The sequence below is a fragment of the Triticum aestivum genome, chromosome 3D (genome assembly GCF_018294505.1).
Source record: "Triticum aestivum cultivar Chinese Spring chromosome 3D, IWGSC CS RefSeq v2.1, whole genome shotgun sequence".
Lineage (NCBI taxonomy): Eukaryota > Viridiplantae > Streptophyta > Magnoliopsida > Poales > Poaceae > Triticum > Triticum aestivum.
Window position 1 is genome coordinate 211141345 of NC_057802.1, and position 72089 is coordinate 211213433.

Sequence of the window (72089 nt, forward strand, 5' to 3'; positions counted from 1 at the left end):
TGACTGAAGACTTTCTCAATTTTCTCAGCTCAATTTCTTCAGTCTGTTTGTCTTCATCCTGTGTTATCCTGTGTTTACGCTTTCTGTACTCTGTGCTTGTCTTAATTTCATCATGATGACCATGCTTGTGTTCTGCTATGTTTACTTTTGAGTACTTATTCCGCTGCAAGTAGTTCTTCGCTAAGGAATTTCCTCACCTGCAAATTCTTCAGTGAAGAATTCATAAAAATCGCCTATTCACCCCCCTCTAGTCGATATAACGCACTTTCATGACGTGTAGCCTCACCTGATGCTGCTACATGACCAGCTGCCCCGGCTCTCGCACGCGCTGCTGCTACTGCTTTTCTGCTACTAGTGCATTCAGTTTTGACAGTAAAATTCAGTTTCGACAGCAAAATTCAGTTTCGACAGTTAAGTTTAGTTTCGATAGTTAAATTCAGTTTCGACAGTTAAGTTCAGAGATGAGCGGCTGATATATTTTACATCTAGCACTTTGTAGTTATGTATTTTACGTCATCTATTGGAGATGCTATCAGAATTCCACTCAGTTTAACATTGTCTCTCTTGTCCTGCTTCAGCCTCGGCGTCGTACAACTCACCGGAGCTGCTCCAACGATGAAACCCTCCATCACAGCGGAGTAGTACCCCGGGCTCCATCTCCAGATGCCTAAGATCTTCTTCCCCTCCTCCGACAGCCAAGTCAGCCGGAGCATCCTCACCGACCAACCCAATCACGCTGAGATTGACATGGCTTCGCCAAAGAGGTTGTACACTTGTTGCATCTCCTTTTTACTCTACATGTTATATATATTGTCCACTGAGCACACGTAGTAACGTGAAATACGATTATTTTATCCTACTATATGACAAGCAGTGAGGTACCAGGCAACTTAGCTATCCGTGATGGACTCTCTTGAACACCATCATTATTTATCTCTGTGCGTTTGAGATGTGCATTTGTCGATGGGCCTGGGAGTTGAGCTAGTAGGGCAGTGGCCTGGGTCCAAAGTAATAGAAGTAGCACAAAACATTTTTTGAGTGTAGGCTTTTCCTTGCTCAAGCCTGCCTACTAGAATCGCTAGTGCTTGAAAGGAAAACTGAAGGAAAAGCATGGGAATTGGAAAGTTTCCTATGGTACTACTATTCATGCATTTGGTTCAAAGGAATGGAGCAAAGGAAAACTGTAGGATTTGTTCCTTTAGTGTCTCCTTGAAATAAAAACCGTAGGAATTTTAATTTCCACCTGTCCTCCTTTTCAAATTCCTATTCATGAAGCACAAGACTAAGAGATAGTAGCATAATAGCATTATAACCGTACATTTTCTTGTGGTTTGACTTAATCTCACCATGCTTCTTTGCATCCTGTGATCTTCCAATTCTTGTGAACCAAACACCCAGATTGGTAGAAATCCCGTGTTCTTAAATTCTCTATTTTGCACGTGCATTACTATCCTATTCCTGTCTATTTCCTATCCCTGCATTGTTAGAATCCTCAAATTCAAACAAGCCCTTACACAATTACTTCTATTATAGATATGTGTCAAAGAAAACCTTGTGTGGTTTGTCCTGCTCCTGCTACGCTGTGTTCCACCCTAGCTCAGCTGCTCCAACGACGGAAGGGTTCACCACAGCAGGGATCCGCTCTCCAGACTATCTTTCGCCGCCTCAGATCTTCTTCCCCGCCGCCGGCAGCCACGACAACTGCATTACCATTATCAACTGAGCAGATGACCTTGAGGACTACACGGGTCCGCAAGAGAGGTCGCACTCTTCCGTGTCTGCTTAGGTTATGCATCGCTTAATATGATGACATGCTACTTTATCGTCGTGTTCACCTATTAGACTCTGAGTCAGGTCCAAACTAATGCTTAAACTTGAGTTTTTAAATGGTTGTGGGTACATATTGGGGCAGCAATCAGTACTATCTGTCTACTATCTGGTTAATCTCGGGTGTCTACTATGAGTTTCATGTTGGGCGCAAACAAACATTAAAGGAGCCATTATCTGTATTTTTTAACTAAAGCTATTATCTGCCTGCTATCATTGGTTTTGGGTCTATCCACAGTTTGCTACCATCACTCTGGATTTGTGCATGCACTCCTTACATAATCTCACTATGTTTTATTCCTATGCATGTCAGTATTGTACACAATGGAACTGAACATGTAGAGCAAAAGAGACGAGCCTTGTGTGGCAATAAAATTTCATGCAGACGTCACTCCATGGTGGGCGCAAAGGCGGCCCCCTCCACCCATTTCAGATCGTAATAAAGAGGAAGATAACTGTTCTGAGGGGGATTCAGAAAGAGAAGACCACTCCTATTTACCCCCTGAGGTCTTCGCTCTAACTTGGCATGCTGATGTTGGTAATATCATGCATATGGTGCCTTGCATTGCTTACTTTATACATCAAATATGTCATCTACTTAGTTTAGACATGCTTTGTGTCAATGCCATATGTTTAGTTTCTTTATCGTATATGTGAATCATGCAATGCCATCTTGATTAGCCAGGCATCATATATGTGAATTTTGCAACGCCACCCTGGTTAGCCAGTCATCTTATATGTGAATTATATCATGCCATCATTTTTTTATTATGTGTTAAATTTGTCAACAATTTTATGATGAGGACATCAATACAATTATTACACCCACAGTCCCTGCTGCTATACATACTGGACCAATTACTAGAGCTCGCGCACGCCAATTAAATTACCAGGTACTTTCGTTTCTTGCTAATGATTCTAATGTTCATGAGAATATGATGCTGCCTAAATTGGATACATTTGTTTTGCTTACAAATGAAGGGCCTAGCTTTGAGAAGGATGAACATTGGAGCAAGAACAAGCATGGAGATGATGGCATGCGCATGGGGAACAAGAACGGAGTTACAAGTGATGATTTCAGGACGTTGAAGCCACCATAATGCGTGCATGAAGCCTTGGACGAAATATACAAGATGCTACTTCATAACTTTCGTCCAGAGGCTATTCTAGGTGCTGCGTCACCTTATTATTGGGCCAGGCCCATGTAATTTCGAAATACATAAGTATAGGCTGTTTTTAGAGTCCGTATGTGTGGGGAAACAAGAGATAGGGTTGGTTTCGGACCCCTTCCTCAAGGGCCACGAAATTCCCCCCTCTTCCTCCATATATACAGCCCTTAGGGCGTCGTTTAGACTTTGGGTTTTGTTTAGATTAAAAGTTCGCCATAGCTGCAACTTCGCGTACTTCGTTTGTGTTCAGCGACCAGACAAAGGCGTCACAGAACCCCACCTTGATCAATAAAGCTTTCATCTTATATTCGCAATATCCAGATTGCAATCTCAGTTTCTTGCCTGTTCTTCGTTTGCTCGCAGGAAACAGACCCTCGTGGTCAGGTTGATCGTGCTCCGGCGTGGTCGATAACCTCTCGGAGTTGGTTTAGCGATTGCTAAGGCGCGACGTCCTCGCACGTTCGTAGTCGGATCGTCAAAGTCGACTTCCATCAAAGCGATATTCATCATCTCATCGAAAGACGGGACACCTTTGCCTCTATCAAGTGGTATCAGATTTCCAGGTTGCTCGGTGAGATTTTACAGTTTTTCGTAGTTTAGATCGAGTCTGTTCTTCATACCTACAGTCCACGAAAAAGCCACAAAAAAAAATTAGGGTTAGTTCATCATATCCGAACCAATCTGAGCCTTTGCATAATCTTTTTAGGGTTTTTGCTTTGTTGAATTTGCGGTTGCATCGTCGTGTCAAGTTGCTGGTCTTAGAGTCTAGTCTTTTAGAGTTTCGAGTTCTGGTCATAAGTTGTCACGCCGCCGCCGCACCATCATCATCGCCTTGCCATCTACCACCATTGCTTATCCGCCACCGCTTTGAATCCGTATCCATATACCACCACCGCTGCCATATACTACCGCCATATATCCACCACCAATCCGAGTTCTTTTCATAGTCGGTTTGTTTTAGAGATCCATATATTTTCCGTTTCGTGTTTCCTTGCCTGAGTAGGTCTCGGAAGAAAAAAAAAAGAGTCTGGAGACCCCCGGGCAGTTTTTAGGCCAAAATTTCGGCAACCCAAAATATTTTTTCCCTATCCTATTTTTAGGCCCCGGGTAGTGTTTTGAGACACTCGCCATCATAGTGATTTTTTGTCGCACTTTTTCGTCGTCGCTGCCCTGATTTCCGAAAAAAAAAATAGTCAAAAAATTTTGTGCCCATCCTGTCAGTTTGACCTGGGAAGAGTTTTGAGACACTCGCCATTATAGTGATTTTTTCGCAAAAAAAAAAAAAAAAAAAAGGAGCGAAAAAAAAAAAAGAGCGAAAAAAAAATTCCTGAGTGTGCTTTTCCCTTGTTTACGTGCAGCGCCGTGATTTTGTTAGTGTTCTAGGCTCGCGTCTCTAGCACGGTCTAGCCTAGGACCAGCACAGTACCGTCGTTGAGCGTTTATTCAACTTTGCATCTCTGAATTGATTATTGCTTACCATTTTGCTACCATATTATAAGCCTTCCCAGCTCCACATAAGTCTACATCGTGCGTTTGACTCTCCCTGGTAATCGCTATATCCAAGCTTTGAGAGTTTTTGACTACAACGGTTGCCGATCACCACCTGCTGCTGGGTAAGAACTGGTAAGAATTTGAGATTCGCTTGAAGGTTTTGTGACACACCACCATCCCACCACTTCTAGTAGTCTGCAGGATCATATTCTTTTGTGTTTCTATTGCTGCTAACCATGGCAGGTTCACAAGCCGATGAGACTGATTGGGCGAACATGACGAACAAGGAGTTGCATGATAAATTTCAGCAAATGATGAGTGGCCAGGTGGGAGATGTGCTAAACAGATTTGAAGAGGCTATGGAGAAGATAGATGCCGTGGAGAAGTCGTTTGAGACAAAGCTGGATAACAAGTTTACTGAATTACTAAAGCGTCTTCCCCAACCACCACCGGCTGCACATGTCGCACCTCTACAACAACAACAACCACATCTCCAACGCCGCCTTCCAAATCAAGTGGGACGGGCACAGCGCGTTCCAATTGAGATTGGTCAAAATTCGGGTGCTGCTGTCCCTACTGTTGATGCTTCTTTGGCTCCTGCTCCTGCGGCGGCTGAGGAGGATGACGATTATGCGGGCGATTATGAGGATGAGGTTGATCAAAATCAGAACTACGTGCAGCCACCAGCACCACCACCAGCAGGTCGACCTCAGGTATATATTCGCAACGGTAGGCCGGCACCACCACCTCAGGTACGAGATCATGACCATCTCCCTAAACTGAAATTGAATATTCCACCATTTGAGGGTAGATATGTTCCTGATATATATCTTACTTGGGAGTTAGAAACTGAACAACGATTTACATGTTTACAATATCCTGAGGAGAGACGTGTTCCTGCTGCTGTTTGTGCTTTCACTAGCTTTGCATGTGTTTGGTGGTCTGAACATTGTAGATTATATCCTGTTCCAGCTACTTGGGCTGCTTTGAAAACTGCTATGCGTACTCGTTGGGTTCCACCATATTATCAACGTGAATTACTTCAAAAATTGCAGCGTTTAAGACAAGGAAAAAATTCTGTAGAAGAATATTATCAGGAATTACAAACTGGCATGATTAGATGTGGTATTGTTGAGGAGAATGAAGCTATGCTTGCACGTTTTATGGGTGGATTAAATAAAGAGATTCAGACCATTCTAGAGTATAAGGATTATAATAATATCACTCGTTTATTCCATCTTGCTTGTAAAGCTGAACGTGAAGTGCAGGATCGACAGCCATTGGCGCGAACTAACTTTTCTGCAGGTCGACCTTCATCATGGACACCGCGTGCATCTTCTACTTCCACTTCACCATCACCTCCATCAGGTGCCACCTCCAGCCGTGATACAAGAAAGCAGGCACAACCACCACTCTCTGCCAAGAGCACACCTGCCGGGCCTGTGCAGAGCTCTTCTTCTTCCATGGCATCGACAGGGCACACAAGTGATATTATTTGTCGTCGTTGTAAGGGAAGAGGACATTTTGCGAGAGAATGCAAATCTCAGCGTGTCATGATTGCTACTGAGGATGGTGGGTATGAGTCCGCTAGTGACTATGATGAGGAGACTTTGGCTCTTATTACACGTGAAGAACATGGTGGAGATGATTCTGAAAATGAGACGCAATACATGGCTCCTGAAGACGCTGACAGGTATGAATGTTTAGTTGCTCAACGTGTTTTGAGTGTGCAGGTCACACAAGCAGAGCAAAATCAGAGGCATAATTTGTTCCATACAAAGGGAGTTGTGAAGGAACGTTCTGTTCGCGTCATCATAGATGGAGGGAGCTGTAACAACTTGGCTAGCATGGAGATGGTGGAGAAGCTATCTCTCACCACAAGACCACATCCACATCCTTACTACATCCAATGGTTCAACAACAGCGGCAAGGTTAAGGTAACACGTACTGTTCGTGTGCATTTTAGTATCTCTACATATGCTGATTATGTTGATTGTGATGTGGTACCCATGCAAGCATGTTCCTTATTACTAGGTAGACCATGGCAATTTGATAAAAATTCTGTACACCATGGTAGAAACAATCAGTATACTCTTGTTCATAAGGATAAAAATATTACTTTGCTTCCTATGACTCCTGATTCCATTTTGAAAGATGACATTAATAGAGCTAATAAAGCAAAACAGGAGAAACATAAGAGTGAAAATCAGATTGTGGCAAAGGAATTTGAGCAACAAATGAAACCTAATAATAAACCATCTAGTGTTGTTTCTGAAATTAAATTGAAAAGTGCATGTTTACTTGCCACAAAATCTGATATTGATGAACTAGATTTCAGCAAATCTGTTTGCTATGCTTTTGTGTGCAAAGAGGCATTATTTTCATTCGAGGACGTGCCTTCCTCTTTGCCCCCTGCTGTCACTCACATTTTGCAGGAGTTCGCTGACGTCTTCCCACAAGACGTGCCACCGGGATTACCACCTATTCGAGGGATTGAGCATCAAATTGACTTAATTCCCGGTGCATCGCTACCCAACCGTGCACCATACCGTACCAATCCAGAGGAGACGAAGGAGATTATGCGTCAAGTACAGGAGCTGCTCGACAAAGGTTATATACGCGAATCTCTTAGTCCTTGTGCTGTTCCTATTATACTCGTGCCTAAAAAGGATGGTACGTCGCGTATGTGTGTTGATTGTAGAGGCATTAATAATATTACTATTCGTTATCGTCATCCTATTCCTAGGCTCGATGATATGCTTGATGAATTGAGTGGCTCTACAATATTCTCCAAAGTTGATTTGCGTAGTGGATACCATCAAATTCGTATGAAATTGGGAGATGAATGGAAAACTGCATTTAAAACTAAGTTTGGTTTATATGAGTGGTTAGTCATGCCTTTTGGGTTAACTAATGCACCTAGTACTTTCATGAGACTAATGAACGAAGTTTTACGTGCTTTCATTGGACGATTTGTGGTGGTCTATTTTGATGATATACTGATTTATAGCAAATCTTTGGAAGAACATTTGGAACATTTACGTGCTGTTTTTATTGCTCTACGTGATGCACGTTTGTTTGGTAACCTTGGGAAGTGCACCTTTTGCACCGACCGAGTATCTTTTCTTGGCTATGTTGTTACTCCACAGGGAATTGAAGTTGATAAAGCCAAGATTGAAGCTATTGAGAGTTGGCCGCAGCCCAAAACGGTCACACAAGTGCGGAGTTTTCTTGGACTCGCTGGTTTCTATAGGCGTTTTGTGAGAGATTTTAGCACCATTGCTGCACCTCTCAACGAGCTTACAAAGAAGGATGTGCCTTTTGTTTGGGGTACCGCACAGGAAGAAGCCTTCACGGTATTGAAAGATAAGTTGACACATGCTCCTTTACTCCAACTTCCTGATTTTAATAAGACTTTTGAGCTTGAATGTGATGCTAGTGGCATTGGATTAGGAGGTGTGTTATTACAAGATGGCAAACCTGTTGCATACTTTTCTGAAAAATTGAGTGGGCCTAGTCTGAATTATTCTACTTATGATAAAGAACTATATGCTCTTGTTCGGACTTTAGAAACATGGCAACATTATTTATGGCCCAAAGAATTTGTTATACATTCTGATCATGAATCTTTGAAACATATTAAAAGTCAAGCTAAACTGAATCGTAGACATGCTAAATGGGTTGAATTCATTGAAACTTTCCCTTATGTCATTAAACACAAGAAGGGTAAAGAAAATGTTATTGCTGATGCATTGTCTCGTCGCTATACTATGCTTTCACAACTTGACTTCAAAATATTTGGTTTGGAGACCATCAAAGATCAATATGTGCATGATGCTGATTTTAAAGATGTATTGCAGAATTGTAAAGAAGGAAGAACCTGGAACAAGTTTGTCGTTAATGATGGATTTGTGTTCCGTGCTAACAAGCTATCCATTCCAGCTAGCTCTCTTCGTCTTTTGTTGTTGCAGGAGGCGCATGGAGGAGGATTAATGGGACACTTTGGCGTGAAGAAGACGGAGGACGTACTTGCTACACATTTCTTTTGGCCAAAGATGAGACGGGATGTTGAGCGTTTTGTTGCTCGCTGCACTACATGTCAAAAAGCTAAGTCACGACTCAATCCTCATGGTTTATATATGCCTTTGCCTGTACCTAGTGTTCCTTGGGAGGATATATCTATGGACTTTGTTTTAGGTTTACCTCGAACAAAGAAGGGGAGGGATAGCATATTTGTTGTCGTGGATAGATTCTCGAAAATGGCGCACTTTATACCATGTCATAAAAGCGATGATGCTGTTAATGTTGCTGATTTGTTCTTTCGTGAAATTATTCGCTTGCATGGTGTGCCAAATACTATTGTTTCAGATCGTGATACTAAATTTCTTAGCCACTTTTGGAGATGTTTATGGGCTAAGTTGGGGACTAAACTGCTTTTTAGTACTACTTGTCACCCCCAAACTGATGGACAAACTGAAGTAGTCAATAGAACATTGTCTACTATGCTTAGGGCTGTTTTGAAGAATAATAAGAAAATGTGGGAAGACTGCTTGCCTCATATTGAGTTTGCTTATAATCGTTCATTGCATTCTACTACTAAGATGTGCCCTTTTGAAATTGTGTATGGTTTCCTACCTCGTGCACCTATTGATTTGTTGCCTCTTCCATCTTCGGAGAAGGTTAATTTTGATGCTAAACAACGTGCTGAATTGATCTTAAAAATGCATGAGTTAACTAAGGAAAACATTGAGCGTATGAATGCTAAATATAAACTTGCTGGAGATAAGGGTAGAAAACATGTTGTGTTTGCACCTGGAGATCTTGTTTGGTTACATTTGCGTAAGGATAGATTTCCTGATTTGCGCAAATCAAAGCTAATGCCACGTGCTGATGGTCCTTTTAAGGTGTTAGAGAAAATAAATGATAATGCATATAAACTTGAGCTGCCTGCAGATTTTGGGGTTAGTCCCACTTTTAATATTGCAGATTTGAAGCCTTATTTGGGTGAGGAAGATGAGCTTCCGTCGAGGACGACTTCATTTCAAGAAGGGGAGGATGATGAGGACATCAATACAATTATTACACCCACAGTCCCTGCTGCTATACATACTGGACCAATTACTAGAGCTCGCGCACGCCAATTAAATTACCAGGTACTTTCGTTTCTTGCTAATGATTCTAATGTTCATGAGAATATGATGCTGCCTAAATTGGATACATTTGTTTTGCTTACAAATGAAGGGCCTAGCTTTGAGAAGGATGAACATTGGAGCAAGAACAAGCATGGAGATGATGGCATGCGCATGGGGAACAAGAACGGAGTTACAAGTGATGATTTCAGGACGTTGAAGCCACCATAATGCGTGCATGAAGCCTTGGACGAAATATACAAGATGCTACTTCATAACTTTCGTCCAGAGGCTATTCTAGGTGCTGCGTCACCTTATTATTGGGCCAGGCCCATGTAATTTCGAAATACATAAGTATAGGCTGTTTTTAGAGTCCGTATGTGTGGGGAAACAAGAGATAGGGTTGGTTTCGGACCCCTTCCTCAAGGGCCACGAAATTCCCCCCTCTTCCTCCATATATACAGCCCTTAGGGCGTCGTTTAGACTTTGGGTTTTGTTTAGATTAAAAGTTCGCCATAGCTGCAACTTCGCGTACTTCGTTTGTGTTCAGCGACCAGACAAAGGCGTCACAGAACCCCACCTTGATCAATAAAGCTTTCATCTTATATTCGCAATATCCAGATTGCAATCTCAGTTTCTTGCCTGTTCTTCGTTTGCTCGCAGGAAACAGACCCTCGTGGTCAGGTTGATCGTGCTCCGGCGTGGTCGATAACCTCTCGGAGTTGGTTTAGCGATTGCTAAGGCGCGACGTCCTCGCACGTTCGTAGTCGGATCGTCAAAGTCGACTTCCATCAAAGCGATATTCATCATCTCATCGAAAGACGGGACACCTTTGCCTCTATCAAAACCCCACCTTGATCAATAAAGCTTTCATCTTATATTCGCAATATCCAGATTGCAATCTCAGTTTCTTGCCTGTTCTTCGTTTGCTCGCAGGAAACAGACCCTCGTGGTCAGGTTGATCGTGCTCCGGCGTGGTCGATAACCTCTCGGAGTTGGTTTAGCGATTGCTAAGGCGCGACGTCCTCGCACGTTCGTAGTCGGATCGTCAAAGTCGACTTCCATCAAAGCGATATTCATCATCTCATCGAAAGACGGGACACCTTTGCCTCTATCATTTTAGTACATTCAATTACTCTTCCTGTGCATCAGCCATTCGGCACGGTCATGGAAAAATCTGGAGTGGAAACAAGGGCTTCAGAGCAGACAATGCTATCTGACGAAGCGCATGTCTTGATGGTTACGGATAGCTCCTCAGAGGAGGATTCAGAGACAGATGACCAGTCCTATTCCCCCCTGAGGTGCATGCTCTAACTTGGCAGGGTTATGTTGCTCATATCGTGTGTATGGTATCTTGCATTGCCATGTCATTTGCTTAGTTTAGACATGCTTTGTGTGAATGCCACCTGTTTAGTGTCTAATTACCATATATGTGAATTATGCAATGCCATCTTGTTGCAAGACATTATATATGTGAATTATGCAATGCTATCTTGTTGCAAGGCATTATATATGTGAATTATGCAATGCCATGCTGTTTAGCCAAGCATCATATATGTGAATTATATCATGCCATCCTTTTTTTGTATTTCTCGTTGCATTTGTCGACAATGTTTGTATATTCAACTGCTCTTCCTGTGCATCAGCCATTTGAATTGGTGATGGAGAAATCTGGAGTGAAAACAAGGTCTTCAGAGCAGACAATGCTACCTGTTGAAGCAGATATCTTGCTGGTTACAGATAGCTCTTCAGAGGAGGATTCCGAGGCAGATGACTAGTCCTATTACCCCCCTGAGGTGTATGCTCAAACTTGGCAGGGTTATATTACTCATATCATGCATATGTTGTATTGCAATGCTTAGTTTTTACATCATATACACAATATTGAATGCCATCTCCTTAGTTGACACATCATATATGCGATTGCCCTCTGCTCACTTTCTTAGTATATAAATCATATATTTGAATTATATCATGCCATGATGTTTACATAGACAACATGTATCTAAATTATGGCATGCCAACCCATTTTCTAAAGACATAATATGGTTATATCATCTCATCCTGTTTACATAGTCATCATATTTTGAATTATGTCATTCTATCCGTGAATTATATCATGCCATCCTGTTTCCATCAACGACATGTTTGCGATTTATGGCATGCCAACCACTTTAATAGACACATCGTATAGTTATATCATGTCATCCTATTTACATAGTCATCATATTTTGAAGTATGTCATTCTATCTTGTTTAGTTAGCCATCATACATGTGAAATTGTGTCATGCTATCCTGTTTAATTAGCCATCATATATGTGAAATTATGTCCTGCTATTCTGTTTGGTTAGACAACATAAATGTGAATTATTTCATGCCCTGTTTTCTTCCCTACTATCCATTGCACCTGTCTATCTTACAATGTCTGTACATTCAATTACTTTTCTTGTTTATCAGCCATTTCAATTGGAGGGGGTGATGGCAGTATCTGTGGGAGTAAAAACACGGTCTTCAGAAAAGATCATGCTACCTGTCGATGCAGATAGAACCACAGTTGTACTTGCCCAAGAACCAGTCCCACCACACATAACCCAGACTCACGCAGATTGTACCCCTACCCAGTTGGACAGAGAACCAGCTACACCCCTTCTAACCCCAACCCCAGCAGATAGTAACCCAGTTCTAGTTGACACAGCACCGTCTCCACCACAGAGCACCCAAACACGAGTAGTTAGTAAGGCAACTGCAGTGCCCAAAGCACGAGGACCACCACTCCGAACCCCAAGTCAACGCTTAAAGCAGCAGAAGAATTGTTCTCAGGTTAGGTTCCGTAACTATGGTTCATACTACATTGCTCTTGCATCACTGTATTTACTCATACCAACTAATTACAAATTTGAAGGATGCAATTGAAACTCCAATGGCGCAACAGGTATGTTTTAAACCTGTTTCTTTAACGTGTTTGCTGTTGTAACTTGCTCTATGTTGATTTCAGTTTCAATTGAATAAACAGTTATGTTCTCATGCCATGCACATTACAAGTGTTGTTATTACTGTGTAGTTTCCCACACTTATATTCTGTCTATACTGCTTTGTCTTAAATAGATATGATTCGAACTGTATCTATCTTGATTTGGCAACATAAACTAGAATGATATAGACCATACAGTGACCATACTACATAGATATATGTTTGTTTCATGCTGTTATCCTGTCCACCTTACTACTGAACTGGTTTACCAAAATGAGTTTCATATACTACATGGTAACCTGTGATGTGTTTGTTTGTTTCTCTTTTAGAACGCGGATAAAATATTGGAGAAGAGTACCCCGTTATGCAATGGTAAAGGAAGTAATGCAGATAAGGTTCAAGATAGTGAGACATCCCTGTTGGTCTCTAAGAAAGCTGATAAAAACTATATTAAAGGCACTGAGACAACCCCAAAGTCCTGTCTTGATGTAGTGTTCGAGTTACTGGCTACTACTGCTGGCACCAGCTCTTCGAACTTGCTGCCTGAATCAGTCCGGCTTCTTGAGTCTCAACTTCAAGTTGAAAGACATCGATCAGATGTTATGCGACAGGAAGCTGAAGGACTGAGGAAGTCCCTGCAGAATTCAGATGCATACTTTCTGGTGCAACAGCAAGTGCTGGAGGATTTAAGCGCTAAACAAGAGAAAGTTAATAAGCTTGCTAAGCATCTTGCCAGCATTATGGGTACCCAGGATATTGTTTCTTGAGCTCTTCTGAAGTGGTTTCAGTTCTGGACTTGTTTTGCTGCGGCGTTTATTTGCACTGGTCGCCAACTTTGAGAACCAGTGTATATGATATGCTGCTTTGTTCCCTATATTTGCACTGGTGGCGAACTTTGATGCCAGTGGATGTAATATGTGTAATAGCCATGATAGCATAGCGTAAGTTGCCTGCTTATTTATTTCCTTGTTGTCTTGTTTATTTGTTTGCTTGTAGTCAGTGCAGTTCTTTTTCCGCGGTTTGCTAATGGCCACAATAACCTATTTTTTAAAACTAGGCCACAATAACCATGGGCTACATATTTACTGTAGTTACCATGGGCCTCCTAGGGGCCGTAGAAACTATGGGCCTTCTAAGGGCCGTAGCATCAATGGGCCTTCTACGTGTCGTATGATCGATAGGCCAAACATGGGCCAATAACAAACCGCATTATGGGCCGTAAACGGGCTAGATTTGGAATCGTCCGTTCATGGGCGACAATAACGGGTCGTTGTTAATCGGCCGTATTTGATGACGTTATGAAAATGGCCCAACGGATTAACGGGCCGCAAACGGGCCGATTGTAACCACGGGCTGAATTTGGCCCACAAGCAGAAAAGGCCAGTAACGGGCCGTAAGTAACCGAATGCTGGAAATGAGCCCAAGAATAAATGGGCCCTGAGAAGGCCAAAAGATAACATGGGTTGGAAACGACCCAATGGAATAATGGGCCGTTAATGGGTATAAAGCAGTACACTGTTCATTGCGGGCCAGATTCACCACAGACCGTTAATGGGCCAAGAGTTACAAATGGCCTCGTATGGGCCGAAAGACATCATGGGCCATACATGGGCCGGAAGTTACAATGGGCTGGAATCATATTGGACGGCCCAGATGAAGCTACAGGGCTTAATTCCGATAGGCCGTAACGGGTCGTGAGTTAGCGGGTCGTGAATGGGCTATATATGAACAGGCCGTTAACAGGCTTTCTGTGGGCCGGCCCGTTACCTTTTGACCAAGTCAAATGGGCCGGCCTTTTCACCAGAATGGGCCTCTGTTGGGTCGTGCCACGTGTCGATGTATCATAGGCGCCTCCTGTCCAATGAATGGATGACATCTGTCCCAATGGTGAGCCAGCACGTGTTTCCTTCGGCCAATGAGAATTTTACATGTGGAAAATCCTCATTGGTCCGGGCTGTTAGCGGGTTATCAGATCCAAAATCGGACCCGATAGCTTAACGGCGACCCGTTACGGTGGATGCCACGTGTCGGTCACCCTTGACAAAAGCACTACCATGACGCGCCATTTATCGTCATGGAAGTGGACACTTCCATGATGATAATTTTGGTAATGTCATGGAACACTTCTACGGTGGCACAAGTATGACTATCTTGATTCTGTCATAAAATCGTCATGGATGTACATGCATGATAGAAAACGTGACCTACTGTGACAAACACATATCATCACAGAAGTGTATTTTTTTGTAGTGCCATCGTATTATTTGCTATCATGAGAGAAGCCTCTAGTGAAACGTATGGCCCCCAGGTCTATTTTCCATCATATTAGTTTCCGATCTACTATTTGCAATCTTTTACTTTCCGATCTATAAATCAAAAACCCAAAATATTTTATCTTTTGTTTAGTTTTATTTATCTTTCTCTATCAGATTTCACCTTTGCAAGTGATCATGAAGGGATTGACAACCCCTTTATCGCGTTGGGTGCATTGATTGTTGGTGCAGGTATTGGTGATTTGCGCGTTCTTCTCCTACTGGATTGATACCTTGGTTCTTAACTGAGGGAAATACTTATCTCTAGTTTGCTGCATCACCCCTTCCTCTTCAAGGGAAAAACCAACGCAAGCTCAAGAAGTAGCATGATCACGTGAGAATAAATAGTAAAAACATTTCTTCCAGTATATAGTGCGTGGATGCAGTTTTGAACACTACACTTGTCACTGTAACTTGGGAAAATTGCAAAAAAAATTAGCTGCATTGTGGTTCACATTTAATAGGAAAGGAGTTTCACCTCGATGAATAGCTTCCCCGTGCAAAAAAAAGCATGTAAGGAATCCAACAACTTGATCCAGATTGGGGCCGATAGATTTTATTGCCAAGATCTTCACTTTGCGCATAGACTGGGTCAAGCTTGTGGGAATCATTTTTTGGATGACAGTCGAACACACATCAAGAAAAAAATTTAGAATTGTGATTTTCAAGAAGAAGAAGGAAAAGAAGAAAAGTGTTATACCTGAACCATTATGGATCCAATAACAAGTTCGGTGAATTTGGCAGACGATTAGGCCAACACTTTCGGCGCATCAATGACCCTGGTTCTTGTTGGATCTTCTAGATCAGATATAAGCAATCTCTCAAGCAAATGCGCATTCTCAATGACCATATCGTGAAATAGCACAACTGATCTCTTCCCAAGTAATGTCTTGTTGCAGGGCCAGCAAGACACATAAATCCATCGGAGGTTCGTCGAGGCGATGTGGAGGGTAATGAACCCGTGGATCTGTCGAAGACAAAGGTACTCGAGCGCAGTACAGCCGCGAAGCAGGTTCTCCATAGCCTCCTTCGAGATGCCAATGTCGAAGAGCTCGAGTTAATTGAGTTGGGGGAGAAGAAGAGCGGGCGCGACATTAATATGGGGAAAATAGCATGAGTTAAACCTGCAGCGGCGTAGCGTTGGCGCGAGGCGGAGCGCGGACGGCGGCAGAGAGTGGCATCGATGTCCACCTTCAAACCCGAGCTCCTCGAGCTGATCTAGGGCAGGGGATAAGAACCACTCGTTGAACTTGGCTTGGACCTTGCAGTTGGTACTGAACATGCGGATGTCAAGGCGTCTGGCTGGCCCAGGGTGCGATACAAGGATCTTGGAGACTACGGCCATGCGTTTGCAATCCCCTTCGTAGAGGCAGCTGTCGACGGTGAGGTTGAGCGGGATGCGGCGCTAGAGGGGCGCCACCGCCGGGAGAGCAGGGTGGTCCGCACGACAGATTTGGTGGGGAGGAGGGCGATGATGACGAGCAGCATGTCGTCAGGGAGGCTGCTGATGAAGTACATGCTCGCCGGATGCGGTTTCTGCTCGAGCCGCCTCCACTTGTTGGCTACCTCGCCGTCCATCTCAACCGGCGGCGACGCCGATGTACATGTGTGCTGGTGTGTATTGTGTGCTGGGTGTGCGCGAGTGCGTCCTTGTGTGCATGCTGCGGCGCAGTAGTGTAGTGTGCGAGTGCGTCCTTCACGTGGAAGAAGTGTGCCCTCAATTTACTAGCATGCGGGGTGCTACCGCGAGTGGTTTCAACTTTGTTTACTTCACCGCATGTCAGATGGGCCTCTAGTTTATTTATTTTCACCCACTGCCACATGGGCCAACACACCAAGATAGAGAACGCGAGCTAACAAGGCAGCATGTGGACTGGTTGACCGGTCAACTAAACAATATACGGAGCTATACGCTAACATAGTGACCGTATAATCCCTTGGTAAAGAGAGATTGAGTGAGAGGGGAGGCCCATGAGAGATAGTAGAGAGAGAAAGAGATACTCCCTCCGTTCGATAATGTAGTTCCTATAATTTTTTAAAGTCAAACTTTGAAACTTTGACCAAGTTTATAAAGAAATTACTTATATCCACAATACCAAAGATAAATGATGCTCCCTCCTTCCCAAAATATAAGGCACGATTGACTTTTCTGGCCGTCGTTGCATAACTTTGACTGTGATTTTCACGTATTGTATGCCTATAAAATTAGTATACAGATATATGAAATAAAATTTATTTTGTGAGACAAATATGACAGTGCCATTTATACATGTTCAGTCCATGTATTCTGATATATATTAGTGGTCAAAGTCGTGCATCAAAGACCGTGCATAGTCAATCGCGCCTTATATTTTGGGAAGGAGGGAGTATGAACTAAGTACATGTTGTGATGAACCTATTGATCATTCCAGATGTATATGTTTTTCTCCACATATACCTGGTCAAACTTTTCTGAGGTTTGACTTTTCAAAACATCCATATGTTATGGACGTGAGAGAGTACCTAACTAGAGAGAGAGTGTGTGTGTGAAATAGAACGAGTGAGTGTGCAAAAAGTGTGTGTGTGTGTGTGCGTGTGTGTGAAAGAGACATGGACAACACACGATAAAGTAGAGAAAAGTGTGTGTGTGTCTTATGCAAACATATCACACATGCATCTTCGAGAGCGAAAGCGAGGTGAGGAGATAGTGTGTGGTTGTTTGCAACTGAGAGAGAAAGACCCCTAGCACGTGGCCAAGAGAGGTCTGGCAAACAAGGAAGAGAGGTCGAGAGAGACGTATGGAGAAAATGCAGGCATGGGGAGGAGAGAGTGTGTGTGTTTGTGATAGAGATATCCCCTGGAGATCGTGATGGGACTACATGGGTGGGAGATCGAGTGACAAGGTGTGTGCACGATAGAAGATACCGCGAGAGAGATCGAGATAGACGTAGGGATGGAAGGAGACAATACGTGTGTTCGTGATGGATAGTGAGAGATAGCCATACTTAGGGGGAGTGCATGTGCCTCTTATGGAGTGAGAGATGGTACTTAGGGGGGTGCGTGTCACATAGACAAAGAACAAGGGCGGTGAGTGTTAGATGGGTCTATGTAGTGTGAGCGAGATATGTGTATGTGTGACCTAGGGAGATATAAAGTTTGAGAGAGATAGAGAAGCCCGGATACGGCTGAGTGGTGCATCAGAGATTTGGGAGAGGGAAAGAGATACTCCATCCGTTCGATAATGCACTGCATATAAATTTTTTAGAAGTCAAACTTTGGAAATTTTGACCAGGTTTACACATAAAATTATTTATATCTGCAATACCAAAGATACATCATATGAAACTACGTCTTGTGATGAATCTAATGATATATGTTTGTCGTTCTAGATGTAAATGTTTTTCTCCACGTACCTGGTCAAACTTTGTGAGGTTTTACTTTTCAATAAATCTATATGCTATGGACCGAAGAGAGTACCTAAGTCAAGAGAGATCAAGTGCGTGTGAAGGAGAAAGAGTGAGTGTGCAAAAAGAGTACTGTGTGTGAGAGAGATAAAGGGACAACAAACAATAAAATAGAGAGAGTGTGTATGTGTCTTATGCAAACATATCACACATGCATCTCCGAGATAGAAAGCAAGGTGAGGAGATACATGGAGATAGCTAGTGCGTGGTTGTTTGCAACCGAGAGAGACCCCCCCCCCCCCCCAATAGCACCTGTCCAATAGAGGTCTGGCCAACAAGGGACAAAGGTAGAGAGGGACGTATGGAGAATATGGACGCATGGGGAGGGAGAGAGGGCGTGTTTGTGATAGAGAGATTCCCTCGAGATCGTGAGGGTACTATATGGGTGGGAGATCGAGGGACGAGGTGTGTGTGCGATAGAAATATGCCCCGAGAGAAATTTTGATAGACCAAGTGAGGGAAAGAGGCAATGCATATATTTGTGATGGAGATTGAGAAATAGTCATATACTAGGGGGACTGCGTGTGCCTACAAGAGTGGGAGACAGTCGTACTTAGCTAGGCGTGAGTGTGTGAGAGAAGAGATGGGGAGAGAATGAGGGAGAGAGAGAGTTTTAGATGGGTCTATCTAGCGCAAGTGAGATATGCATGTGTATGTGTGACCTAGGGAGATGGAGAGAGAGGGAAGATCCCCGAGATGGCGGAGTGGTGCGTGAGAGAGTTACGGACAATGAGCTAGGGAATTTGTGTGTGTACGGGAGTGCACCCTAGATATGTAACTTGGACTAGAGAATCATACATTGTGTGCGAGATAGACCTATACATGGAGTGTGCATGCGAACTAGAAAGACCGAGATACGCACACACACAGAGAGAGAGGGAGAGGGACCGGCAATGTTTGTGTTTGTATGCGTGTGATAGAAACGAAGATTGTCGACTAGAGAGAGAACAGGAGTCCGGGAAAGGGGGAGGTCGCGTTTATGCATCGAAGACTGATATAAACCATGTTTCGGTATAAATTTGCATTTAGATCTTTGAATTGGAGAACATGGTGTTTGCAATCCACACATGAACGGAGATATGCTTATCAAACAAGTTCATTAATTTGACACATGGAGTACTATAATACAACATGCTAATCAAATGATGTGTTCAATTTTGGATTTAGTCCACAATTTTGATCGGGTGAACGAGCTACTTCACTCAGTCGAGATATTTTATTTTAGGTTTGATTCCCATTTTTGAGTGGGTCAACTATTTATCAAATAGTAAATCGGTAGCAACGAACATGTAAAAACACATAAGTCTCGAGCAGCATCTCACCATCTAAAAACGAAGTGGCAAGCTAATATTTCAAAATTTGTTTCGAATCGACTTGGTAAGATAGACGTGGATACTCGTTCTCCCAAAATTTGAACGAACTGCTAAACACCCTCTGCTCGGTGGAATTCGCCCGAGCAAATAAAAGGGAGACGCGAAATTACCAGCTTATGTGGGACACACATCAATTGACCCGTTGTACATCAAGGATAGGTTTGTAACTTCATCCAAGCGCGCCCTCTCCTCAGCCGAAATGATAGGTGCCAAATAATTCATAAACCATGGGTGGCAAAACACCCTCTCCTCGGCCGAAATGACAGGCATCGAATAATTCATAAACCATGGGCGGAAAAACACCCTTTCTTCGGCCGAAATCGCTCGCGCCCACTATTTCAAAACACGCCCTCCTCGCTCGAAGTCGCTCGCGCTCACTATTTCAAAACACGCCCTCCTCGTCCGAAATCGCTGGCGCCCACTATTTGGGAGAAACAAAGTTACCCTTCTATCCCCGACCCTCAAGACACAGACCCACTATTCGTAATCACCCAACGGATCGCAGCTCCCGCATCCGCTATCTTCCCTTACACGTGCCCATGGGCCACCACCACTAGTTTTGCAACTAGCTCATTGTTGCAATTTTACCAGCACAACAATTAGTCTGCTGCTGACCGACGAAGACAAATGCAAGGGAGTGACATCTAGATCCTTGTAACAGCAAACCAAAGACGCACGTCACCTGAAGCTTCGGCACCAGCGCCAACAACCGCCCACCTGCCGGAGAGGAGGATGGAGGCGAGGTTGCAGTCAGGGTCGGGCGCGCTAGCTGGCTTTGCCAGCTGCCTCCACGACGATCATCGACCACACGTAATGCTCTCACCTCGCCGAAGACGAGGATGGAGACGAGGTTGCAGGAGAGGAGGCGAGCCGACCTGGCAGGAGCTCCGACACTCGCCGGCGATGGTGCGATGGCAGGGATGACGATTCTTTTTCTTGCAACATCCTCCATGTTGCAAGAAAGGTTTCTGCAACATCATTGATGTTGCAAAAATCTTTTTCATAACCCTTGTATAAAGTTGAAGGAAAAAAAAGGCAACATTAGCTCTGTTGCAAATAAAAACTGCAAATATACCTATGTTGTGAAAGTTTTACAACATAAACTCTGTTGCAAATGTTCAAACACATCATCCGTATTACAAAGTTGACAGCTGAATGTGGCAATTATCTCAGGTTAAATTCAATGGCTCGTGAGGCGACGGATCTTTAACCGGCGATGCGCAGCAGCGTTGCCCATAAAGAAAAGTGAGAAAAACAACCAAACCAAACCAACCATCGTCAATTCATCATCCCGCAAGGCGGGGAAGAAACTGGAAAGAAATATTTGCACGTTAGCCCCTAGCGAATAAAGATCCCGGGGTGGCGGAAAGCCCCCTCGCCGCGTTGGGATCCGTCGCCATGGGGACGGCGACGATGGCCACGGCGTTGGGCGCGGCCATGTTGCTCTACTTCGTGCTGAGCCGGAGGCTGGCGAAACATGAGGAGGCCGCCGGTAGCTCCGGCGGGGGCGGAGGAGGGAAAAGGCGGAGGGGACGCGCGGCGCGGCAGCCATCGCAGCCGCCTGCGACATGGATGGAGGCGGTGGGTACACTCGCCGAGACGCTGCGATTCACCTACTCGGAGACGCTCGGGAAGTGGCCCATCGGGGACCTCGCCTTCGGGATCAAGTACCTCATGCGCCGCCAGGTCAGACAGCCCTCCTCGCTAACCAGCCACCGGCTTGCTTGCTCCGGTCCCAATAGGAATGCCGCGGCTAAGTTTTTTAATGCGACCGCGAGCTTGTGTTTTGGATCTGTAATGAGGTTTCCTTTCGCTCGAATTGCATCTCCAACGTTGCGTGCTGCGTTGTTGGTAAGATTTTGATTTGGATAGAGGCTTCTAGCGATTGATCAGTGGCAGATTTGCCCCTTCGACTCCAAAGCAATTTATCCGTAGTAGAGACTTGGGTGATTTCTATGCTGATTGCTTTGCACTCGCAATAAAAATCGCAACTTTGGAGATTTGGAGACGGTGGGTTCTCTTTGTATCGTGCCATAGTGGTGATGACTTGGTATAGTGTAATGCACTCGAGGACTATTAAGACGGTGTAAATGGTTCTGTTTTGCTGGTGAAGTGGCGAGTACTTTTCTCTGCCAAGTCCAAGCCAGGGGTGGAGCCAGGATTCAAACATGAAGGGGGCGAAGATGATAAAGATCCTGCAAAAGATATTTTGTTGTTGAAAAGAAGGATGAACCCCATGACAAAATATCAATGCATAACCCTTTCATCCTTAAGCATATTTTTTTGTAAAAAAACACATCTAATCAGCAAATTAATATGTTCTCTTATATGCACTAGTAATTGTGCATGTGAAACACACATGTCAACCAAATTAAGCACACCAATAAAAATGCAACTTTTAAAATTTGCATGCAATGTGATAATGCACAATTTGTTTAGCCTACCAACATGTGGTGTCTCTTACAAGAACGGATTTTGCATCATGTGCACTGTTGGTTACTACATAACTAGATTTGGCTGGGGCTACATTGATTCAATGGTGTTTTATAGGATTATTGGTGGATGTAGATCCATATATTTTCTTTTGTATGGAGCTCGTTTGGTATATTTTCTAAGGATTTTCTAAGGAGCCATGTCATCAAGAGCTAGCACGATTAATTACTCATATAATAGGGCTGTCTATAAGGTTAGATATTGGCTCTTGCATGAGCGCCCACTCCTTCCCTTTTTCCTTATCTCTCCTCCACATAAGCAAAAGTGTCATGTAAGCGGGCTTATAGCCCACTTTATAGTTGCTCTAAAAGGTACAAGGATGTGTATCAGGGTCCATTGTACTGTGACCGACTGGAACCTTATTGGTTGCATTATTTGGTTCCTATGTCTCATTGAGAGACAGGAGTGCCACATGCCGCTCTACCAAGTCAACAATATTCTCCCTGCAAAAAAAAGTCAACAATATTCATAAAATCATGAGAGGAAGTACTGACATCATTTGTAAAACCCATTATGTTACCAAAACCAAATTGTACATCAGAAAAACTTTATGAGAAGTAGAAGTCCAGAACATCCCAAACTTGTAGTTCACTTGTAGTATTGTAGCCCTCGTCATCCCTAACTTTCTGAGAAATAGAAGTCTTGAATCAGCTAAAGGAACCCAATGCTTTTGTCCATTGCTGCAAGGACAGAACTAGGAAAAATGATCAGCAACAGGGTTGGGATTAGGGTCATCTGGGTCCATTGTATGTAGCAACAAGTTCATAATGCGGTAAGAAATGATGGTTAAGTGGTCAGATGATGATTAAGGCTCGATGAGTTTTTTCTTCTAACATTATTAAAGGGTAAATCAAAGAAACCCTTCATCCTATGTCCAAGATGTCAACAATATTGCAGCTCTAAATCAGCAACATTCAGGTGCACTCTGATTTGCATTTGGCTAAATGTTTACCCCATAGTACTTTAATGTGCCATTTTTTTCTTTGAACTCTCAGAGCATCGACAGGAGGAAAAGCTTCACTAGTAGTATTTTGTTCAGGCAGATAGCCTTCCAACTTTCCAAGCTTCTTACTCTGGATTAATTACGGAACATACAGAAGTTGAGCGATGTAGCTGGTCTACCCAGCATTAAAATCAAGCTTTCTATAAAGTCAGGGCTGTTAAGCTTATTCTCTAAAAAATTACCTTCGCAAAACTATTACACACAATAGAATTTTACACAGTACAATGGTGTCTAATTTCAAGCATATCGAAGTACATTCACAGAGTTTCTTTTAGGGAATATAATGACACAGTTGTTTGGTTGCAAGCGTGAGAGGCAAAAGAAAAATAATAATTGAGTTACAATGCACATAATCTCTCACCTGAGCAGCCACCACCGAGAGGCCTACCCATTCAGATCTCAAAATTTGATGGATTCGCAAACTGCTTGAATTCGTCAAATTTCCTAGCTGGATCATCTGGGAAATCCTGAAGGTCCGACAATTATCAAACCATCACAAGTCAAATAGCAGATAAATGGGAAATAAGAAAGTATAGCAACTGAACTGCTCTATACCTCATCACAGTTGCTATTCAGAAGTACATCAGCAGTGATTGCAGCTTCTGGTATAGCAAGAAAAAATACGACAATCATATGCTCATTTCAAGTAAAGACAAAATAGTCCTTATCACCAGGTTACATTACATCTAAGGTCATAGAGTTCGAAGAATCTAACTGGGACTTGGTGGATTCAGTAAACTATTATTAGGAGCTAACAATTCTGTTTCAAAACTTACTACAATTTCCTTTCTTAAAATATCGTTCATATTTAAACTGGACATATCTAGAAAATGAAAGCTTTGGCTTTCTTGTACTCCCTCCGTCCCAAAATTCTTGTCTTAGATTTGTCTAGATACGGATGTATCTAATACTAAAACGTGACTTGATACATCCGTATTTAGACAAATCTAAGACAAGAATTTTGGGACGGAGGGAGTAATAACATGAAAGGCTTTGAGGAATTTTGATAAACCAGTAGCAGCTAGCTGCCATGTTGCAACTCCATAATTAGATGCTTTCAATTAATACACAAGACAAGTAGGGACCGCTCACAGTTTTGGTGGCAATATGAGCAGAGCAAGTCAGCAAGCACATAATGATTCCCAGGCGGAGAAGAGTGTAGATAAACCTGCATAACAATTGTTCTTACAACAAAAACAGCCATCCCATACTACATATATGCAAGAAACTTAAAAAATTCGTAGAATCCTCACGGCATGGCAAGGACATGGATTCCTAATTTGTCAGATTCAATATCGAAATATGGTATAAATCATTTGGTGCATACTACCATTGATGTTTTAACAGAAGCAAGAGAAAGAATCAATCTGTACAGAGATGTTTAGGTTGTTATATGAATCGATCTTTCTTTATCCTTCATGAGCTACGTGCACCGGGCTGCCCTTTTAATCTTTCTTTATCCTTCATGAGTGCTCTAGCTATAAAATCGTACAAATTCACCAGGAATTTAGAAAGCAAAATATATATGAGAAAGGGAACAGAATAATCATAATCATAAGATCATATATAGGTATAAACTGAGACTGATTGCATTCCGTAACCTGGGACAAAAGTTTGGCGGGACGCTGGCGTGCGGCCACCCAGAGGCGGTGAGTGTGTCAGGGCGCCGGCTGGAGCGGCTGATGAGGAACAATAGAGAGAAGAAAAATAAAAATAAAAATAAAAACAGAAGTAAATCCATTTGACTACTTCTAGATACTTCTACCCCAGTATAGTATTTGCTTGTTTTCTTAGCTTTAGCTACTGTTTTCTAGAGTCTTCTAGCTATGAGTGGAATATTGTATCTTAAGTAATGTTTTCTAGAGTGTTCTAGCTATAAGTTGAAGTTATATGTGAATGCTTCATGTAGCCTATAAAGAGAGGTCCTCACCTCTAGTTTGTGACCAGACTATGTACCCCCACTACCTATAATAGAACTTGGGTGTTCTTATTTGAGATCTTGGAGTAGATCTTCTGCTCTAAGAGTTTTGGGTTAAACTCCTGCTGCCATATTGGCCTACACTCGCCTCTAGAGTGATATCTAGCGCAACACGTTACACTTTGTAGTAGCAAGGCGGACTTGTTCCTCGACAACCTTGTGCTGCTTCAGCGGCAGAGCGGCAGAGGCCACAAAGGTGGCGGGAGCAGTCGTGGCAGGACGCCAGCGGGCACGACTGAGGCCTCGAGTCCGTTGGGTTACAGGCAGGAGCGGAAGAGGAGTAGAAGGCGGCGGTACCCCGGTGGTTGCAGGCGGGCACAACAGGGGCTGCGAGCACGACGGGGCGCCGGTGGGCACGAGCGCCTGCGGCTCGTGTGAGTTGTTGGGAGGAGGCGTTTGGGGATCCCATGCCCGTTTTCAAAATTCCCTAATTATGGTGGTGTTTCCTAATTAGGTGTTATGACTGATTGATACATCACCTCATCACCACATCATCGGAAGGATCTGGGTCGTTATTTTTGGTGGATGGATGGACGAGATTTTGGATTCACTAAACTCGCGCTTTTAATAGTAGTAAAGACCATACTCAATGAACAAAATTAATCCATCTAGTTTGGCACAATTAATCATCGTTGGAGTACTAATTAACCAGACTAGTAGATTTTAATTCATCAAAAGAAGTACTAGCCACTAGTGTCAAGATGTGTAAGACTTGCCTTTTATCTAGTGTTTGGTCAAGACACATCAGGATCAGTAAATCAGACAAAAGTGCCCTGGGGCTAGTACTATAGCATGACGGTGCTGAGCAATTGTCCATGTGTTATGGCGCTGCTAGAAGGAGGGCGCGAGAGGGCCGGCCGGGGGCCTTTTTGCCCACGGCCGGGCAAGAGGGAAGGGATTTCCTTCTTAATTCTTGCTTCATTAGATTGATACATCTCCCCTTATATAGAGAGGTTTACTTGACTCCCCCAGCAAGGCTTACTTGACCCCTAAGCAAGTGACCCTTATCTCTAATTAACCCTAAGACTAACGGGATATACCGCCAGCCCAGGCCCATTAGGCCCATTACGTACTCTTAACACTACACCTCACCTGGACATGCAGCTTGTCCTCGAGCTGCAACCTAACCAACTTATAACCATGACTCGACGCAACACCTAACACCTAAAAACAAGCCTTTTACATCTCGGCTTGTTTTATTACTCTCAACCTGAAATGGACTGGGACGCTTTATTTTGGACCCCTGAACATAAAGTGGACACCATCCGCACGTCGGACGTGCACGTGTACAGCCACCTGGATCCCATGGACACCATCTGGACAAAAGGAGTGCATGTGTATGGCCACCTGGAAGTGGTCGCAAGAGCGACCAGCAGAGGCGCCCTCGCGGCGGCCGGTGGCGGAATGCAGTGGTGCTACGTGGTGCGCTCCTGTCGGTGACACCATGCATTCTCCTTGCTGGACGGCTGTTGGTCTGCATCGCACAGAGAAGAGTGGAGGGCTTTCGATGGAGAATGGCGAGGAGGGGTGCGCCCCCCCAACCGCCGATGTCGCAGACTTTGAGGTCGCTGTCTGTGGGGAAAACAGCATGCCCGCCGCCCGTGGGGAAAACTGCATGCCCAAGATCCCCGACGCAGCGGACGAGATCGAGGTCCTTTGCGCAGCGAAGCGCAACTGGGAGGAGCGGCAGCTGCAGACCACGCATCTCCCGCACACGCCGACGCGCTAGGAGGCCGCGCGCAGCAGCCTGCAGCCTCACCGCCGTCGACACGTGACGAGTAGCGATCCAAGCCGGAAGCGGTGACGGCGACGGCGGGAACTTGATCTGCTGGATGGGGATGCCCTGGGACGGCGGCGGCGCTGATGGGAACGAGGTCGTCGCAGTCCCGTCGTAGGGCATCCCATACTGGTACGAGATGACCGGCGCCGTGGTCGCGTCCGAGGGCGGCGGCGGCGGCGGGGGTAGCTGCTGTTGGTGTGGCGGCGGAGGAGGTGGCTGCTGGGGATGCGGCTGGGGCGCATAGGGCCTGACGAGGAAGGCCCTGATGCCTGCCACGGCCTGCCGTAGTTTCAGGATTGCGGCTGTCATCTGCTCCGGGGTGAGGATGAGGGCGGACGGCGCCGGGGCAGAGGGTGCAATCGCCCCTGAGGACGCCAGTACGCCCAATGCCGGCGCGCCTGCTGTGTGGGTCAGCAACGCCGATGAAGACGCTGGTGGCGGTGGGTAGGTGTGCGGCGGCGACGGGTCGGAAGAACTCGGTGGAGGGCTGGACATGATCGACTCCGGGAAAGCTGATACCAGATTGTTATGTGGCTGCAAGAGGGAAGGGATTTCCTTCTAAATTATTGCTTCATTAGATTGATACATCAACTCCCCTTATATAGAGAGGTTTACTTGACTCCCCCAGCAAGGCTTACTTGACCCCTAAGCAAGCGACCCTTATCTCTAATTAACCCTAAGACTAACGGGATATACTGCCAGCCCAGGCCCATTAGGCCCATTACGTACTCTAACACCATGTCTCCTTGGTCCTCGCGCCTTGTGAAGAGCCGATTGATCCTGCTATGGTTTTGCCATGGACAAACGAGGGGGAGGGAATAAAATCGATTGGTCTACGATCTGAGCTTCTGAGCAACATGTGGCGCTAGTCATCGTAAGCAACTAAACTGAAAACCAAAAGAGCCAACCTTGACCTCGATCCTTCCACGACAGTGTAAATCACATGGGCTTTCTTTGTTGGGCTTCGATGCATACGGGTCAGATCCTTAGCTACAGGATTAGATACTTGAAGTTAATAATAGTGCTTAGTTAGTAAATGATTGCACAACATTGTAAGAAATAAAAGATTTCATATGAATAGTTTTCTGAAGATAAGATGGTTTTCCTTTCTTGAGAATACTCGCAAAATGGTTATGGTAACCTTTCATTTGAGGGATGTGAAGCAGTTATGCTATTCACATGACTCAAGTACTCAATAAAGTAAGTTTGAACTTATGGTACTATTCTATTTCATGCACAGGCACTCTCTCTCGGTTACTCTCGAGTGCAATTTTATCTGGTAGATCGTACATGCCTTTGTAGTGTGTACAACAAATGGTACATTGTAATCTTGGCGTTACTTTTCAGGGCAATCTACATGTCGCCGGTGTATATGCTGGAAGCAATTGCATTGAACTTAAAGGACCTGAAGTCATGGAAGAGTTGATTGTTCTACGACGGCTAATTGATTTATGCTTTCTTTTCTCTAAGAAATCATTCCCAGTTTTCCTAGAATTGGCTGGATTTTCACAAGTGGATGTTCTCATTGAGGAACCTAAGGCGGGGGTGAGTAAGTGCTGGTAGCATTTTATTGTTCTGTCCATTTATTAAGGGCAAAGGGAGTAGTGGTTATGGGAACATAATTTCTTCCTTATTTTCTCCAATCTGACTTGACTCCTACTCCTACAGATTTTAAAGCCAGCTCATACAATTCTGCGTGATGAGTGCACCAAATCCTTTCTTGTTTTGATACGAGGCACTCATAGCATGAAAGACACACTAACTGCTGTTACTGGTGCTGTAGTACCATTTCACCACTCAGTATTAGATGAGGGTGGTATCAGCAAGTTAGTCTTAGGGTATGCACACTGTGGGATGGTTGCAGCAGCACGCTGGATTGCAAGAGGTATAACACCATGCCTCCTTCAAGCCGTCACTCAGTGCCCAGAGTACCAAATAAAGGTGGACACTTCTTACTTTTGGTTATGGTTTCAGAACTTTTTCATACTTAGTTTGATCTTACCTGGGAATGTTATTTGCTCTTAAGATTATTTCTAGTCATGATATTTTTTCTTCTATAACAAACAAGTCAATTTACCGTGGGTCTGTATGCTGGCAACAAAAGACTCCAAAATCAAAATACTGTCATACATAATTCCATATCCATATTACCATGCAAATCAACATGAATCTGGCGATCCCAGGCCTCTGTTTTGTGTATAAGATGGCTACACATTTGGCACTAGTAAAGAGTAGCAAAGCTCTAATCCTACATGCCTGGTTGTATTGTTATTTTAGTAAGAACAGTAGGGAACATCCATGTTCGAGTATATCAATTAAGAAATTAATTTACATAAAAGTGGCAAAGCTCAGTAGCCTAAGCATCTCAAAATAAACTGAAAAGTGAATGTAATAAAACCCAGCCCTGCTACCCAAAAAGAAAATTACAAGCAAATTTAAATTTGCGCTATGTTAAGGTACCTTGACAAGCCAATCATCTCTCCATCAACTTATCCAACTTCTAACCACCAACCAGTTGTTCGGGAACTGCACACATTGAACATTCTGTTCGGAATTAATATACAGATTCCCCAAGAAAAAATTGTTAGCGCCATCATGTTTTATACCTAATTCAAGCATATCAAAAACTTTGTGGTCCAACTTATCTAAATCAAGTTTCAGCTGCCCTCACTCTGTTCATGCACAAGAGAAGATTCATCTATCTACTTTATCACATTATAAATTGTGTTGTGGGAAAATAAAATGATTACACCGGGGTTCTTCCCTAGCCTTCAGCTTTGAGATAGAGCCCCAGTGTTAGGGATGCCGACGCCGGCGAGGAGATGCTGCAGCGGGGAGCAGAGAGCAGGGTGCTTGCGCGACGCCACCGGGTTGCGCGGATGGGGCAGAGACGGCGAAGGCAAGGAGGGAACGGTCATTGATGGACTCGGTGCAATGAGATGAGGCAGATGCAGCGAACACGTGGGGGGAGGGGGGGGGGGGCAGGGAGTGCCCTGACGCTCAGGCTGTAACTGTGGTTGCCGGCCGGCTCGATAGCAAGGGCGCGTAGGGGTCGGCGAGGATTGTCGCCGAACTTGTGCGCGTGTGGAGGGACGGCTCATGGATGGCTGAGGTTCGTCAGCGATGTCGCGGTGACCTCGGCCTTCACTGGCGAGGGTGCGTCATGTCTTCACTTGGGAAGAGCTCCATGCAGTCCATCAACTTCATCCATCAGCACCAGCATGGGGGCATACTGCGTCTTTAGGAAGGGGCATTGTCACGACCAACCTAACGACCGAAGAGCAAAGGAAGGAATGGAAGAAGCAAAGCCAGAATAAGAAGACTACGACTTTAGGAAGGGGCATTGTCACGACCAACCTAACGACCGAAGAGCAAAGGAAGGAATGGAAGAAGCAAAGCCAGAATAAGAAGACTACGAAGAGAGTAGCGCATGTTCTTTTGCGCCGCTAGCGGGAAGCCCAATCCCACGCAGAGCACAATGGCACAATTCTAAAGAATGCCTCAGGGCAGTGATGTTAAATAGCCGTTGTCGTCGTTGTCGAGAGACCAGTCTGTATCAGGGGCAGAGCTAGATGGTGGACATGAATTTATATCATAGCAAGAAAAATCTAAATAGTTTCTTTTAAAGGATAGTTTCATTGCTGGCCCACACTGACTCATTGGGCTAGATCCGCCACTGGTTTGTATCTAGCTATTGCTAAACCACTCCTACATGCTCCTCTTTGTTCTTCCTCAAGAACTTGTGCTTCACATTACCTGTATCTTGGCGTGGTACCAAGGTGCTCGGATATGTAATAATCAAAGTTTGATCCACTCTGTGTCCCTTTGTAGTGTTACATTTGGCATCAGAGCCTCAGATCCCACCTTATTCTTTTCCTCCCAATTTTTTCTGAGAGTTGAGAGCATATCCCCAACAACCCACCAAAATCCTTTGCTACTATTTGGTTGTGAAACTGAGTTTCTATGGAATCTCTTGATTCTTTGACGTAGGAGCTTATGCAAGGTATGCTGTACTTATTTTATAAATTGAACCCCACCATCGCCTCCCACACTTTCCTTGAGGAAAGGCCTCTGCTCTGTACTCTCCAGACCCCCTTCTCTCTCTGCCTCGCCTCCAATCATTGTCGTTGCCTGCTGACAACCGGTTGCCGAAGCTGGTTGCCTGTGCCACAGACAACATGGCACTCCGCCTGGCCATGCCCCTGCATCTAGCCCTAGCCCCAGCCCTTGTAGTTGAGGCCTGAGGCGTGGTGATGGCTCATTGGTGATGTGGTTGCATGTCTGAGGAACTAATCCTATCGTGCAATGATGCATGGAGCGATAGGGATGGCACACTCGCATGAGGGTGGCCCCATGGCCGTTGCATAAGGAGATGACAGCGCTCTCAAAGCTGGACAGAGGCTATCCTAGCGTGTGACGTTTGTCTATCCTGAAAGCTGCTGTCGTCGCCTCAGTCGGCAGATGGCATGAGTTGGCAGAGGCAACGGTTGCTTTGTCGTCCAAGGCTAGGAGCACGAAGCAAGCTCGAGCAGCGGGTATGACTGTTGAGGTGACAATCTGGCAATGGCTTCTGCCTCATGCTGTTAGATGCAGGAACACCTGCCTGATCTCTTCCAATTATGCATGCATGACAGAAATTTCTGGATGGGCTGAAAGATTGCCTAAAGAAATGCTGTATCAGGATTGCTTGATTCTGGTTTAATAGGTTGGATTTCGGATCGTAGAGGAAAAAAGGGTTTGAGAAAGAGACCAAGGGATCGGTAGCCTGCTTGTGTTTTGCTTCTGGAAATTGATGAAAGAGAGACGAAAACAGATAGGAGGTAGACGCGCTGGGACCCACATGAGGATTGGTTTTTCTATCCTCGGCTCACATATGTGTGGTATTAGATTTATAATTAACCAACATTTGGTTATCCAATCTAAACTCATGTTCAAAGTTAATCCAATTTAGTTACTACTATTGAAATGCAACTAAGACCGTCAAAATTAGTACTATTGGAAAATTAAATAAACATAAATATTTTTTCCATAATGCAATGTTGGAAGGCATCTTATATTGGGGTTCATATCACATGCGATTTTCGGCTGTACATTGGAAATTAGATAGTGCTTGGATTATAATAATACGTAATTCTGCATTTCCTTGTGTTTATAGATTAGATGACAATTGACAGTGGAAAAACCTGCATCCTCCATGTACTCCAGCAGGCTCACTCTGCCCACATTGGTCCACCGGCGTGGCAAATCGCCCATTTGCTCTAGTTTTTATGTAAAGTCCAGTTAAATAATCTTTTGTTGTCGATAGTTTCACCACTGCCAGCTTTTTTGGTTGGCAAACAAACAATATCCAAGCAATTAAGCCAACGGCGTAGCAAGGATTTATCGAAGCCCAGGGCTGACTGCTAGAGGCCCAACCAGAGGGAAAGATAATGGGCTGCGCTCCAGGCCAAATGTGAGACACACTAAAATATAGGCTAGGGATCCTAAAAAAAGAACTACAATATAAGCTAGGAATTTTCCCACGCCCCGGGCCTGCCTGGGGCCCAGCCATGCTTTTGCATGAAGCATGACCCCATCCGAAAAATGTATATCAGAAATGGCAATTATCTTTAATTAGGAGTAAGAGTTTACTGTTGTAATAGGTAATGCAAACATGACTAAGTTAACCATGGTCAGTCTCCCTCCTTTTGGTGAGTATGTTACTCCTGTTAGGAAAATATGCCTCATTGTATTATCAGTAGGCTGAAGCCATCATATATACATGTACATGAGGGAGGCCAAAGGACACCATAAATATAACTCTAACACCCCCCCTCTCAAACTCATGGTGGATCCACAACACTGAGTTTGGAGAGGTAAAATCCACGTTGCGCTCTAGTCTGGGCCTTCGTGAAGAAGTCCGCCAACTGTAACTCAGATGGCACATACTGAAGAGCAACAACATGATCCTGGACACCAGCGCGCACAAAAAAAGCATCAACCCCAATATGCTTGGTAAGCTCATGCTTCACGGGGTCCCGCGCAATACTGATAGCTCCTGTACTGTCTGACAAGATGTCTGAAAAGAGGGTAGTCGGTGTAGTACCAGAAACACCAAAATCCTCTAGCAACCATCGTAGCCAAGTCACATCTGCTGTCAATAGAGCCATAGCTCGCAACTCAGCCTCTGCACTCGAATGGGAAGCTGCAGTCTGTTTCTTTGTCTTTCACGCAATGAGAGAACCACCAAGAAAAACACAGTAAGCAGATAGTGAACGGCGATCCGAGGGATCACTAGCCCATGTAGCATCTGAATAGGCCTGGAGCTGTAGCGAGCTGGAACGGGGAAAGAAGCGATGATGAGAGATCGTGCCACGAAGATATCGTGGAACACGAAGAAGGTGACTATAGTGAACTGAAGTAGGAGCAGAAACAAACTGACTCAGAATATGGACAGGATATGAGATATCCGGACGAGTGATAGCGAGATAGACAAGGCTCCCAACAAGATGACGGTAACGTGTCGGATCAGACAAGGGCTCACCATCAGAAGCATGAAGATGAACATTGAGCTCCATAGGAGTCTCAACAGTGCGCTCATCACTAAGAGCCGCACGAGAGAGAAGGTCCTGGATATACTTTTCTTGGGAAATAAAGAAGCCATCAAAGGTAGAAGAAACCTCAATCCCAAGAAAGTAGCGAAGAGGACCAAGATCAGACATAAGAAACTGCTCATTAAGACGTGCCTTGACAAAAGCAATGTACTCAGAGTCGTTGCCAGTGATGATCATGTCATCAACATATAGAAGAAGAGTCCTACCACGAGCAAAAAGGTGGACAAATAATGCTGGATCATGAGCACTGGGCGAAAAACCAGCGGCAGTCACCACAGAGGCAAAGTGCTCAAACCAGGCACGGGGGGCTTGCTTAAGGCCATAGAGAGCAACGAAGACGACAAGCCATGCCATCAGGAACAGAATACCCAGGTGGTGGTTGCATATAAACCTCCTCACGCAACTCACCATTTAGAAAGGCATTCTTCACATCAAGCTGGGACACAGACCAATGGCGAACAGAGGCCACGGCGAGAAGTGTGCGGACAGTGGTCATATGGGCCACAGGAGCAAAAGTCTCATCCTAATCACGACCATGCTCCTGTTGAAAGCCACGAGCCACAAGACGAGCTTTATAACGCTCAAGAGAACCATCAGAGCGAGTCTTAATCTTATAGACCCACTTGCAAGTGATGGGACGAACACAAGGAGGAAGAGAAACTAGATCCCGCGTGCTGGTGCGCTCAAGGGCAGCAATCTCTTCTGCCATCGCAAACTGCCATTCAGGATGAACAGCAACATCACGATAAGAAGTCGGCTCAAGAACAGTTGAAAGGCCATAGTGCAAAGGAGAATATCGGCCAGGGGGCGGACAAGGCCGAGAACGAAGACCATAAGTCGACTAAGAGGAGGAAGACGACATACCAGAAGTAGAGGGCACATCAGTAGATTGATCCACAACACGTGGACGATGAGTATAATGAAAAGGAAAGGAGGGAAGAGGTGGAATCACTGGCGGTGGAGACGGGGAATGTATCGGTGATGAAGGTGGAGAAGAAGTGGAAGGTATATGTGATGAAGGTGAAGAGTCATGCAATGAGGGAGGAGAAGAAAATGTAGGAGTGGATGGTGTCGGGTCTATAACAGCGGGACGAGAAGTAGAAATATTGGGCACAATAGGAGGTGTATTCGGAAATACAAGAAAAGAGATGTCCTCCGTGGAAAAGGCCGAGGAGGATGGACGCGGGTAAAAGGGACGAGACTCACCAAAGGTCACATCCCAGGAAATACGCATCCGACGACCGACATGATCCCAACATCGATAGCCCTTATGCTCGTCACTGTATCCGAGAAAGACACACTCAACAGACTGAGCGGTCAGTTTGATGCGTTCACGAGGGGCAAGCAAAACATAGCAAACACAACCAAACAAACGAAGCGCCGAATAATCAGAAGAACGACCAGAAAAACGCTCGAGAGGAATACCACCTTATAGAGCAGCAGATGGCTGAATGTTGATGAGATAGGTGGCAGTGGTAACAGCCTCAGCCCAGAAGTGAGGTGGAAGAGAGGCGGCGATCATCATCGCACGCGCCGTCTCAAGAAGGTGGTGATGCTTGCGCTTGGCCACACCATTTTGAGCATGAGCACCAGGGCAAGAGAACTGAGGAAGAGTACCTTGCTTAGCAAGGAATCCTCGCAGCGCGTGGGAGATATACTCACCAGCTGAATCTGCACGGAAAACACGAATTGGAGTGGAAAACTGGGTATGAACCATGGCAGCAAATTTTTTGTATATAGATAAGACCTCACTACGAGAAGACATGAAATAGATCGAAGTCTACCGAGAAAAATCATCTATAAAGATAATATAGTAGCGATGACCCCCTTTCGAATCGAAGGGAGCCGGATCCCAAACATCCGAGTAAACAAGATTAAAAGGGCACTCGGACACTGACTCACTGTGAGGATACGGTAGCCGAATCTGATTACCAAGCCTACAACCCAGACAATCCAATGAAGCGTTAACGGAGACGGACCTCTGAACACCGCGATGAACCAGAGACGAGAGGCGAGAACCACATAAATGGCCAAGACGATGATGCCACTGCTGAAAAGAGCTGGTAGATGCAACAACAGGGGTTGCGAGACTGGCAGCGGTGGCAGCTGAGGGAAGACGAAGCCAGTCAAGCTCCCAGAGACCATCAGGGTGTCGAGGCCAGCACCAAGCAAAGGGCCAGTGCGTCAATCCTGAACAGAACACAGAATCAACAATTTGACCACCAAATATGAGCTGCATAGTAAGTCGAGGGACATGAGCGACAGAGGGAACATGAAATGAAGAAGTGCTAAGAGTGCCTCGACTAGCTACAGGGAGGGGAGTGCCATCAACCGTAAGAACATGAACAAAAGACTCGGCAGGTTGAACGGAGGTCAAAGTGGAAGAATCATATATGAAAAGAAACTCCAGTATCAAGAATCCATGGGGATGTACCTGAATGTGTAGAAGGTGGTTTCTCAATGCAGAAGAGTCAGTCACGAAACCTGCAAAACCTGTCGGCGAAGAATCCCAAGCAGCAAGTAGACATCGCAGCTGATCAATCTCACGCGTAGACAGAGGCACGACGGAAGAGGTCGAGGTAGAAACACATGCCGACGATGAGCAGTCGCCACCACCCGTGGAAGCCGCGTGTAGAGTCGACCGAGAGTGGCGAGTCGATGTAGAGCCGCATGTGAAAGCCACTGGTGGAGTCAACATAGAGCAGTCATCGCCACGCGCAAAAACCGTGAGAGGAGTCGACGTAGAGCGGTCATCACTGCGCACGGAAACCACGAGAGGAGTCGGTGTAGAGCAGACACCACCGCCGCAGGCAGTAGCTGTGAGAAGAGTCGACGAAAGCGACCAACACAGCCTGCTGAAGACGCCGTAGGGGATGTCACAGACGGACGAGCACCCAACACCGAGCGGCGACGTATATGCGAGACTGGATCAACGTAGGGAACACCGTTGAATATCATCCGGCAGCCTGATGATGTCAAAGACATGATGCTCCTCTGTTGTCTCCTTTCTTTTTTAGGAAATTATCCAATTGACAAAGACCACTTGAAGATCCCCAATTCAATCAACTGAAACACCAACACACACGGGCGGAGGCAAGCCAGGCCAGAAGAGCACCGGAATCAGCCGACCAGAGGACGGGCGAAGAGTGGTCGTGGAAGCCGTGGGAGCCACTGGCGGCCAAAACCCCGTTGAATCCTGCGGCGGCGGCGGAAAGCGCCGGACTTCAGCGGCTGACTGAAGAGCCAATGGCGGCCGGAGCTAGCAGGGGCGGCCGGCGGCCGAGCTTGAGGAGACGGCGGCAGCGATAGGGCGAACGGCGGCCAGGCCTGGAGGAGCCGGGGCGACGGCAGCCTGGCCTGGACCTGGAGGAGGAGGGGGGCGGAGGCGGGGGGCGGAGGTTGACCTGGGCCTAGAGGAGCCGGGCGGCAGCGGCATAGGAGGGAGCAGCGGACCAGCCAGACTCGGCCACTCCCCCTCGATCGGACCAGCCAGACTTAGCCACTTCCCCTCGATCTAGACAGGGAGCCTTTCGTTGATCTGGACGGGGAGCCGCTTGAGGACGGGCCTGGAGAAAGGCGACCACCGGAGGACGACAGCGGCGACCGGACTGTGGGAACCAGATCGAAGCGGCGTCGATCAAAGAACAGGAACCGGCATTGTAGAAGAAAAGCTGGATGATTAGCACGAGTTGCAATCGTTGCGGAAAAAAAGAACCTAGCTCGATACCATGTTAGGAAAATATGCCTCATTGTATTACCAGTAGGCTGAAGCCATCATATATACATGTACAGGAGGGAGGCCAAAGGCCAGAATGCAAAAGGGCAAAGCACACATAAATATAACTCTAACAGCTCCCACGTGAAGAGCCTAGCAATGTGCTTGTCATTAGCTGATTAAAGTCTTGTATCCTTGTCCTAAAAAAAGTCTTGTATCCTTAGCTTGGTAACACACATGTTGGTATAGGTATATTGTACTGATGGTGGAAATTGTCATGCCATTTGGTTTGATTCAAACATCCTCAACTATGTTATTGTTTTAATAGCTGAGTTGTTTTTTTAGATTGTTGGCCATTCATTGGGTGGTGGCACTGCTGCATTACTGACTTACATCTTAAGAGAACATACAGAGTTCTCCACAACAACTTGTGTTGCATTTGCCCCAGGTATGTCAACTGTATACATTTAAATTTAGCTGAGCAAGATGGTAATAGGTGATATTTTTGTTGTCAGCTTCATGCATGACATGGGAATTAGCAGAATCAGGCAAGCACTTTGTAACCACGATTGTTAATGGTGCTGATCTGGTTCCTACAGTATCAACTGCGTCTATTGATGATCTTCGTTCTGAGGTAGCTCCTTTTTTTTAGGATCAGCTATTTCACCCCATGTTAATCCTCATTTTCGTCCTTAGAAGCCTAGGTCATGACCCAGGTTTATTCAAAGAGCCTACTAAACACCAACTTGAGCTATTGTTAATAGCTTCAGTTTGTGCCGTCTCATCTTTAAAGAAAAGAAGCCGATAACCTCTTCAATTTAATTCATTTATTGTACTTTTTGTTGCACGGACAGAATACACTGTGAGGATCCCATTTTTCAAAATCCCGTATAATGGGTCTAATTCTCCTCCCATCTTATCCCTTTCCCTTTTCCAGGTAACGGCATCTTCATGGCTGAATGACTTGAGGGATCAAATACAGCAGACACGTTTCCTGAATGCCGTTTACCGGTCTGCTACCGCTTTAGGAACTCGCCTGCAGTCTTTCTCTGGTGCGAGAGCCAGGGTTGCTGGTGCTGGGGCACTACTACGCCCTGTTTCAAGCAAAACCTTGGTAACATACCTATACCGTAAGCTGGCAAACTCTAATTCATGGATGAAGTATGTACTGCATAATGTTTTGTTGTGGGGATTTGTTAGGACCTAGGGTCAATGTTCAGGATATCAGTAACTGGTACCATATCGGTCAGGTGTTGAGTAGGGATAAATAGGTGATATTTTTCAGTTAATCGGCCGATAAATCACTTAATCGGCTAGTCGGTTACCCACCAAGTAGCGATTAACTGACCGAGATGCCGATTAATTGGCGCATATTTGGAACAATGCCTAGGGTGATATAGGACCAAGCCCTAGGGTGGCCCGATCTTTCACGAATTGGAGGTGGATTTGAGGGAAATCACGAAGAACACGAAGAACACGGGACAAATCCACAAGAAAACACAAGAGAAAACACTAATTAGACAAGATCGACACCAAGTAACCCTGAAATCACAAGCCAATATGTGAGGTGCATCTAGATCGAAGAACAACAAGGGAAGTAAAGGATACAAGGGTAGTGCTTGAGAGATGGTTCTTCTCCAATCCAAAGGATATGGAGGTCTTGATAATCCAAAGGGGATTCTTCTCCAAGGTGGAGGCCTTGACAACCATGGAAGGTTGTTCTCCAAGATGGAGGGATCCCATCAGGGGAGGTAGATGAGGTAAGCTCTCTCAAGTCTCTAATCTTAGCTAACCCTAGAATGGAAGAGAGGAGGAGGTATATATAGTCCTAGGCACGAAGAGGTAAGTAGGTGGGAAAGGTACATGGGCTCGTTGTGCCCTTTCCTCATGCGCGCAGGCAGGCCGGAGGGTCCTGGGCAGTCCGTAGGCTCCGGGGTCACCAGAAGGTTGGCGAGGCTGGTACTCCAGGTGGCTAAGGCTCCAGGGCCAGCCGGGATATCCAGCAGGTTGCACAGGCTGGTCTGGAGGTTGGCCTGGAGGCTCCGAGGTATCTCTGGGACCAAGGTTTTTGAGTCGCGACTTGGCGAGTCGCCGCGAGCCCTGCGGCTCAGCGTATAGTCGACGAAAGTCGCTGTATAGTCGCCATAAGTCGCTGTATAGTCGCGAGTCGCCCTGATTTTTGGAAAACGACTTGGCGATTAGTCGGCGGCTATACAGCGACTAATCAGCGACTCAAAAACCATGTCTGGGACACCATCTTCACGCTTGGTGACTTCGCGGCGGTTTCTTCTCTGCTTCCATGCTTCCCTAGCGGATGGTGTGGGCGCTCTCTTGTGCATGACCTCCAATGCATACTTGTCATTTGGCTCAAACCTATAGGTGCAATGGGTAGGAGGGTCAAGTAGTATACCATCCGTGAGATAATCAAGAAGACACGCATAAAGGATAGGGTTCACCTTAGTATATGTGATGCGTTTGCCCCTTGGCGATGGAGCCAAGGCCATGGTGATGACCCTAGGGTGCTCCGCATGATAGGGTGATCCTTCTGCATCTTGCTAGTTTGCTACTGTCTCTCTTATACAATGTGAAGTTTGATACGGCTACTTGACTGCTTGAACTACACAGCAGCTAAAAGTGCTGAAGGACACCATTAAAATCTGTAGCTAAAAGTGCCATTGGGCTGAAGGCTGCCCTTGGTATGGGTAGTTGAATCTGATTGTGTGCTGTTATATCAAACAGTATGGCTTCTGTGATCCCTTTAGCAGCACGGAAAGAGCGTTACATGGAGATCAGGGAGCTTCTGTAGGATAGAACTAATATTGTTTTTCTGAAGATAGGGGGAGATGGCAACAAGATTGCTCATGAATTAGCTAAGCAAACCCAGATGAGTGGTAGGGGGACAGTCTATCTGGGTCAAACTACCACTAGATTTGGCACTGCTGGTGCTCTCTGGTTGTAATGAACCTAATATTTTTTTAATATAATTGCAATCTTTCCCCTAAAAAAATATATTTAGTGCATTCCGTGATAGCCTTGTGCCTAATCATATGTAAATACTTTATCCACCAAACCCCAAACCCAGAGTTACTGCAACCTTCTTGACAAATATTTCTATGCAGGTTGTGATGAAACAAGCACAGAATGTAGCACAGGCTGTTGCAAGAAGTCGGTCAGCGCTGTCTTCATGGGCATGCATGGGTGCACGCCGTCGACCTGTAGGCGTAATAGCTGTAAGTCAGGATGAAATGACTGCAGAAACCCATGTTAAAACCACAGTGGATTCAGAGTCCTTTGTTGTAGAACAACATGTCACCAAGGTCGTAGAGGAGCTGCAGTATGCTGCAACTAGTATTTCAGTTCACGAGGAAACAGAAGAAGAGGCTCTTATGAGTGAGCATGAAACTTCTAGGGAGCATGCAGAAGAAGAAATAACTGACGGTGAGTTGTGGTTTGAGTTCGACAAAGACCGGGATCGGCAAGCTGAAGTGGAAGCACGGACCCGGGAGGAAGAAGCAGCTGCTGCCAAGGAAATAATGGAGGAGGAAAGTGCTGTCCTAAAGAATGTAGAGGATAGGCAATCCTTTTCATCAGATAGCCTCGAGAGGCAGCAATTCTACCCCCCTGGTAGAATCATGCATATGGTTGCCATGCCTCCTCCAGATGCTGGTCCGGATGATCCTATTGTCACTGATGAGTGCACTGTTGGATTATACGGGACACCGAGACATCTTTACAGCAAGATCCGACTATCTAATACCATGATCAACGACCATTATATGCCAATGTACAAGAAAATGATGGAAATATTGATTGAGAAGTTTGCAAACAACGATGACAACTCTGGTGCAGATTCTACAGTAGAATAGTGGTTGACTTATACATCAAAGTATACAATAGTTTCTTTTCTGTTTAGATGTGATTAGCTATTACTACTATTTTGCAATATATACAACATATAAGATGTCCTCATCAGTCCAAATAGATTTTAGAGGGTTGTGTGAGTGCATGTATAGATGTAAAGGAAACTAGCATTAGTCATTTAACACCCTTGCTGTCATGTTATCCTGTTGGTTTTACAAATGTATCCTCTTTGGAATTTGAATGTTGAAAATTCTAACCGCTTTTGGAATTTGAAATTCCAAGGTGTATGGGTTATTGCAGTCGTGTCATTGCTCATAAATTGTAATAGTCCCATCTGGACACATAGGGTGGTTGTTTTTGGTGGGTGGGCCCTATCTTTTCACATGTGATAGGCAGGGGCCTCTTGTGAGAAAAAAAGCAAACACCACATAATTTTGTGTAATACTACGGGATTGCTAATTCTCAGGCGACCAAGTTAATTCTCAGTCAACCTGATCACCGTTGGTTTTGGTACTAAGACTAGAAGAACATGCATGCTTTGCCGCGCTGGGAATATGGCATCGATTCATTCTTGGCAAATTATAAATGAATAATATGACTCATTCTGGGTCAAATGAACTTCGTATCATCACATCAAGTCATGTTAGTTGATAGTTTGAATGTTCACCGTGCAAAAGTTCATCGGTTAAAAACCAGTGTTAAAGGATACATATAGTGCGTGAGACATATGCCATACATATGATAGAGGATTGCAGTGAAGAAGGATCACACACGGTGTACAAATTACACAGATGACGGGCTAGCAATTCATATAGAAGTTTCCTTCTCGTTTTCCATCTTGCATCATCCTCTTAGCATCAGCATGGCTGTAGTGCCTCCCCTCGTGCGCCGCGAGGATTCACGTACGATGGCTATGGCTGCCCTAGCTGATGACACCAATGCAGGAGGCGCCAATCTTCTTTGTCGGGGACGACCTAGCGAATGTTCGCCCTACAAGGCATCGAGACCCTCTCACCCACAAGAGACCGAGCTTGCTGTTCATGGCCATTGTCGAACCACCAAGGATGCCAACCCTCCACCCCCAATCATCTTAGTCGAGACAAAGATCTCTGAAGTCACATGGCTCCTCAGATTGCTTTGCCTCCTTCCGAGCTCCCAATCCTTGGATCATTGTTTGTCCATGTACAACTCAATGAAGTCATTGTTGTACTCCTGCTCGAAACTATTTTTGATTCTATTTGTTGGGAAATTGTCATGCCAACTAGAATGCTAAAGTGACTCTCAAGTTGCATATGTCCATGTTCATGTGATCATGTCTGCAATAATGTTAAAGGCCATGCAGTCAGTTCGTGACCCACCTGAATTCTAATATGTGTTCTTGGTGTATCTCAATCTTGCAGGTGGAGCAGTGTATATCTTCTGTTATAATTAAACCAAAACAATTCTGGGCCAATTCTGGAATGGCAATTGTTGATCCATTCTTTGGTGAGTATTGAACTTGCGGCCGTGTACTAATATATTGTTGCCGTAGGAAAATTAAGTATGAGAAATGATTCTGCTCAACCAGCGGATAACTCTCTCACGCCGGTCGCCCGATGTGTTGTGAGATCATCTCAATCGTGTGGCGCGGAGTGCAACACACCATTGGCTTCGGCCACATCCCCCTCTTAGTCATGCGTCCCATGAGTCATCCACTCCCGCACAACCTTATCTCTTCCTAGCCGCCGGCTTCCTCTCCATACGTCTCACCTTCTCCAAATCAAGTCATTGTCCAACTCTAGTGCAAACCGCAAGCTGTCACCCCACCAAGCTACAATACGCCGCCAATGTGACACCATTGCTGGAACACGCAACCATTTGCTGTAGGTGCCTGCTATTGCAAGGCCAACGGTGATGTTGCGGGGGCCAGTCGGCGGTTGCCGCGAGGATTGCTGCTAGCGCCGACGCCGACGCGCGCTGCTAAGAAGGCAGCGGTTTTGAGATTGGTTGTACGCCATGACCGCGAGGCTGCAAAGAGACGACCAGCTCAAAGCGGGTCGATGCGGAGCCATTGCGTGATTTGACGGTGGTCATCGATGTTTGTGTTAGCGGTGACGGTGTTGTGACATGCATCGGCAACGGCGGAGGTGTTTTCGCACACCATTTTCATTGCAAACATTTCTGCAACATTACGTATGTTGCAAAAGTTCTTCCGTAACAGTACCTATGTTGCAAAAAAGTGAAGATGAAATAAAAATCCTACAACATGATCTATGTTGCAAAAGTTTTCTGCTACACAACCTCTTGCAAATTTTTCTTCAACAAGATATTTGTTGCAAAAGGTTCCACAACAAGACTTTTGTTGCAAAAATAGATAATGACGCTCGGGTGCTACATTGTGTCAGATCTGATAGCTTCCGAAGCGGCAGATCTTTAAAAAGAAAACCCGTTGGCTGACGCATAGCACGACCCAATAAGTATAGAATTGTACCCTATTGATGTTGCTTGCATAATTTTTTTTGCGGGGAGCATGAATAAATACCTTAGGATGCTAAAAAATAATATCTTAGGAGATTGTTAGATTGTGCATGCACTTTGCTTCATCTATACCAATATAAAAAGACCCAAAGGGACAGATCCAATTAATCTCGGCCATCAAATCATGTCAATCCAACGACCTAGACTGCTTCAATGCCGAGCGCTCAACACGTTTAGCGTGCAGTTAATTTCATGCCAAATATGGTGCTAATCACATGATAACACGCAAATAATATCCTACTTAATATTCACATGCACTTAATATACTTCCAAATTAACGTGCATTGCACGTACACATTGACTAGTGGGGATTAAATGATACAAAAACTCAATCATCATTCTTTGTTTTCCAAGAAATCGGAGTTTCAACATATTGTTCTACAAAAACATCAAATATCTACTGTTCTACTTTGCATCCACATTATGTAAGTTTGCAAACTATAAGATTGCATTGTTCCAATGTTGAACTAAGGGAATAGTTTTACATTGCTTATTTCTAGAAACTTTCAGGGAACTCGGAGAACACTTCCAATGTTTTCTTTTCTCAGTAATGTGAAAGCACATTTGCTCCCTTGGTGGTTTTGGTAATTCATGTCAACATGCATATTGTTGGACTAAGGTTTTCATCTAGTATATTTCAGTACAACCTAGGCCTGATAAGGACATGTGATTGTGGACCCCCTCAAGCTACAAAGGACAAGCATTGGCAAAGCTTCAAGACTCTGCATTTTTGGTTTAGTGATCAAAGATCACATTGAGTCCATAGGAGAGCTAATACTATTAAAAGGAGCTGAGGATTTGATCATGAGTCATTTGCTCAAAGTGCTTCAAGATATTGCTCCAAAAACCCTCAACCACTTTCCCACATTCTATCTGTCCAAAACCCTAAGTGTATCTCAGGCCCTGATAATCCCCAAGTGCAAGGAATCATCGTAGCAATTTCCAAAGGTGGAAGTGATAAGTATGGAGTGTCGAACCCACAAGGAGCTAAAGGTAAGATCAATATTCTCTCAAGCCCTATCTGCCACTGATGCGACTCTATGTACACCGAACGTTTGCTTCCTTCTAGAAACGAGAAATAAAACTACATTGTGGGTATAAAGAGGATAGCTTTGCATGATATCAGAGAGCTAAAATATAAATATAGGTGTTGTTAACATAAAGTTAGAATATATTAATATATATTATAAATAGCGAGTGTGGAATTATGATGGATCGGTGTGCGGAGTTATCCTAGGCAATCATTAACAAGATCGGTAATCATTATTGCAATTTTATATGAGGGAGAGACATAAGCTAACATACTTTCTCTACTTGAATCATATGCACTTATGATTGGAACTCTAGCAAGCATCCGCAACTACTAAAGATCATTAAGGTAAAACCCAACCATAGCATTAAAGTACCAAGTCCCCTTTATCCCATACGCAACAACCCCCTTACTCGGGTTTAAGCTTCTATCACTCTGGCAACCCACTATAAGCGAATCATGAACGTATTGCAACACCCTACAGCGGGAATCCTTCACGTGTGCGCGACACGGAAAGCACCATAGGACAACACCAAAATAAAACATACAACTCAAACCAATCTTGATCATCAATCAACCCAAAAGACAAAAGAAATCTACTCAAAACATCATAGGATGGCAACACATCATTAGATCATAATATGTGGCATAAAACACCATGTTCAAGTAGGGGATTACAGCGGGGTGCGGGAGAGTGGACTGCTTAAAAGAGACGAGGAAGGTGATGAAGATGGTGATGTTGATGAAGGCGATCACCGCGGCGATGGTTCCCCCGGCGGCACTCCGGCGCCACCGAGAGAGAGGGGGGGAGAGTCTCCCCCTTGTGCTTCCTCCTCCATGGCCTCCCCCCTAGATGGGGAGAGGTTCTCCATCTGGTCCTTGGCCTTCATGGTGATGATGGCCCCCTCCAGGCTCCTCCTCCATGGCATCCGGTGATGATGGCCCTCTCCGGCAGGGTGCCGAAGAGGGCCTAGATTGATTTTTCGTGGCTACAGAGGTTTGCGGTGGCGGAACTTCCGATCTAGGGTTCTTTTTGGTGGTTTTGGCATTTATAAGAATTTTTGGCGTCGGTCTCACGTCAAGGAGGTGCCCGAGGGGCCCACAAGCCCTCAGGGCGCGCCCCCTGGGGCGTGCCTAGGAGGCTTGTGGCTTCCTCGTGATGCTTCTAGTCCTTCCTCGATGCTTCGGGGGTCTCCTTTGGTCCACAAAAAAATCACCGTAATTTTCAGCCCATTCCGAGAACTTTTATTTCTGCAGAAAAACGACACCACGGTAGTTCTCCTGAAAACAGCGTCAGTCCGGGTTAGTTCTAATCAAATCATACCAAAACCATATAAAATTGTTGTAAACATGGCATGAATACTTCATAAATTATAGATACGTTGGAGACGTATCAGCATCCCCAAGCTTAATTCCTGCTCGTCCTCGAGTAGGTAAATGATAAAAGAAATAATTTATGAAGTGTGAATGCTAGCATAGTGCATAAATTTGATCAACAATAGTTCCAAACACTTTTTGTAGCATCATTATATATCTTAAATAGTAGCTCATCTCATAAAACTTCTCATGATCAAGTAACAAGCTATTCACGTGTTAAAGTATAGACCATAAAGTTTCTTGAAAACTAACAAACTATGTTCCCAGTCACCAAACAATTGGAATTCATCTTATTTTCAGGAAGGGTCTATGTAAGAGCTTTGATTTAGAAAATTCCACATACTCAACTATCATATAGTCTTCCATGATTGCTAACACCCAAAGCATATTTTTAGAACAAATAGCATCCGTCGAACACAGAGAAAGATAGGGGCTTAATGTTTCGCCTCCCAACTTATTTATCATATAAATAATTGTCAATAATAATAATTCATGATCAAATATATTTGAATGGCCATATATGCTTGGATATTTCCCCACCACATGATGCTTGCCAACTAAAGAATAACTGAGGTTGAAATAAGAAGGAATACTATTGACTCTTGCATAAAAGTAAATACATGAAAGTAAAAGATAGGCCCTTCGCAGAGGGAAGCAGAGGTTGTCATGCGCTTTTTAATTTGGATGTGCCAACTCTTAATGCAAATGAACGTCACGTTGTATTGCCCTTTGTGATAGCAACCTTTATTTGCAGTCCGTCACTTTTATTTCTTTACCATCACAAGTTCGTACAACACTTATTTTCCCTTATAATAAAAGATCATACATATTTAGGAGCAATTTTTATTGTTTTTTGCACCGATGACAACTTACTTGAAGGATCTTATTCAATCCATAGGTAGATATGATGGACACTCATGGCAAGAACTGGGTTTAAGGGTTTTGGATGCACAAGTAGTATCTCCACTTAGTATAAATTTTTGGCTAGCAAAAGATCCCAAGCAAGCACCACATGTTGGAGGATCCATAACAATATAACTTCTATACAAATATACCCAAACATAACTCACTGCGTTGTCTTCCTTGTCCAACTTCAACTAATTTGCTCAAGTTTGAAAATAATTAATGGGGTTCACAATCATAGAAGATGTCCAAGATAGTATATTTATATGTGAAATATCTCTTCCTTCAATATTATTTCATGAATTGTTCAAGTGAAAAATGTTGTGTATGCTAACTTTCAATAAAATTTTACCACCTATACTTCTTATATGTGAAGTCATTACTCCCCATGGGTTAAGCATATGAAACATATATAATTTCAGATTTATGATATTCAATTCATTCAACCATTTACTCATGGGATATAAGTGAAGCGCGAGAGTAAATGACAAAACTACTCCAGAAAGATATAAGTGAAGATCAATGAGTAGTCAAATAGTTAAATAGCCATGGGAGGACTCTCTCTCTCATTCAAGATTTCAGATCCAATGATTTTATTCAAACAACAAGGAGAAGCCTACTGGTAATGTCGCCGCCGTCAAGCTTTCCTTCAATGTTTTCAATGCAGCTACTTAAATTGTTGAGCAGACTCAAAACAAAGTAAGAGCACAAATGAACACAACAAGGTTCCTCCGCGTGCAGGTTTCTCATACAAGCACAAAAATCGTGCAAGGGAGATTGCAAATGTAACAAAGAATTTTTTAGTTGTCTTCCAACTTAGCTTTCTTTGCCGGACTCCTTGTCGTACGAAATGGACGCCAACACCATTTTGAGTATAGCGGTACTCCACCGTCACTCCCCCCGGGAAACTTGCACGCGAGGAGTCAATCTGTCTTTGAGAAAAAGACAGGAGATAAAGAGTGGCATGGAGACCTTGGCGATTCGTTAGCCATTTCGTACAAATGAAAAAGTGCTCGTAATACCACATGTATACATATACATAACTGATATAAAGAATGTAGTGGAACACTAAGAACTTTGCCGAGGGTCGGCTGGCTGTCACACTCTCCCGATGATTCGGGCCTATAGGCCCGGACGAACGGTTAATCAAACTCGTAGTAGCTCGCGATGTAGTCAGGCACCCAACCCTGTAAGGTGGATGCCCACCAACACTGGGCGTACACTTGTGAACGACTGGACCATTATGCGCATCGTGTTGCCGGTGCAGCCCGCATCATCATTCAATAGTGGTAAGGGCATCTTCTGATCGTCTGTCTAGCATCACTTGTCGCTGATCTTGCTGTGTCCGCGGATCTGGGGAGGCCATTGATGCTTCATCGGGCTCTGCAGTCCGTTGTGTTCGCTGTGGCTGCCGAAGCTATTGCTGGAGTTATTGCCGTGGAGGCGACTACACCATTGGCGCATGTCATGCTCAATATGCGATCGGACCACCTACAACATGGCCCTCAGTTTGAACTACTTGAGCTGTTTGTGGACGTCGTGAGGGCTCCTCCTGTCGAAATTTGTTTGATTATGCGAATCCAATCAAACTCTGGATGGTAGATCTCCACTCATCCATCTTGTATGCTGTTGGAGGGAAATTCAATAGCATCTGGGCCCGCGCCATTGCCTTCGTTGCTATCTAAGGCATGTTGGAGAGCAAAGAACGCGACGCTGCTCGACTCCTGGCTGAGCCAGCAGGAGCGTCGTTGCGGTCTTGCCGTCGTAATGCGGGTGTGACAGCAAGTTGGCATGGCGGGGGTGGCGCCTGAAGATCTTGAACGTTACCGACAGGTGTCTTCCCATGCAGATGTCGCTATGTATGATCAACAACGCCGCTCGGAGTTGTGGCAAGCCCATCTTGCGATGGACACGGCGTGTGCTTCGATGTCGTTTCCCTCAGCGCCGCCGGTGTTACTGGAGCTGGAGGATCCCTGCTCGCGCCCGACCGGGCAGTGTTGCTACGATGGCTGCGCTCGCTGGTGCATCGAGGAGGTGGGAGTTGCATGTCCGCACCACCCGCACCGTTGTTGCTGTCTTCGCTAGAGGGCCGGGGAAGATGACTGCCTCCAGCGCCTTCACCACCCGTTCCCTTTGCAGTGGGCACGACGACCACGCCGCCTACGCCAGTCGTGCCTACTGCAGCGTTACGCCGCCCGCTTCGGTGGCACCACCTGCGCCACCCGTGGACACGCATGAAGGGACTTTGGATGTGGAAGGCTTCGTCGTCATGGAGCCCTTATTCTTGGGCACCATGGATGATGCGAATGGTAATGAAGCTCGATGTAATCAACACGCTGTCTGCCGATCTAGGTCACACCAGTGATCCCCTTACCTGGCGCGCCAAAGATGTCGGTGTGGACGACCATCTATGGGGCCATCTAGCCCCTTTGTGGTTCATCTAGGGAAATGCACAAAACGCAAAGAGCAAGATCAATAGAGGGTGCATGGGTCTTTACCCAGGTTCAGGCCACCCTAAGGTGTAAAACCCTGCTTTTGTGTATTGGGTGTATGTATGAGGACACAAGTACAAGGAGCACTTCCCCGACAAGGTGCGAGAGGAGAGCTGCTGCGCGTCTAGTTGTGACAAGAGTTGATCGACCTCTGTAAAAGTTGCCCTGGCCCTCCTTTTATTGCTTAAGGGGTAGCCATAGTGGAAAAATAGTAATTACATGTTGATTAGATAGCAAACAATGCTATCATAACTAACTCCGCTGGACTAGCGCAAAGGCATTTAATGCTCTGTTAGGTGTCATGAGGAGGGGGAACCCTGGCAAGGTCGATGCACCGCTTGTTCAACCGCCTCCTGTAATCTTGACACGCCTCCTGGATGGGTGTCATTTAAAGGTAATATCCTTCCTCCAGCATGCTACCATGTGCCCGCCAAACCTCACCTAACCATCTGCGGGCTTGACACCTCACCGATTAGTGACTAGCTGCTCAGTTAGGTGGAGCACTGGTGGCTAGCGAGGGCTTGCCAGCCACGAAACTTGCCAGGCCCTTTGCCTTACCGACTCGACCTTGCTGGCAAGGGTTGCTTTTGGTGCTCTGTCTTGCTCCTTTCCCTAGTTAAGATCTAACAACGGGGTCTTGAATCTTTGTCTTCTTGATGCGCTCCTTGATCTCACAAAGAGCGACTCTCTTGGCTTGGGTTTCTTCTCCATAGCTCATCAACCTTGGCCTTGGATTTTTAGTCCTCCAGCGAGATTCCTTGCCGGGGGAACAACCCCTGCCTGTGCATAAGTCAGGGGTACTGGGGATCCCATCCTCAGTACACGAACAACTGCGCCAGGTCCATTGACTCGCACTACTAAAAAATGGCCTTCCCACTTTGGCGTCAACTTGTTTGAATTCTTGGCGGACTGAACTTGCCGAAGAACAAGGTCGCCTTCCTCAAGACTCCGGGCGCGAACTTTGCGTCTATGATAGCGTAGCAAAGCTTGCTGGTAACATGCAGCACGTAAAACAACCTGGAGACGATCTTCCTCAAGGAGCGTGGCACCATCTTGACGCATCTTCTCTTGCTCAAGATCATCATAAGCGAGCACTCGAGGTGACCGGTACCTGAGTTCCATGGGGAGAACTGCTTCTGCATCATGGACTAGGGAGAAGGGTGTCTAGGCAGTAGGTTGATTTGGTGTCGTCCTGAGTGACCAAAGAACCACCAGCAACTCATCAATCCAGTGTCTTTTGCGCTTGTGCAGCTTATCGAAAGTTCTCATCTTGAGACCACGCAACACTTCAACATTTGCCCTTTCCGCCTGTCCGCTGCTCCTTGGGTGAGCAACTGATGCAAAAAAATCTGGCTGCCAAGGTCCTCGAGGTACTACATGAAGGTGCGGCTCGTGAACTGTGTGCTGTTGTCGGTGATAAACCTATTGGGCACTCCAAAACGGCAGACAAGTCCTTTGAAAAACTTGATGGCTGATTATGCTGTCACCTTCCTCACTGGTTCGACTTTTGGCCACTTTGTGAACTTGTTGGTTGCAACGTACAAGTACTCAAAGCCCCCGACAGCATGTGGGAAGGGGCCCAGTATGTCGAGCCCCCCAGGCCAAGAAGGGCCATGAGAGAGGGATCGTTGGAAGAGCTTGAGTTGGCTGATGTGATTGCTTCGAATGAAACTGGCATGCTTCACACTTTGTTACTAGCTCAGTTGCATCGTGGAGGGTAGTGGGCCAATAGAAACCTTGCTAGAATGCTTTCCCAACAAGGGATCTTGATCCTATGTGAGAGCCACATATTCCTCCATGTATCTCTGCCAACAACTTCTGTCCATCTTCCCGATAAATACACTTCAATTTCACCCCATTTGGCCCTTTTCTGTATAGTCCGTTGCTGACAAACTGATACATACTAGACTGATGGGCTACTCTTTCAGCTTCTTCTTGATCTTCAGGAAGTTCTCCTGTTTGAAGGAAATGAACGATCTGTTGTGCCCATGCCGGAGCTTGTGGCTCGACGACAAGGATTAAAGGCTTATATTCAGCTGCGGGAGCGCTAGCTTCGACGGCAAGGACCTGGGTTCCTGCCGAAGGTTGCTGCTCACCGGCAAGCTTGTCATTGTTCCTGGCAACATCCTTGCCGGCAACTTCTGGGAGCTCGGTAGGAAAATACTTGCCGGTGTTCAACTTTCTTCTATTGTTCCGCCCAACTGATGGTGTTACAAATGGCTGAGTTAAATGGAGCACAAAAGTCCCTGGTTCCACAGGTAGCTTGAGTGCAGCACACTTTGAGACATCATATGCTATGTTGTTCTCTGCACGAGGAACATGCTCTGTCTGCAATCCTTCAAAGTGCTCTTCCAATTTTCTCACTTTATCAACATATTCTTCCATCAACAGGCTCTGATAATCTTTGTTGACTTGCTTCACAACCAACTGCGAGACCCCTTTGATAATGAGCTTTCTGATTCCAAGGTCTGCCACAATCCTGAGACCGGCAAGCAGTCCTTCATACTCACCAGTGTGGTTTTTCACCTTCTCCCTGGGAAATGCATTTGAATCACATACTTGAGGTGCTCTTCGGTGGGTGCGACAAGCAGCACTCCAACACCGGCGCCTTGCAGCGAAAAAGCACTGTCAAAGTACATAATCCAGTCCTGAGTTGTTTCCTTGCCAGTGAGAGAGGTTTTGGAATTTCTTCGTCTAGCATTGGCATCCGTTCTGTAATGAACTTTGCCAAGACCCTGCTTTGAATTTTCGAAGTACTTTCAAACTTGAGATCAAAGCTTGACAACTCCAATGCCCACTCAACAATCCTGCCGATTGCATCTGGATTTCTCAAGATCCTCTGCATCAGAAAGTGAGTAACGGCGGCGATTTGGTGTGCTTGAAAGTAGTGGCTCCGCTTCCTTGAGGCCATAGGAAGACCAAAAAGCAACTTCTGCACGCCAGAATATCTTGATCTAGCCCTTGGAGAAGGGAAGCAACAAAATAAACTGGGTACTGCACCAACTTCTTCTTCTGCACAACTTGTCATTCTGATCCATCTGCCTGCTATGCACTTGACTTGTCGGCACCGGGACTTGCCGGAGAAGATTTTGGCTTGTCGCTTGACGGGCCTGCACCTGCTGCCTAGCCTCTTCACTTTCAGCTTCCCTCTCCGCCACTAGTGCAACACTAACCACTTGATTTGTTGCCACCAAGTATAACAACAATGACTCTTGCAATCTTGGTGCAACTAGTGCTGGCGCAGAGGATAGGTACTTCAAATCTTGCAGCGTGCCCTCCGTTTGTGGAGTCAACTTAAGATGAACTAAGTCGGACAAGCTTTTATCTTCCAACTCTCCAAGTTGTTGTTTGGCTTAACCAACTAGCCCAGGGGTATCCAACACAGATTCTTGGAGAAAGGGTGGTTTACAGGAATACCAACATGATCACGAACTCAACATAACAGTCAAGGGATAACCTAGTAACACTTCCGAGAAGATATTCGGACACGAACCACCGATATGTTACTAAGCTCGAGAACAATCTTGCTTTTCAGGCAAGATGATATGATCAGCTGAGCAAGGGTTTGACAAAAATCCTAACTCATTGATTGAAGAGTGCACCAAAAAGAAGGACTAGGTAGCACGATCAATCTTAGGATGATGATTCAATAACCAGCACGCTAAGAATGAGAGTATTGCCATTAACTACCAAGCAACGGAGTTGCTAGGAGTATTGATTTCACACATCACAATTCACTTGTCGGTATTCCGGTTATAATAACACGGGACCGAGGAATTAACAATGATGGTAAGAAGTATTACTACGTCAAGAATTCATAAGAAGTGGTGCAATTCTCATGACACTCTTGACATAAAGATGGTAATACTCCAAGGTAGAACAGAATCAAAAGCTGGTTTGGCGTTTTGATCTGCGGAATACAACTACTTTGACCCAATCCCAGAGATGGACGAGGTACTGGAGTTTGTTTCTCCTAGTCATTCTGAAATAGAACGGCTTGACGGACCACAAGAATAATAAGCATCGATAACATGGATGCACAATTACTCCTGACTATCAATTGACAGACGAGGGCCAGAAAATAACTAAAGAGGGACAACTCAAAGGAACATATAACTTTCTGAGTTATGGATGCATGGATTAGTATGTCGAACAAATTCAACATATTTCTTACGGATAACCCATGCAGAGGAGGAAGGACTGGCAGAGTCACAATATGAATGGAGTACTCCTCAAGAGCGCCCTGGTTGTGATCTTTTGGCTAAAAGAACTTCTGCCATGATGGTTCATGGTATTGGAAGAATGAAATACCACGGACCTCGAGGACTAATGCAAAGGTTACTAATAACCTAAAGGAATGAGCAAACACTATCAACATGAGGTAAGTAGGACGAATCTCGGGTCCAAGAACCCAAGAAATAGAATGCCTACTAACTAAATTGCATCACGGGATGCTTTCGAGAATAATGGCCAGAATCATCACACTGGGGATGCAAGCATTGCTAGATTACTAAGTGGTCCTCTAAGACACCTAGGGTCATAATAATAACTCCAACATATATGTCAAGGCAACAGAGTACCTCAACTCAACGATTAGTGTGGTTAATCTGGCCCAAAGGAACATCGAGAACGGAAAGAAGGGATTTGCAAATGCGTCAGATTATTTAGAAGCCTGGGATGACTCGGACAACATAACGGCTGTAAATGCTCAAAGGATTTGAGACATCCTGCAAAAATGGTGGCATAACCACTTAGAAGCACAATATCAAGGTTTTGAGATCAACTAAGAACACACGGAAGTAGTAGAAACTGAACTGGGGCTTCAGACCAACAATCCTACGAGTCTACAGATTAGTAACATATGATCCTGATAGAAAGATGAGAAGCCTAGTCCTTAATCCCCGTAGAAGAGAAGAGGATGACTCAGATCAGAAGGCTATAAGGTAAAGGAGTAAAAAGAGCCTTACGTTCCCTTCCACAATCAATTCCCTTATATAACTAAAGCATTTCTAGACTCAACTTCGACCAGTTTGGCTTGGTAATCCTACAGGCAGCCTGGCTCTGATACCAACGCTGTCGGGACCCCGATTCCAAGTCACACCGATCTAGCCTGTAACACCTCATATCACTTTGCGGCCTCACGCACGGTACTCCCACGGGTGTCGCCTTACCATGGCCCGGGACCGTTTGCGCCTTTTGGCTCACATATATGACAATGTCGCTAGCATCCATATGACAAGGAACCCGGGCCGACATGGCTAGTCGTGAACCCAAAGCGGCACTAACGTATGGGGACAGGCATACATGAATCAACATCGAACGTGTCGGTCAGCAGCGTGCGAATCCGGGCTGTAGCACTGGGCTAACAGGACTCCGGGAACCCGGGCTGTAGCAGGCTAGGCAGGACTCCGGATGTCACCGCGTGACATTTCCCCGAAGGGACAGACATAGGAATGATATGAAACACATGCCGGCCAGTCAAGTGTCCAGAGCAGTAGTGCTGGGCTAGCAGGACTCCGGTGAACCGGGCTGTAGCGGACTACTATGGCTCAAGGAGGCACTAGACTACATTTCCCCATAAGAGAGGCTGCTAAGGATAGACAACTAGATTGTCGGATCCCACACATACCAAGCATTTCAATCATACACACAATATGCTCGATATGTGCAAATACAACATGGCATCACAACAAGACTCTACGACTCAGAGTATTTATTCATTAGGCTCCGAAGAGCAAGATATTACAAACATGGGTCTCATGACCCAACATTCAGAGCATACAAGTCAAAGCACATGCGGAAGCTTAACATGTCTGAGTACAGACATCTACAAATGAAAAAGGCTGAGAAGCCTGACTATTTACTAGATCCTGCCGAGGGCACAAGATCGTAGCCGAGGTATCAAGCTAAACGTCGAAGTCCACACGGGACTACTAGCGAGACTGACGTCTCTCTGCAAAACATAAAATAAGCAAACGTGAGTACAAATGTACCCAGCAAGACTTACATCAAAACTATCTACATATGCATCGGTATCAACAAAGGGGGGTGGTGGAGTTAACTGCAGCAAGCCAGCTTTGACTCGGTGGCTATCCTAACTACGACTGCAAGTAACTCTTTTGAGGTGGCGCACACGAGTCCACATATTCACCATATCAATACTCCACTATGGATCCGCTCTCGTCTCCCTACGAGAACGCCATCCATAGCACTCACGCTTATCTTGCGCATTTTAGAGTATCCACTTTCACTTGTCTATGAACTGTTATAGGCAACCCAGAAGTCCTTTTCCGCGGACACGGCTATTCGAATAGATCATATTAACCCTGCAGGGGTGTACTTTGTCACACACGCTCTCGCCACTTACCACCATGTACACGTCGTGTACCTCGGCAACCTTCAAGCGGAAGCCTGGCGAGGGAGTCGGCCACGACCTGACTAACCACACAAGTCTCTAGTCCAGGTTTATCGCCTATTCGGGTTCCATCCGCAAGGAGATCCGGCCGGGGTGTCGCTCACGGCCCCAAACGATGTGTGCAGGGTTCCCGAGCCCACCATCCGGGTGCCACTCGGTACACCAGGCCACGTGTGCCTAGTCTGTCCCAAGCCCACCTGTACTGGGTGCCACTTGGTAGACTACTAACACTACCTACAAACACCAGAGACTAGTTGCAACTCCTGGACAGAGATCGAGGCGGTTAATAAGCCGAGAGGGGTCGAGTTACCGGAACCCAATGTGTGGTAGTAACTGTTCATGGATCACAAACACAGAACTCAGTTCCTGAGGACGGTTTCAATGAGACAACCCACCATGTACTCCTACATGGCCTCTCACCGCTACCTTTACCAAATCGTGTTCACACACTTAGCTCTCAACAGTAGGACATGTTCACCATATTCCAATTCATTCCCGATGAATCAGACCTGACTCAACTCTAAGCAATAGCAGGCATGACAAACAAGCATGAATGAGTAGGCACATCAGGGCTCAAACAACTCCTACTCATGCTAGTGGGTTTCATCTATTTACTGTGGCAATGACAGGTCATGCAGAGGATAAAGGGGTTCAGCTACCGCAGCAAGTAACAGATGAATCGTTGTTGTCCTAATGCAGTAAAAGAGAGCAGGAGCGAGAGAGTGGGATTGTATCGGAATGAGCAAGGGGGTTTTGCTTGCCTGGCACTTCTGAAGATAGCATTGAGTCTTCATTAGTGTCAACGATCACAACGCCGGAACATCGTCTACGGGGGGGGGGGGACAAATACCGGCAACAGAGAAGAAATTCAATCAATGCAATGCACAATATGATGCATGATCATGACATGGCAATATGAATGTGTTCTGGGCTAATGCAAGCTAGAACAGATTGTGATGAGTCCATTTGAACCAAAGATTCAAATGCAAACCCATTTTATAAAGTCATATAAGTGCATTATCTTGTTTCATCTAAACAGCAAGGTTAGGTTGCTCTAACATGCATGAAACCAGTGCAGATGGATAGATTGGATTTTTCTAATCATTTTTCATATATAATTTGTTTCATTCTGAGCTACGGTTGAATTTCTATGAATTTTAGAAGTTTAGGGCATTTTCTGGAATTTCTGAATTATTTTAAATCCAGAAAAGGATTAATTGCGTCATGCCTGTGTCAGCGGTCAACTGGGTTGACGCAGGTCAAACCTGACGTGTGGGGGCCACACGTCAGCGACACAGGGCTAATCCCGGTCAAACCCAGCGCTGACTGGGGTTTGACCAGGCCTGGGGCCCACTGTCAGTGGTTGTGGGCGGTTTAAGCAGCGGGGTTAGCGCCTAATGACGGTGCCACATCATCGGTCGCCGGAGCCTTGCCGGCGGCGACCCAAACGACGGCGGCTCGGCTCGGATTTGAGCTACGGGTGGTGGTTTGGTGAGCTAAGGGCACCGGGGAGTAGCTCTTGCTCGTCCGCATCCAAAGGACCGGACGGGAGGCAGCGGGGTGGCCGGGAGCAGCGCCGGCGGCGAGCAAGGCGGCGGCCGGAGTTCGGGTCTCGGCGGTTTCGGTGTTGCGAAGCACGGCAGGGGCAGCTGGAGAGGGTTTTGGGCTTCTGGCGTTGCGCTGAGCACGGCTATGTGCTCGGTTGCAGCTCTATGTGACAGTGGCCATGGCGGCGTCATGGCCGGCGGAGCCGGGCTTCGGGCACTTGTGGAACGATGGCTAGAGGACGGGAACGGAGGGGGCGAGCAAAGAGGAGAGATGAGGAGCTCACAGGGAGGCGGCACAGAAAGTCAGTGGCCTCGGGGACGGACGGAAACCGACGAATCGACGGAGACGATCTCCAGGCGCCGGCGGTGAAGACGAGGACGTTGGCGACGAACCACAGTCCTCCGGCTCGTTTCCTTCGGCTTGGGGATGTGGTGCCCGATTGCGGAGCTGCTGGGCACGATCACGGGACAAGGGGTGGCCGGTGGTCATGGCTACGGCGAGCGGCGCTCTCAGGTGCGTTCGGTGACGAGAGGAAGGGAGAGCAGAGGAGGAGGAGGGGTCCAGAGAGAGTGAGAGGGTCCGGGGTGTGCGTGGCGTCGCGGGAGGCGCCCAGGGCAACGAGGGGGCAGCCAGGCAGGGTGGAGGTGGCGCGCGCGTGCGGCGAGCACACGCCCTCCTGCCTACTGGCAGGAGGTTGAAGACGGTGGCGGCTGCGGTGGGCTGGGCCGCACAGTGCTGGACCAGCGCAGGAGCTGGGCCGGCTCTGGTGGGCTGCACAGGTAAGCACTTCTCTCTCTCTCATTTGTTTCTGTTTTCTATTGTTCTGTAGTCTTTAGGGCTTTATTAAAAATACTTAGACAGATCCAAAAATCATCAAACTGCTCAATGCCACTTTTTGGAATATAACCAACAGCAAACATTTTAGTTCATGATTATTTGAGCATTTAAAATATTTAATAGCATTTAAATGCCCAAATGCAAATACTATATGATTTAATTCAGAGCCCAAATATGTCATGGAAAAATGTGCAACACGTCTGGTTATTGCTTCTAGCATTTCCCAGAAATGATGAACATTTTTGAAAGCCATTTGGAGTCACTGAGAATATTTTAGTTGAACCTAGTGAATTCCTTTAATGCTAGGGTTTAGGAAATCCCCATTTCAAATTCATTTGAAACTTAAACATGATGCACACATGACTAGCTAGCCTAGAGCAAACCAGAACTAGGGATGTGACAATCATATAATCTGGCTATGCTCCATCTTCATCACACAAAATATTTAAATCATGCACAACCCTGATGACAAGCCAGGCAATTGTTTCATACTTTTGATCTTCTCAAACTTTTTCAACTTTCACGCAATACATGAGCGTGAGCCATGGACATAGCACTATAGGTGGAATAGACGGTGGTTGTGGAGAAGACAAAAAGAAGGAGATAATCTCACATCAACTAGGCATATCAACGGGCTATGGATATGCCCATCAATAGATATCAATGTGAGTGAGTAGGGATTGCCATGCAACGGATGCACTAGAGCTATAAGTTTATGAAAGCTCAAAAAGAAACTAAGTGGGTGTGCATCCAACTCGCTTGCTCACGAAGACCTAGGGCAATTTGAGGAAGCCCATCATTGGAATATACAAGCCAAGTTCTATAATGAAAAATTCCCACTAGTATATGAAAGTGACAATATAGGAGACTCTCTATCATGAAGATCATGGTGCTTCTTTGAAGCACAAGTGTGGTAAAAGGATAGTAGCATTGCCCCTTCTCTCTTTTCTCATTTTTTATTTGGGCCTTCCCTCATTTTTTTGGCCTCTTTTTTTTGTCCGGAGTCTCATCCCGACTTGTGGGGGAATCATAGCCTCCATCATCCTTTCCTCACATGGGACAATGCTCTAATAATGAAGATCATCACACTTTTATTTACTTACAACTCAAGAATTACAACTTGATACTTAGAACAAATATGACTCTATATGAATGCCTGCGGCCGTGTACTGGGATGTGCAATGAATCAAGAGTGACATGTATGAAAGACTTATGAATGGTGGCTTTGCCACAAATATGATGTCAACTACATGATCATGCAAAGCAATATGACAATGATGGAACGTGTCTTAATAAATGGAACGATAGAAATGTAGCGACCCGACCCGAATGGATCAAGTCTCTGTGCTTTAGTGTCATCCCTGGATCGGTATGCTGACACACACAGTACTCGAGGATTTATAACAGAGGTAAATCACATGTATAAAGTAGCGTAAATACTATTACCTCAATCCAAAATAGCGGAAGTAACAAGGTTGTGGATTCCCATCAACACCAACGGCAAAGTTGAGTGTAGAAATCGTAACCCTAACGTATCACTTACTCGTCGTAAGAAATCCTGCAACATGAAACGTTGCAGCCCGAAAACGGGTCAGCACATGGAATATGCTGGCAATGTAACACATAGAGAGTAATGAACATAGTAATGCTACACTACATGCATATATGGCTGGTGGAAAAAGCTCTATGGTTATATTGTTTTTGCGAAAAGCCAATTTTTCCCTACTTGAAAGGAATAAATTTTATTTAACTATCATGGTGGTTGTGAAACATTGAGATGGTTGACAGCATCTCAATCCCAATTAAGTATCATCATTAACCCAACAATATTAATTAAAGTAACATGATGAGATCAACGGGATAATCCAAGAACTAGATACTCAAGATGTCCATGACCGGGGACACGGCTAATCATGATTAGTTTGTACACTCTGCAGAGGTTTGTGCACTTTTCCCCACAAGACTCGATCGCCTCCGCTAGATTCTCGCACTACATGATGTTTGAGAAACGGATGACCGAGACACAGTCTTTCAGAAACAGTCACTCTCTACTCTGGATGGACCGGTACACCTACGTTCCCCTACATCTGCTAGTCCACCTCTTCAAGAGATCCTGTAACCTACTCAGCTATGCTAGAGCCCATAATAGCTTGCGGCTGCACACGGAAGTTTCTAGCATGAATAATCTTATGATCCCTTTGAGCCTGGGTGGCGGACAACAGACAACACTGGGTTCTCCAGGTGCCTCAATCCACCCAGATGTGAGTTTTAGTTGCCACCTTAAGTTGAACCATTAATAAACATCTCACATCTGTCATGAATATCACTCAAACCCATCCACGTCTACGAGCATAGCATGGCAATAATAAAAGCAACGTAGAAGTAACTCCCAAGGGTTTGATAGTAAACAGGGCAATAGGTACTACCTCAACTACTTCCCAATACCCACAGTTTAATTAGATCCTAATCATGCAATGTGTTTGAGGAATAGATCTAATGCAAATAAAACTGGGTATGAACGGGGTATGATCAAAGTGTGAACTTGCCTGCAATGTTGATGAAGATGATTCGCACTCAAAACTCTTGATAGATCTACTCGTCACACTCCGGTCAATCTATCGTAAGCAAGCAATAGTAACCACACATAAGCAATCACTCAAAAGATCGAGAAGAACGAAGAAGACACTTCGGAAAACATCAAAACCAAGCAATTAACTCTTGCAACATAAAACAATTTATAACAGTACCAAAATTATATGAATTTGGCCTTATCAGAAAGTTTAGGTCAAGAGCTTCGAATTGCAAAAAGAATCAACTCAAACGGAGTTACGGAACTTAAGTTATGAACAAAAGAAGTTTGAATACAAATCTGTTTGAATTCAAATTTTAAAACTTTCAAAAACATGTTTAAGTTGTTTTACTGGATAGAGGAGATCATAACGAAGGCGTGGGCGTTGGTTTCGTTGGATTTGGACAAACGAGTAAAAAGATGTGGTTGTTTGAAATTCAGGGACTAATCTGTAAATAAAATAACTACAACTAGGTCCCTGACGAAAATAACAGAAAAAGAAAAAGCTAAATAGCGAACGCTCGCTAACCAGTCCTAGACAGAGAACGTTCGCAGTTTAGTAAAACCTAAAAAAACAGATCTAGGCTGGGTTTTTTTTAATAAAACCAAAACGAATAAAAAAAAATAAGAAAAAACCGGGGCGGTTCACGGTTTATACCGGTTCGATCGATTTGGGCGGTTTTTAGCGAGAAAACCGATGGCGGCGCCGATGAACTCCGGCGACGGCGGGGTGCCGCGTTGGCGGCTCTGGTCATCGGGGATGACGGCGAGGCGCACGGGGAGAGGCGGCGCGGGGCGGCGGGTGCGCTGGTGGCGCCGGCGGCGGTCGGAGGCGGCGATGGAGTGCGGGGCAGAGCGGCGGCGGCTTCCAGTGGGCGCGGCGGGGATGCGAGAAGGAGGGGGGGGTCCTGGGCGGCGGCTTTATAGGGGGAGAGGGGCGACATGGTGGCGTGCGGGAGGGGGCAGGGGAGGAGGAGTCCGGCGGGGAGACGGCTCCGGCGAGCCGTGGCGGCGGCGGACTCCCGCCTGGAGTCGGTCGCGCGGGGGTGACGGGCGAGCTGGGCTGGGCCGCGGCCTGGCCTGGGAGCTAGGCCGGCCCAGTCGGAGGGGAGGGTTTTTTTTTTAAACTCCGACAAACAAAATAAAAACAAATAAAATAAAAATATTATATAGTCATATAATATATCAAATTTTTCAGAAAAAGATTTCCAACAGCGTGAACATTTTTGTAAAGTCAAGTAAAATTCACACAAATTTTAATAAATCAAACAGTGCTGCTGCCTTAATAAAATCCAATAAAAATCATTTTTAAAATACCAAAATGATTTCAAATTTATTTTTCTCCAATTTTCTGATGTAGGGAATCATGTTACCCTATTTTCTGTATATTTTTATTTTGGAGAAAAATAATTTGAATAAAACTCAAATAACTCCAATATTGAAAAATAATTGCAACGGGACTTTGAATAAATCCTTTGAAACTCCCAACTCATATTTCATTTGTTTTGAAGAAGTCATTTTATCTTCTCTCGTGAAAATCATTGAGTTGCATAAAGTTTCAAAATTGGATATATTCTCAAATGAAATTCAAATATTTTCAACACCCCTTTTCATTTAAATAAATGGAACAAGTCATGTCATCTTCTCTCCAGGGTTTTGTGGTGAAAAGAATTTGAATTCATGGAGATCATAACAGCAAAAATGAAAGTTTGGGAAAGTCCTTTTATTCCCTCTCATTTAACTTTCAAAAAGTTTCGAATTCCACTCAATTTCACTCAATCAAGCAAACAATCAATCCAATCTATCTGTTATTATAACATTCCAAAATTTAGAATTTTGGGATGTTACAAGAAAGTTGCATGGCAATATATCTCGGAATGGCTATGGAAATGCCATAATAGGTAGGTATGGTGTCTGTTTTGAGGAAGGTATATGGTGGGTTTATGGTACCGGCGAAAGTTGCGTGGAACTAGAGAGGCTAGCAATGGTGGAAGGGTGAGAGTGCGTATAATCCATGGACTCAACATTAATCATAAAGAACTCACATACTTATTGCAAAAATCTATTAGTCATCGAAACGAAGTACTACGCACATGCTCCTAGGGGGATAGATTGGTAGGAGAAGACCATCGCTCAACCCCGACCGCCACTCATAAGGAACACAATCAATAAATAAATCATGCTCCGACTTCATCACATAACGGTTCACCATACGTGCATGCTATGGTAATCACAAAGTTTAGCACAAGTATTTCTCAATTCACAATTACTCACTAGCATGACTCTAATATCACCATCTTCATATCTCAAAAAAATCATAAGGAATCAAACTTCTCATAGTATTCAATGCAACTTTATATGAAAGTTTTTATTATATCCTTCTTGGATGCCTATCATATTAGGACTAAATTTATAACCAAAGCAAATTACGATGCTGTTTAAAGACTCTCAAAATAATATAAGTGAAGAATGAGAGTTCATCAATTTCTATAAAATAAAACCACCGCCGTGCTCTAAAAAGATATAAGTGAAGCACTAGAGCAAAATTGCCTAGCTCAAAAGATATAAGTGAAGCACATAGGGTATTCTAATAAATCACGATTCATGAGCATCTCTCTTAAAAGGTGTGTACAGCAAGGATGATTGTGGCAAACTAAAAAGCAAAGACTCAAATCATACAAGACGCTCCAAGCAAAACACATATCATGTGGTGAATAAAAATATAGCCTCAAGAAAAGTTACCGATAGACGAAGGCGAAAGAGGGGATGCCTTCCGGGGCATCCCCAAGCTTAGGCTCTTTGTTGTCCTTGAATATTACCTTGGGGTGCCAGGCATCCCCAAGCTTAGGCTCTTGCCACTCCTTATTCCATAGTCCATCAAATCCTTACCCAAAACTTGAAAATTCACAACACAAAACTCAACAGAAAATCTCATAAGCTCCGTTAGTATAAGAAAATAAATTACCACTTTTGGTACTGTTGTGAACTCATTCTTCATTTATATTGGTGTAATATCTACTGTATTCCAACTTTTCCCTGGTCATACCCCCGATACTAGCCATAGATTCATCAAAATAAGCAAACAACCCATAGAAAACAGAATCTGTCAAAGACAGAATAGTCTGTAGCAATCTGGATATTTCGAATACTTCTGTAACTCCAAAAATTCTGAAAAATTAGGACGACCTAAGAAATTTGTTTATTAATCTTCTGCAAAAAGAATCAGTATTTTATCACGCTTCTGTTAAAAATGAGAATTGTTTTCCTGAGCGCAAAAGTTTCTGTTTTTCAGCAAGATCAAATAAACTATCACTGTAAGCTATCCCAAAGGTCTTACTTGGCACAAACACTAATTAAAACACAAAACCACATCTAACCATAGGCTAGATGAATTATTTATTGCAAAACATAACCTAAAAAGCAAAAAAAATTGGGTTGCCTCCCAACAATCGCTATTGTTTAACGCCCTTAGCTAGGCATAAAACACGAATAGATCTAGGTATTGTCATTTTTGGTATGCAATCCATAGCATAAAAGCATCTTTACACTTATTCCATGAATAAATACTATTTTTAGGCAAAGATGAAAACCAAGTTTTAGCATGATATCGAAGCGAGAACGTAAATAGCTTCAGTTTAACAATATCATTATCCACATCTTTTTTCTTTTGCATGTCACACAAATCAATGAAATTATTAAGATGGGATGCGGCATCTTCACTTGGGAGGCCGGCGAATTGATCTTTCATAACAAGATTCAGCAAAGTGGCATTAATCTCACAAGATTCCGCATTAGTAGCGGGAGCAATCAGAGTACTAATAAAATCATTATTATTGGTGTTGGAAAAGTCACACAATTTAGTATTCTCTTGAGCCATCGTGACAAAGCAAGCAATCCAACACACGAGCACACAAAAAGCAAATGAAGAAGACGAACTGAAGAGGGGCGAAGAAAAGGAAAATCTTTTCGAAAATCATTTTAGAAGTGGGGGAGAGGAAAACGAGAGGCGAATGGAAAATAATGTAATGCAAGAGATGATAGTTTATGATGGGTACTTGGTATGTCTTGACTTGGCGTAGATTTCCCCGGCAACGACGCCAGAAATTGGCAAGTTGATGGGAGAAAAAACTTGACTTGACTTGGCGTAAATCTCCCCGGCAACGGTGCCAGAAATTCTTCCTGCTACTTCTTAAGCTTGCGTTGGTTTTTCCCTTGAAGTGGAAAGGGTGATGCAGCAAAGTAGAGTAAGTATTTCCCTTAGTTTCAGAACCAAGGTATCAATCCAGTAGGAGACAACACTCAAGTCACCGAATACCTGCACAAACAAGCAAACAACTTGCACCCAACGCGATAAAGGGGTTGTCAATCCCTTCACGGTTACTTGCAAAAGTGAGATCCGATAGAGATAGATAAACGGTAAAGTAAATATTTTTGGTATTTTTGGTTTATAGATTGGAAAGTAAAAGATTGCAAAATAGTAGACCGGAAACTTATATGATGGAAAATAGACCCGAGGGCCATAGGTTTCACTAGAGGCTTCTCTCAAGATAGTAAATAATACGGTGGGTGAACACATTACTGCCGACCAATTAATAGAAAAGCGCAAAGTTATGACGATATCTAAGGCAATGATCATGAATATAGGCATCACGTCGGTGTCAAGTAGACCGGAGGGATTCTGCATCTACTGCTATTACTCCACACATCGACCGCTATCCAGCATGCATCTAGAGTATTAAGTTCATAAAGAACGGAGTAACGCATTAAGCAAGATGACATGATGTAGAGGAATTAACTCAAGCAATATGACGAAAACCCCATCTTTTTATCCTCCATGGCAACAATACAATACGTGCCTTGCTACCCCTACTGTCACTGGGAAAGGACACCGCAAGATTGAACCCAAAGCTAAGCACTTCTCCCATTGCAATAAAAACAAATCTAGTTGGCCAAACCAAACTGATAGTTCGAAGAGAATTACAAAGATATCAAATCATGCATAAAAGAATTCAGTGGAGATTCAAATAATATTCATAGATAAGCTGATCATAAATCCACAATTCATCGGATCTCGGCAAACACACCGCAAAAGAGTATTACATCGAATAGATCTCCAAGAACATCGAGGAGAACATGGTATTGAGAATCAAAGAGAGAGAAGAAGCCATCTAGCTACTAGCTGTGGGCCCGTAGGTCCGTGGTAAACTACTCACGCTTCATCGGAAGGGCAATGGAGTTGATGTAGAAGCCCTCCGTGATCGAATCCCCCTCCGGAAGGACGTCGGAAAAGGCCCCTAGATGGGATCTCATGGGTACAGAAGGTTGCATCGGTGGAAAAGTGTTTTCGTGGCTCTCCTGGTTGGTTTTGGGATATATGGGAATATATAGGCGAAGAAACTAGGTCAGGGGGTGCACGAGGGGCCCACAAGGGTGGGGGGCGCGCCCTCCATCCTTGTGGCCGCCTCATGGCTCCTCCGACTTCGTCTCCAAGTCTTCTGGTTTTATTCTGGTCCAAGAAAAATCATCGTGAAGGTTTTATTCTGTTTGGACTCCGTTTGGTATTCCTTTTCTACGAAACTCTAAAACAAGGAAAAAACAGAAACTAGCACTGGGCTCTAGGTTAATAGGTTAGTACCAAAAATAATATAAAATAGCATATTAATGCATATAAAACATCCAAAACAGATAATATAATAGCATGGAACAATAAAAAATTATAGATACGTTGGAGACAGATCACTTCTCAACAAGCTGCTCAACTTTTTGGCAATCTTGGAGATCATGGCTCTTGGTGCGGTGGATCTTGCAGTACTGCTTGCAGGAGGCCCCCGGTCTGGTCAGCAGCCGACAAGGCTTGGCACGAGGCACACCCAACAACTTCCTTGCCGGAGCACTCAACCTTAGCCTTCTTGGTAGGGCCACTATTGTCGGATCCCTCGACAGCGAGCACAACTTTGCCCTTGCGCTTCCTGTTGTGCTTGCGACCGTTCTTTTTTGAGGTGATGGCTGCTTCGTCATCTTCTGAGTCGACCTCTGCGCCAGCATCTTCCCCGGGGAGTCTCCTCCCCTCCACAGCACGCACACATCTGTTAGCCAGCGCATATAGCTTGGCGACATCCCTCACCTTGGTCATGGCCATTTCTTCCCACATCTCGCGGTTCCTCACGTTCGTGCGGAACACGACAATGATAGCTGCAGGATGGATGTCGGGAATGTTATGCTGCACATGACTGAATCTCTATATGTACTTGCGAAGCGACTCATCGTCTCGTTGTGGGACCACTGCAAGTCACTTTCCTAACCAGGAACTTTGTGGACGCTGGTGAAGGTGCCAACAAACTTCTGGCATAGATCCGCCCAATAGGATACTGATTTCTCCGGCAAGTTCATCAACCACGATCTGATGTTGGGCTTGAGCACCAACGAAAGTAGTTTGCGAAGTTTTTATCGTCACGAGTCCTAGCAGTCTGCACCGCAATGGTGTAGATGCTCAGGAACTCTGACGGGTGAGTCTTGCCCTCATACTTCTCCGACACTTCTGGTTTGAAGTTTCGGGAATTGGGCCACTGGACTTGCCGTAGCTCACGAGTAAACACTGGATAACCCACCTCATAAGGCAAGTTGCCAGGATACACTAGTGTAGGCTCATCTACAATTGGCCCCGTGGGCCTGTCGGATTGATGACGCGCTTCCCATTGTCGTTCGATGGTAGTACGGGCATCTTCTCCGCATCGTTCTTGAAGAACTTGGCACTGGTCGCGTTGAGCTCGTGAATTGGACGACGCATGGACATATAATCATGGACGTCGACCCACTGGCTCTGACGTTGCTATTGTTGCTGTTGTGGAGGGGTCTGCACCGTGGCTGCTCCTCCTCCAGTGCTCTCTCTAGCAATGTGCACCGGGGCGGTGGGCTGCTGCTGTGAAGGTCCCGCCCACCATGATTTGTCGTTGTTAGCAAAACCAACAAGACTCTGGATGGTGGCTCCCCACTCCTCCATCTTCTCTACAGCAGGAGGAAACTACAAAAGTAGTTGAGCATGTGCCAGTGCTTTATCTTGCGTGGCTGGCATTGAAAGACGCGAGGAACAAGAGGTGTTCTTACTTCCAACTGATCTGGAAGTAGCCCCTTCTCGAACTTGCAACCTTGGCCTGTTGTTGCCAGTGAAGGAAATATGCCCTAGAGGCAATAATAAAGTTGTTATTTTATATTTCCTTGTATCATGATAAATGTTTATTATTCATGCTAGAATTGTATTAACCGGAAACTTGATACATGTGTGGATACATAGACAAAACACTGTGTCCCTAGTAAGCCTCTACTAGACTAGCTCGTTAATCAAAGATGGTTAAGTTTCCTAACCATAGAAATGTCTTGTCATTTTATGACCGGGATCACATCATTAGGAGAATAATGTGATGGACAAGACCCATCTGTTAGCTTAGCATAATGATCATTCAGTTTTATTGCTATAGCTTTCTTCATGTCATATACATATTCCTTTGACTATGAGATTATGCAACTCTCGGATACCGGAGGAATGCCTTGTGTGCTATCAAACGTCACCACGTAACTGGGTGATTATTAAGATGCTCTACAGGTATCTCTGAAGGTGTTTGTTGGCTTGGCATAGATCGAGACTAGGATTTGTCACTCCGAGTATTGGAGAGGTATCTCTGGGCCCTCTCGGTAATGCACATCATAATAAGGCTTGCAAGCAATGTGACTAATGAGTTAGTTACATGATGTCGCATTACGGAATGAGTAAAGAGACTTGCCGGTAACAATATTGAACTAGGTATGAAGATATCGGCGATCGAATCTCGCGCAAGTAACATACCGATGACAAAGGGAATAACGTATGTTGTCATTACGGTTGACCGATAAAGATCTTCGTAGAATATATAGGAACCAATATGAGCATCCAGGTTTCGCTATTGGTTATTTACCAGAGAGGTGTCTCAGTCATGTCTACATAGTTCTCGAACCCGTAGGGTCCGCACGCTTAACGTTCGATGAGGATTTTGTATTATATGAGTTATGTGATTTGGTGACCGAATGTTGTTCGGAGTCCTGGATGAGATCACAGACATGACGAGGAGTCTCGAAATGGTCGAGAGGTAAAGATTCACATATAGGACGATAGTATTCGGACACCGGAAGTGTTCTGGGGGTACCAGGTACGTATCGGGTCACAGGAAGGGGTTTCGGGCAACCCCCGACAAGCTATATGGTCCTAATGGGCCAAGAGGGGAAACACACCAGCCACAAAAGGGGCTGGTGCGCCCCCCATATGGGCTGGCCAAATTGAAGAAGGAAAGGGGAAGAAGGAAAGGAAAAAGCGAATATGATTCCCCCTTCCCCCTCTTCCCTTCCCACTCCGAATAGGAATAGGAAAGGGGGGAGGCCGAATTGGGAGGACCCCAAGTAGGATTCCTCCTACTTGGGGAGCCCCCTTGGCTGCCTATCCTCCCCTCCAACCTATATATATATGAGGGAGGGGGGCACCGCTAGAACACACAACAAACATTGTTAGCCGTGTGCGCCCCCCTCCACAGTTTACGCCTCCGGTCATATTCACGTAGTGCTTAGGCGAAGCCTTGCGCGGATCACTTCACCATCACCATCACCACGCCATCGTGCTGATGGAACTCTCCCTCGACACTTTGCTAGATCAAGAGTTCGAGGGACGTCATCGAGCTGAACGTGTGTAGAACTCGGAGGTGCTGTATGTTCGGTGGTTGATCGGTCGGAACGAGAAAAAGTTTGACTACATCAACTGCGTTGTCAAACGCTTCCGCTTTCGGTCTACATGGGTACGTGGACACACTCTCCCCCTCTCGTTGCTATGCATCTCCTAGATAGATCTTGCGTGAGCGTAGGAAATTTTTGAAATTGCATGCTACGTTCCCCAACAGTAGCATCCGAGCCAGGTCTATGCGTAGATGATATTCACGAGTAGAACACAAAGAGTTGTGGGCGGTGATAGTCATACTACTTACCACCAACGTCTTACTTTGATTCGGTGGTATTGTTGGATGAAGCGGCCCGGACCAACCTTACATGACCATGTTCATGAGACCGGTTCCACCGACAGACATGCAACTAGTTTGCATAAAGGTGGCTGGCGGGTGTTTTTTTCTCCAACTTTAGTTGAATTGAATTTGACTATGGCCGGTCCTTGTTGAAGGTTAAAACAACAAACTTGATGAAACACCATTGTGGTTTTGATGCGTAGGTAAGAACGGTTCTTGCTAGAAGCCCGTAGTAGCCACGTAAAACTTGCAACAACAAAGTAGAGGACGTCTAACTTGTTTTTGCAGGGCATGTTGTGATGTGATATGATCAAGACATGTTGTGATATACGTTGTTGTATGAGATGATCACGTTTTGTAAAGGTTATTGGCAACTGGCAGGAGCCTTATGGTTGTCTCTTTATTGTATGAAATGCAAACGCCATGTAATTGCTTTACTTTATCACTATGCGTTAGCGATAGTTGGCGAGACGACCACGACACTACGATGGAGATCAAGGTGTCAAGCCGGTGACGATGGAGATCATGATGGTGCTTTGGAGATGGAGATCAAAGGCACAAGATGATGATGGCCATATCATGTCACATATTTTGATTGCATGTGATGTTTGTCTTTTATGCATCTTATTTTGCTTAGTACGACAGTAGCATTATAAGATGATCCCTTAACTAAATTTCAAGGTATAAGTGTTCTCCCTGAGTATGCACCGTTGCGAAAGTTCTTCATGCTGAGACACCACGTGATGATCGGGTGTGATAGGCTCTACGTTCACATACAACGGGTGAAAGACAGTTTGGCACATGCGGAATACTCGGGTTAAACTTGACGAGCCTAGCATGTACACACATGGCCTCGGAACACTGGAGACCTAAAGGTTGAACGTGAATCATATAGTAGATATGATCAACATATAGATGTTCACCATTGATGACTACTCCATCTCACGTGATGATCGGACATGGTTTAGTTGATTTGGATCACGTATCATTTAGATGACTTGAGGGATGTCTATCTAAGTGGGAGTTCTTAAGTAATATGATTAATTGAACTTAATTTATCATGAACTTAGTCCTGATAGTATTTGCATATCTATGTTGTAGATCAATAGCTTGCGATGTAGCTCCCCGTTTATTTTTGATATGTTCCTAGAGAAAAATAAGTTGAAATATGATAGTAGCAATGATACGGACTGGGTTAGTGATCTGAGGATTATCCTCATTGTTGCACAGAAGAATTATGTCCTTGATGCACCGCTAGGTGACAGACCTATTGTAGGAGCAGATGCAGACGTTATGAACGTTTAGCAAGCTCGATATGATGACTACTTGATAGTTTAGTGCGCCATGCTTTACGGCTTAGATTTGGGACTTCAAAAACGTTTTGAACGCCACAGAGCATATAAGATATTCCAAGAGCTGAAATTGGTATTTTAGACTCATGCCCGAGTCGAGAGCTATGAGACCTCCGACAAGTACTTTGCCTACAAGATGGAGGAGAATAGCTCAACCAGTGAGCATGTGCTCAGAATGTCTGAGCACTACAATCGCTTGAATCAAGTGGGAGTTAATCTTCCAGATAAGATAGTGATTGACAGAGTTCTCTAGTCACTATCACCAAGTTACTGGAACTTCGTGATGAACTATAATATGCAAGGGATGGCGAAAACAATTCCCGAGCTCTTCACGATGCTAAAATCGGCGAAGGTAGAAATCAAGAAAGAGCATCAAGTGTTGATGGTTACCAAGACCACTAGTTTCAAGAAAAGATGCAAAGGAAAAGAAAGGGAACTTCAATAAAGAATGGCAAGAAAGTTGCCACTCCCATGAAGAAACCCAAAGCTAGACCTAAGCCTTAAACTGAGCGCTTCTACTGCAAAGGGAATGGTCACTCGAAGCAGAACTACCCCAAATACTTGGTGGGTAAGAAGGATGGCAAAGTGAACAAAGGTACATTTGATATACATGTTATTGATCTGTACTTTACTAGTGTTCATAGTAACCCCAGGGTATTTGATACCGGTTCAGTTGCTAAGTGTTGGATTTCAGGTTCCGGCAAAACCCTTGAGGTTCGAACACTGGGGTGCGCACGAAGATTCCCCCCTACCGAATCACGCCTTCACCCTCACCGAGATCTCAAAACCTGGCTCGACGAACTAACAACACAAGAGACACAAGGTTTATACTGGTTCGGGCCACCGTTGTGGTGTAATACCCTACTCCAGTGTGGT

General features: G+C 45.0%; 1 protein-coding gene across 2 annotated transcripts; it reads left to right on the top strand.

Annotated features, from left to right (window-relative positions):
* The first annotated feature begins 20981 nt into the window (after positions 1 to 20981).
* Positions 20982 to 41437, top strand: LOC123078260 (uncharacterized). Of its 2 annotated transcripts, XM_044500698.1 has the most exons (7): positions 20984 to 21401; positions 28317 to 28514; positions 28638 to 28910; positions 37623 to 37725; positions 37793 to 37911; positions 38215 to 38391; positions 40397 to 41437. In XM_044500698.1, the coding sequence occupies exons 1-7, from the start codon at positions 21114 to 21116 to the stop codon at positions 41141 to 41143; spliced, it is 1905 nt and encodes a 634-aa protein (XP_044356633.1). In that variant the 5' UTR covers positions 20984 to 21113; the 3' UTR covers positions 41144 to 41437. The 2 variants fall into 2 exon arrangements, with proteins under 2 accessions (XP_044356634.1, XP_044356633.1); XM_044500699.1 differs by lacking the exon at positions 28638 to 28910 and having other exon boundaries at positions 20982 to 21401.
* The last annotated feature ends 30652 nt before the right edge of the window (positions 41438 to 72089 follow it).

Excerpts from the sequence above, each read along its gene's own strand:
- LOC123078260 (XM_044500698.1), top strand. The coding sequence starts at position 21,114 with ATGGGGACGGCGACGATGGCCACGGCGTTGGGCGCGGCCATGTTGCTC. Across the intron at positions 28,515-28,637 it reads TTGAGGAACCTAAGGCGGGG|ATTTTAAAGCCAGCTCATAC; the intron begins GTGAGTAAGTGC and ends CTACTCCTACAG. Across the intron at positions 28,911-37,622 it reads GCCCAGAGTACCAAATAAAG|ATTGTTGGCCATTCATTGGG; the intron begins GTGGACACTTCT and ends TTGTTTTTTTAG.